This window comes from Thamnophis sirtalis, unplaced genomic scaffold (genome assembly GCF_051295495.1).
Source record: "Thamnophis sirtalis isolate CommonGarterSnake01/CBP01778 unplaced genomic scaffold, rThaSir2_p1.2 scaffold_2, whole genome shotgun sequence".
In the NCBI taxonomy this organism is placed as follows: Eukaryota; Metazoa; Chordata; class Lepidosauria; order Squamata; family Natricidae; genus Thamnophis; species Thamnophis sirtalis.
This window is the reverse complement of record NW_028261382.1, coordinates 2,318,022-2,389,034: the sequence shown is the minus strand read 5'-3', so window position 1 is coordinate 2,389,034 and position 71,013 is coordinate 2,318,022. Positions and strand designations below refer to the sequence as shown.

General features: G+C 45.2%; 1 protein-coding gene across 1 annotated transcript; it reads left to right on the top strand.

Moving 5' to 3' along the window:
- Positions 1–10,470: 10,470 nt before the first annotated feature.
- On the top strand, positions 10,471–54,914 carry CHRFAM7A (CHRNA7 (exons 5-10) and FAM7A (exons A-E) fusion). The gene is made up of 10 exons (XM_087703987.1): positions 10,471–10,611; positions 14,421–14,560; positions 29,565–29,609; positions 35,131–35,240; positions 43,993–44,072; positions 45,702–45,869; positions 48,735–48,929; positions 51,242–51,328; positions 52,235–52,344; positions 54,158–54,914. Exons 1-10 carry the CDS (start codon positions 10,557–10,559, stop codon positions 54,662–54,664), a joined length of 1,497 nt encoding a protein of 498 aa, XP_087560113.1. The 5' UTR covers positions 10,471–10,556; the 3' UTR covers positions 54,665–54,914.
- Positions 54,915–71,013: the final 16,099 nt, after the last annotated feature.

Genomic DNA, 71,013 nt, shown 5'->3' with positions numbered 1-71,013 from the left:
ACAGAGCTGAAAAATGCATATATTTTTTTTACAAAGACAAAACCAGAAACATTGTACGAACACAACACACACACACACACACACCCAAAAGACATTCTCTTGTCAGAAATAAACTCTCATATAAGGACAAGAAGACCATGAGCAAGAAAAGGCACATTTATTTCAAGTACAATTGTATATAGACTTTTGCAAAAGGATTCTCAATCACGAAAGATAGAAAGAGAATGTCGGATAGGTCAGAATACATGGCTTAAATACATTTTGGAGTAATAGTCCACCCACTTTACGTATCTGTGTTGTTTTGGGTATGCGACAAACAGTTCCCAGACCCCAAATCCCCTTGCAGAATTTCCCTCATCCTCTTTCACCATAAGAGGACATAATAGGACCATGGCAAGTCAATCAATCCCATTATTGAGCCGAGGTGGCGCAGTGGTTAGGGTGCAGCACTGCAGGCCACTTCAGCTGACTGTTATCTGCAGTTCGGCGGTTCAAATCTCACCGGCTCAAGGTTGACTCAGCCTTCCATCCTTCCAAGGTGGGTGAAATGAGGACCCGGATTGTTGGGGGCGATATGCCGACTCTGGAAACCGCTTAGAGAGGGCTGAAAGCCCTATGAAGCGGTATATAAGTCTAACTGCTATTGCTATTGCTATTATGACAGTTCCTTGGTACTCACACTGGCTGATTCCATTAATGTCAGGCTAATTGGGCCTGGAATTTCTCAATTAACTTTATAGCCTTGTCCCCCCACCCCCTCCTCAAATGCATTCTTTGCATAAGATCTCATTTGAATGTGTTACACAGGTGCTGTTTGAGTTATGGAAAGTGTAAAGATGGAGTCGCTCAGGTTCGTTTTCTTTTACAAGGCTATCCCCATTTCTCTCCTCTCTCCTTTCTTTTTTCTCTTCTTTTCCTTTTCTAATTGCTACTTAAACATTTTCATGCTATGCTTTGGGCGTCTGCAATTAGAACTCCTTTCTAATTGAGATTATTTTAATTTTTTAAAAATCCCTTTTTCTTCACAAACCATATTCTAAGGGTTGTATAGCGTGCTTTGTGGTGTCATACATTGCTTATCTAGAACTATTCCTGCTTGAATTTGGTTGAACTTGTGGTATGAATGCACACTGTCAATGTTTCTATACTATTTCTATATGTTCTCCTATCCAAGGAGACATTTCCTAACAGTATGAAAAATTAACCAGTGGAACGGCTTGCCTCCAGAAGCTGTGGGGACTCCATTACTGGGTTTTTTTTAAAGAAGAGATTGGACAAATCATTTGTCTGAAATGGTGTAGGGTCTCCTTCTCAACCAAGGATTAGAAGACCTCCAAGATCCCTTCCAATCCTACAATTCTGTTCTGTGTTCCAATTTCCATTTTCTAATTGTGTTGTTAAGGCTTCTCTTTTCCAATGTTGTGTTGATTGATGGGGTGCTTTCAAATCATTGTTGTGATCACATGGATGGACCTTCTCCAGGAGGATCTGCTCCTAACTTGATCCTTTTGATCCTTTTTGATCACCACTGTGATTAAGTCCATCCTACTTCTTGTTGTTGTTGGTCTTCTTCTTCTTCTTCTTCTTCTTCTTCTTCTTCTTCTTCTTCTTCTTCTTCTTCTTCTTCTTCTTCTTCTTCTTCTTCCTCCTCCTCCTCTTCCTCTTCCTCCTCCTCTTCTTCTTCTTCTTGTAATTCTTCTTCTTATTCCTCCTCCTCCTCCTCTTCTTCTAGTTCTAATTCTTCTTCTTCTTCTTCTTCTTCTTCCTCCTCCTCCTCTTCTTCTAGTTCTTCTTCTTCTTCTTCTTCTTCTTCTTCTTCTTCTTCTTCTTCTTCTTCTTTTCCTCCTCCTCCTCCTCCTCTTCTCCTCCTCCTCCTCCTCCTCCTTTTCCTCTTACTCCTCCGCCTTTTACTCCTCCTCCTCCTCCTCCTCCTCCTCCTCCTCCTCCTCCTCCTCCTCCTCTAACTCCTCCTCCACTTTCCTTCTCCCTTTCCCAACATCAGAACTGTCTCCAGAAAGTCAGAGCCTTCACACAACATGCCCCAAGTTGCATAATTTGACTCTGGCCATTTGTGCTTCAGTTGAGTTGATTTGTTTGACAAGTTGTTGGTTTGTTTTCTAGGCTGCCAATGCTGGGAACGGTCTATTTATTCTCTAAAAAACCCCCCAGTAAATTGGAGCTAGCATCAAACATATGAAAGTGTTTTCCTCTGGGGTCAGATCTCATTCCAGCCTACCCCGGATTGCCTGCAACTCTTCCCCCATGCTGGGTCTTTTCATCTCTTACACACACACACACACACACACACACACACACACACACACACAATGTCAGCGTTCCAAGTATCATGTAGAATTAAATCAGAGTCCAAGGCAAAACGATCCTTAAAGTTCCAATTTAATAAAGCAGACATCTTAGCACATCTGTGTTAATCCCAATTCTGGAAATGACATCAGAATCCCACCCAGTTAAAAGTTCACGATCTTGTCCCAACACCCACAATCCAACACACGGTCCAATCTTCTTCTTCCACGCTGGCATCCACACCCAGCTGCTTCCGGTCAGGTGTAAAAGTGCGGAGACAAAAGACGACCTTGGTCTTCTAGTAAAGAATGATAACAATACATTCCACAATCCTACTCCTGTCTATTCCCCCCTCCCATCGACTATACTAATGAAACAGCATATTGAAATAAGAGGAAGTGTGGCAGGCCAAAATTCTAAAAGGAATATAATTGCAGGCCTGACACACATACACACACCTTTTCAAGATCTCCAGGCCAGGGCCCACGAGCCTTGCCTTCTCTTCGCCACCTTGCAAAGGAACCCACGTGCCGCCTTGATTTACCTCCCCGACACTCTGTCGCCGCTCGCGATCGCCTTGCGAGCAGAGTCGCCTCATCTGTCAGATCCTCTTAGCATCCCCCTACTTACATTTAATGCATCTCCTGGCAGATGTTGGTGCAGGTGTGCGCACGCCTGGCTCTCTCTGCATGTGTGTGTGTTGTGTGAGTGCATACTCTTGATGGCATCTTGTATTTCAGATCGGTGTGTGTGCGTGTGTGTGTGGGGAGGAGTGCCAGTTTTACTGCTGGATTTGCAACCCTGGATGAGGAAAAGGGACTTTGGCAGCGGCTGCCACATTAAGGTTGTGTCTTGGCACATCGATCTGTCCTGCTTGGTCATTTTCTCTCCTTTCTATTTAGAAGGTTCAAGCTGGTAAGGCCATTAGCAGAGAGGATAAAGGCTGCCAGGAGTGGCCTCTCTCTCCATTGCAGGCAAGGACTCGGGTTAATTAACACAGCCTAATTGAAACCGCATAAAGATGAGCTCGTTTGGGGTCTGGAAAAAGCTGGGCAGAGAGCCAGGCACCTGGATAATGAAACCAGTTGCCAAGCTACTAAAACAGTGCGAGGTGGGGAGGGGGTGGGGGGCTGGGTTTGGCGCGCTTGACCAGGGGGCTCTGCAAGCAAGAACTGCAGGCTGGGTCTCCAGCATCCTCTCCCCTCCCCCTGCAAGTAAGGTAGGAAGCTTGATGAACAGGGATTAACTTCACACAATATTGTAATCTGTTATTTACTCAATCACGGTTGACTTAGGTTGAATACCGTTGACAGAGCAGCAACCGAACGTGTTCGCCGCATAAGCTGGATCAGAAATGGTAATTGGCAAATTGCGGGGACCAGAAGCACGGCAATCAACCATGCCAGAGTCCCAACCAAAGGCAAAGAAATGAAGAGGTTGGTGGCCTATAAAGTTGTAATCCGAACCTTGTAGCCCCCAATGTTGGCTAAGTGAAGGGTTTCTCAAACCTACAACTATCTAGAGATCTGCTACAGTTGGACAGTTGTGTAGGTGACACAGCTTCAAAATCTAAGGGATTGTTTTGGACAAAACTCAACAGCCCTTTTTCGTGCGGCTGTTGGTCAAAATAGTATCGCCAACATGATCGCCAAGATCCGATGATGGATATGGAAGAAGTAGAAGTAGAGGAAGAGGAGGAGGAGGAAGAGGAGGAGGAGGAGGAGGAGGAGGAGGAGGAAGAAGAAGAAGAAGAAGAAGAAGAAGAAGAAAGAGGAAGAGGAAGAGGAGGAAGAGGAAGAAGAGGAAGAGGAAGAATTAGAACTAGAAGAAAAAGAAGAAGAGGAGGAGGAGGAAGAATAAGAATAAGAATTAGAACTAGAAGAATTAGAATAAGGATAATAAGAATAATTAGAATTAGAATTAGAATTAGAATTAGAATTAGAAGAAGAAGAAGAAGAAGAACTAAAAGAAGAAGAAGAAGAAGAAGAGGAAGAGGAAGAGTGAGAGGAAGAGGAGGAAGAGGAAGAAGAATAAGAACAAGAATTAGAACAAGAATTAGAAGAAGAAGAAGAAGAAGAAGAAGAAGAAGAGAAGAAGAAGAAGAAGAAGAAGAAGAAGAAGAAGAAGAAGAAGAAGAAGAAGAAGAAGAAGAAAGTGACATATTCATAATCAGTAAAACAAGCCCATAGGCAGTTAAAATCATCCATGATTTAGCTTCAGCCATGTATGTTTGTCTAAACCACCATGGACTAGGATCACCTATCTTGCAAAGTCACAAAATCAATGATGATTTAGAAATCACCATTGGCTGGATTCACACAAACCTTTGCTTAGCTAAAAACGGATACCCGTCTGAAGGTTTAATATGAAGCCGAAGTGTCTGCAGGAGTCAAAAAAGTCAAGATGGCAGCTACAATGGTGAGGTTGAAGCTTTGTTTGTTACGATGCACATCAAATAACATTGTAATTCCAGAACGAAAGGATTGGATTTCCTAAATACATGATTTAGTCATTTTTGAGGAAAAAAAATATTTTGTCAATCAGAAAATGCCACAGTATTTCTGGGGGGGAAGCCCCAATATTGGACAGGTTGGTGAATATTGAAAGCTTAGCTTCTCCTTTTAGACTTATCTAATCAGTTGAACTTGAAATATATTTGCAAGTATAGACTTTCCCAACTTTTCAATGTTTTCATTTCTTACGTTAGGTTTTTTTCTCTCCTTTTTTCTTCACGTGTTGTGAATTGTTCAATTTCATTTTATGTATGTTTGTCTGCAAATGGGTGAATAAGCAATGTTTTTTAAAAAAAATATATGCAGCTGGAAAACAGGAAGAGGTTTTCGGAAGAGGAGGGAAAAAAAAGATACGATGGATTGTTGAACGATATTAATAAATCTTGAGTCATCTAATAATAGACTCCCAGATTTCTCTTTCATTTTTTTTAAAAAAAACAAATGTCTCCGAGTCCCCACGTATAAAATTTATACCCCTTTAAAAGGTACATCGCGGCTTTCTATTATTCAGAGTTGAGATGACAGTGGAAAAATTGTCGGAGTTAATTTCCTGCATTATTCAACACGATACTGTTTGCTTCCCGCCGATCCAAAGTATTCATTCTTCTACTGTTTCTTCTCTCTCTCTTTGTATTCATACAAAATGCACAAATCCTAAAATCCTCATCTTTCAACAACCCCATAATCCCTTGCGGAGTGGAGTCTGATCAGTTGTGTGGAGCTAGGAGAGTGTTTGAATGGCCAGATGCCTTTCTCGTCGCCAATGAGGAGTTTTCTTCAGCAGGTACATTCTCATTGTGCCCAGAGAGAGAAAGTATCTGCCTCTACCTAGGATTGAACCCACAACCTCCCGATTGTGAGGGGAGAGCTGCGACTCTAGGACACCGCACCACTCCACAAAAAGTCAGATTTGAAAAGAAAAAAGAGACTTTCCCCCTCTGACAGTTACAACAATGAATCAGTGGAACAACTTGCCACCAGAAGTTGTGATTGCTCCAACACTGGAAGTTTTTAAGAAAATGTTGGATAGCCATTTGTCTGAAGTGGTGTAAGGTTTCCTGCCTAAGCAGGGGGTTGGACTAGAAGACCTCCAAGGTCCCCTCCCAACTTTGTTCTATTCCCCCTACCATAACTTGAGGTATTGCTAAAGGGGCGGGGGCACGAAACCCAGGATAACACATCCCCAAATCCTGAAAATTCTGCAGATTTTATTTATTTCATTTATTTTTCTATATTAGGCCCCGCCCGTCTCACTCACAGAACGACGGCCACATATAATGACCATACACTTCTCAAATAATCCGCTGACAGCTTTGAGCCGTTCAAGAGTTTCAGCTGTCACCGAAGCAGGGATTTCTTCTCAGTTGGAAGGATTCGGTTGACTAATGAATTTTTACTTTTTAGGCGGGGGTTAACAATCTGCCTTCCTAATTCTGGGAGCACTCCACAAGGATTAAATAGACTCTAAATTGCAACGGTGAGAAAAATGTAGATAAAATTCAGAATAATATTTAAATCACACTTGGACCGGGCGAAAGAAAGGGACAGATATATTTTTTCTGGAAATCTAATTTCCTCCAGTTTTAGGAGAGGCTGTTTCTCTTCAGGTCATGCATCCATCACAAATTGAACACTGCGGCATTTCATTTCTTCAAAGTACAAATTTATTTAGATGCACAATATTGATACTAACTGGTGGAAAGCCAGTATTGAAGTTCCCGAGACTTTCACCCCAATATAAGTTTAGATTCCCAAATTTCCAAACAAATTGTCACATTGTCCAACCAAGATGGGAGCTAATTGGTTGGTGACTCCTCTCCTCTCCTCCTCCTCCTCTGGTCAAGTTTTAATATACTCAATGGGATCACTCCCATAAATACATTATTAGTAATTAGTAATTTTAGTAATTTAATAAATTTGTATGCTGCCCAATCCCGTTGTCTTCCATCAGTTACAACAGAGTTGGAAGGGACCTTGGAGGTCTTCTAGTCCAACCCCCTACTCAAGCAGGAGACTCTAGACCATTTCAGACAAGTGGCTGTCCAGTCTCTTCTTAAAAACCTCCATTAGGAAGGAAGGAAGAAGGAAGGAAGGAAGGAAGGAAAAGAGAGCTGGAAGGGATCTTGGAGATCTTCTAGTCCAGCCCCCTACTCAAGCAGGGAGACTCTAGACCATTTCAGACAAGTGGCTGTCCAGTCTCTTCTTAAAAACCTCCATTAGGAAGGAAGGAAAGAAGGAAGGAAGGAAGGAAGGAAAATAGAGCTGGAAGGGATCTTGGAGGTCTTCTAGTCCAGCCCCCTACTCAAGCAGGAGACCCTATACCATTTCAGACAAGTGGCTGTCCAGTCTCTTCTTAAAAACCTCCATTAGGAAGGAAGGAAGGAAGGAAAGAAGGAAGGAAGGAAGGAGGGAGGGAGAGAAGGAAGGAAGGAAAACAGAGCTGGAAGGGACCTTGGAGGTCTTCTAGTCCAACCCCCTGCTCAAGCAGGAGACCCTATACCATTTCAGACAAACGGCTGTCTGCAGTCTCTTCTTAAAAACTTCAGAGAAACTCCAAAGGAGAAGAATAAAAACGTTCCAAAAATTGCTTCTAAAACCCAGCGGTGGGCAGCCCATCGATTGCCCCCCCCCCTGCCCTCCCGTTCGACTTTTCTCTGCCAGTTAAACCAACCAGCACCTTAAGAACAGCTTCAGCCAAACAGTCACAAGTTTTCTCCTTTGTTTTGGGGCACTAATTACTTGGAATTTATGATTTAAAGATGACAGCCTAATTGTTTTGCTGGAAATGTGGCTCTCCTCTATGTTGCAGCTTAGTGAACTGTGAAATATCCCACAGATGCTAATTTGAATGAATAAAAGATTCCACCCGCTTCCTAAACCTGGCCCTGACAGTTGCTTTAAGCAAGATCTATGTCTCGGAATCGGTCGGTGGGCACGCTTCTTGATGCCCGGAGTCATTCCCCCCCCCTACCTAACGGTCTCCAAGCTTGACTACATTTTAAGGATAAATGAAGCCATCTCTCTGGCTTATTTAATAGAACGTTTAGATGAAGATGTTCTTTTTCAAAGCACAGAACGCTGGTGATGACCCTCCTTTGATGGCAAAGGGCAGAAAGTTCTTTGTGTGAGCAAGAGAAAGCCACCTTCTGACCAGAGGTGGGTTCCTACCAGTTCGCACCTATTCAGTAGAACCAGTTCGTCAAATCTACCGAACCGGTTAGAAGAGGTTCCACCAGTGGACCCGGAAAGCAGGCCACACCTACAGAAGAGCTTCCAAAGATTTTTTGAAACCCACCCCTGGTCCTTGGATATGATTATTCTACACTATCATGCTCCTATTTATAAAACTCAGGGCCTCTGTGAAAGGTAAGGATGACTACTGCGTTTGTGGTACAATCAGAACATTGCATGTGTTGAAGTTGTTTTAACGCAAACCAAAGACGCCTTTTAAAAAACAAGTTTACATCCTATTCTTATGCAGGCCAGTGCTGTGTGTGAGGGAATTTAAGGTGGTTCTGACAAGTGTCGTCGGCATCTTCATATCTGGTCACATGGGCGGCAAGCCACTCCCATCCGGTCACATGGGCAGCAAGCCACTCCCACAAAGGAGGCCACACCCACAGAGTAGGTTCGAACAATTTTTGAAACCCACCACTGCTTCTGACCCTCCTACCAGTCCTTTGTAGACCCCCCCCCAAGATTTAAGAAGAAGATGAAGGGCTGTTGTTAACCATTCATGGTCTCGAGAGAAGGAGAAGGCTTCTCTCCATTTTTTTTTTAAAATTCCACCTGCATTTGTTGTTATTGTGTTAGTGAGTCATCATCCTGATTCCTGGAGACTAGAACAATAATAAATAACAGAATAACACAGTCGGAAGGGACCTTTGGAGGTCTTCTAGACCAACCCCCTGCTCAGGCAGGAAACCCTATACCTGTCAGTGTTCCAAATAGCATCCCAAAAGTAAATCAGAGTCCGAGGCACAGTATTGCTCAAAGTTCCAATTTATTAAGAGAGCCATGTTTGCACATCTGGGAAAACCCAAATCTGAAAGCTTCCCGGTTTCTCCCAGCTCTGCTGGCTGGGGGGTTCTGGGAGTTGAAGTCCACAGGACTTAAAAGTCGCCAAGGTTGAGAAACACTGTTCTAAGCCCTTCAAAACTACTGCGGGGGGGGGGGGGACGGACAGGGGAGAGGCTGCTTCTTAAATAGGCAAGGGTAACATTAACCCTTACAAAACACGGTTGGCTTGTGTGTGTGGGGGGGGGCATCACACCTTCCCTATCTCCAAGGGGGAAACACTTTGATGCCAACTGCCAAGAGTGCCTCTGAGCATATGGGCGGCCTTGTAGATCCAGGATGGACAACAGGCCCATGCCTTGGGGTGGGGGTTGGGGGTGGGAGGAAGGGATTTTGTGACACCAACCCTTTGGGGTCAGAGTGGGGAATCAGGCTGTTTTGATTTCCCCCATCAACTCTGGTTTTAAAAAAAAATACGGGGGGAGGGGGCAAGCTTAGGGGGTGTAGCCCACCCCTCCCGATCGCCAAGACCCGACTCTCCTTGCCCCCCCCTGCTTTCAAGCGAGCCTGGTTCTCGAGCTTCCTGCTCTCCCGTCGACAGAGCGCGTTGCAAGGCGCTTTCCGGCGAGCAGGCGGGGCGGCGGCGGCGGGGGGGGGGGATCGCCGTCTCCTGCCGCCCGGCTGGCGCTCTCCGGGTCGGGCGGGGGGGGGAGCGAGGCTGGGCCCGCCGCTGAGCAGGAGGGAGGAGAGGAGGAAGAGGAGGAGGAGAGGAGGGAAGGAGGGAGGGGAGGGGGAGGAAGAGGAGGAGGGGGGAGGAGAGGAGGAGGAAGAGGGGGGTCCCGCCGCTGAGCAGGAGGGAGGAGAGGAGGAAGAGGAGGAGGAGAGGAGGGAAGGAGGGAGGGGAGGAGGAGGAAGAGGAGGAGGGGGGAGGAGAGGAGGAGGAAGAGGGGGGTCCCGCCGCTGAGCAGGAGGGAGGAGAGGAGGAGGAGAGGAGGGAAGGAGGGGGGAGGGGGAGGAAGAGGAGGAGGGGGGAGGAGAGGAGGAGGAGGAAGAGGGGGGTCCCGCCGCTGAGCAGGAGGGAGGAGAGGAGGAGGAGAGGAGGGAAGGAGGGAGGGGAGGGGGAGGAAGAGGAGGAGGGGGGAGGAGAGGAGGAGGAAGAGGGGGGTCCCGCCGCTGAGCAGGAGGGAGGAGAGGAGGAAGAGGAGGAGGAGAGGAGGGAAGGAGGGAGGGGAGGAGGAGGAAGAGGAGGAGGGGGGAGGAGAGGAGGAGGAGGAGGAAGAGGGGGGTCCCGCCGCTATACATAAAGCGGGTTGCGTCCGGGAGCTGCAGTCGCTGGCAGCATCAGCATCAGCAGCTGCCGCTCGGCTCCTGACGCGGGGAAGGAGGGAAGCCCGTCACGTGGGGAAGGCAGAGCGGAGCCCAGCCGAGCAGCAGCGGCCGCGGAGGCGAGCGAGCGAGCGGGCGGGCAGGTGGGCGGACGGGCGAGGGAGGGGAAGGAGGGAGGGAGGGAGCCGGGCAGAGAGGCGGGCCAGGCGGCGTCTGGCTCCAGGAGGCTCCGAGGAGTCGGCGGCGGCAGAAGAAGAAGGAGAAGAAGAAGGAAAAGCGGAAGAGCCTCCACCCCGCGGGGCTTCCCGGTTGCGCGGGATCCCCCGGAGCTCCCCCCGCCGGCCTTGCGCCTCGCCAACTTTGCGCTTTCGCCCGTCCGGCTGGCCGAGCGGCGCGATGGGGCTCCGGGAGCTGTCCGTGGTGCTGATCCTCGCCGGAGGACTCGTGCGCGGTGAGTTGGGGGCTTCGGGAGCTCGCTTCCCCTCCCAAGAGCTAGGGAGGAGGCAGAGCAGGGGGAAAGAGAGCCTCTGAGCATGTCCCGAGTGCCCTGTTTTCCCCCCCCCCTTCTTGGTTTTCTTAAGGGGCGGTTTAAGGAGCATTTGGAGGGAGGGTCTTCACGCAGATCCAAAGTGCCTGATTCAGGTCAGATTCCCAGGGAAGCAGGTAGCCCGACCCTTCGTGAGGTTCAACCCTCTAAAACCGGCATGGTGATAAATAAGAAAGGAGGGACAACTCACGAGAGACCAAGAAGAAGCAAAGTGTTGCTTGTTTTGGGTCAACTGGCTTCCCCCAGAAGGGGTTTCCTCCCTACAAGCCCCCCCCTGAGCGTTGTGGGGGACCCTCCAATGGAGTTTGCACGCTGCCATCATGTGGCTGGTTGGTTCTTAGCTTAGCTGCACAAACTCAACTCTCTGGGTTTGCCCAACCCTGCTTGAAGTTGTGTGAATCCAGCCACTTGCAGCTGCTTCAACAAGCAGTTTAACACACACTCCAGAGATCTGAAAGAGGGGGGGGGCCGGCGGGAGGGCGGGGGCTACAAAATCCAGAAAACTGAATTCAACTTGGGGTTGATTAAATATTCAATTCTATATGTGTATAATCTCAAGAAAAAAAACGCGCCTTACTTCCAAACTTTCAAAGGTCTTTCAAAAAGTGTTGTTTTCCTAATACTATCCCAGGCATGCCCAGGCATTCCTATTTACTAATAGTGGGGAAGTAACTACACCTAGAAAACGTGGGTCTAATTCTTGGGAGGTAGACAATTGTGCAGCGAAACTTGGCAAGCCCCTTTTTGGCTTTCCTGGATAAAATGGGAAGAATCGCTAATCCTTTCCCTCTCCAGATGCTTAAAATTTGGTTCACTCACAAGCAATGCCAGGCTGGGATGGGCTGGGGTGAGTAAGAGTCCAGCTGCTGTGGTTTTATGCGTGGTTACATAACTTGCTTTGAACTCACCAGGGTTTCTGAATTGGCTTTGCAAAAAATAAAAATAAAAAGAAGAAGCCCACCACGGTTAGGCTTATGGCTCTTAAGTTAATTAGAAAGAATAAAGGAATTGCTTTTTTTTTTTTAAAGTATCCCATCAAGCCAATTTTCAGAAATGATTTGCAAAGAGTTTCCAGTAAGTTTTTATGATGGGAAAAGTACTATGTGTTCTTTTTAATTTATGATAATCTGGCTCTGTTGTGGCAGCTGTTTTTAATAACCCTGATTTATCTATCTATCTGTGTGTGTGTGTGTGTGTGTGTGTGTGTGTGTGTGTTTGTGGATGGATGGATGGATGGATTGTTGGATGGATGGATTGTTGGATGCATGGATAGATAGATAGATAGATAGATAGATAGATAGATAGATAGATAGATAGATAGACAGACAGACAGACAGACAGACAGACAGACAGACAGACAGACAGAAAGAGATAGATGGATGGATGGATAGATATATAGATACTCTCATATTTTGGGGTAAGCAGGTAAAGTATTATGGGAGGCTTTGCCCAGGGACCCCAACTAGTAAGGTGGGTATCAGCCAGGATTTGAATCCTGGGCTCCCAGGTTGAAGGCAACACTCTTACACATACACACTTTTATTAAACATTTTAAAAAGGAAGATTAAACTATGTCAAAGTAATGTAAAGTAAAGGAGCAAATTAAAGAGAAATCTAAGGGTGTAAGAGAGGGAAACAGGAAGAAAGCAGACTCCAATTGTCTTTAGAAGAGTTAGAAGTAGATTTACCTCTTGCTCTACACGACTCTTGTCTTTCCATAATCTTTCAGAAGCAAAAATCATAAGTTTATTTCCCCCTCCCCCTGTTTCAAAGGAGTCTTTAAGGCATTGGGTACATTAAAAAATTGGGCGCAACTCACTTAAACAACCTGCTCTCCGCCTTCTCAGGCCAGGCGAGGAGTGGCTGGGAGAGGAGGGTGAGGGGCGAGGCCAGCCAGTGGTGGCCTAAAAAGGAGCCGCAGCAGGGGGACAAAAGAACCGCATGCAGCTCCAGAGCCGCAGGTTGCAGACGCCCGACTTAGCGTGACAAGAGGTGTATTCCTTGGTTTTAAAGTTTTAAAGTTGCCTGAAAAGAATACGGAGCATAAATACTGCAGATGGTGGAGACCAGGAGGGTTAAAGAAAGAGATAAAATTTGAGAGCAGGATAACAATTTCACTGAGCAGCGAGCTACGCACGAAGCAAATCTCTTTATTTATTTTTAAAAAGACACCCGTCCATAAAACATAGACACACCCACACACCCACATTAGAGCAGTGTTCCTGGACCTTGGCAACTTTCAGATGCATGGACTTCAACTCCCAGAATTCCCAAAGCTGGCTGGGGAAATTCTGGGAGCTGAAGTCCACAGTACTCAAAGTTGCCGAGGTGGAGAAACATTGCATTAGCGAGTTTGTTTCTCTCTCCCTGTCTCATCTCCCTGGGCCCATCCATCAAAGAGAATCCCCTTTGCAGCGGAGTCCCAACATCTGTCTCCAGCCACAGGTCTGGAGCTGTAGCCTGTGTGTGAACCCCTCCCATAAAACCGTGGGCGCATTTCCCCCTAAATCGCACATGTGAAAGAAGAGCAGGTTTCCCAAACAGTTCCTGCCTGCAGATGTTTTGCTTCTTCTGCCATATGCTCATTTTTTGCTCCCCAGGGAGGAGAAGTAAGGCTCTCTGGGCCTTCAAACTGCTGAGAAACTTTTGCATACAATGTGGAAATCTGGAGAAACAGTTGGACGCGGGGAGATTTATTCCTTATTTCCCCCCCTTTGCTTAACGGAGCGCTTACTTGAAGGGCAGTAAGGGAGGGTTAGACACATCCTTGCATGATTTGTAGTCAGATCTCCAGGATGAGTCTTCGGTACTTGTGTCGGGGGAAAATATAACCCTTTTCCAGAGATGCTGCCTAAACAATGAATAACAGAGCTGGAGGGGACCTTGGAGGTCTTCTAGTCCAACCCCCTGCTCAGGCAGGAAACCCTATACCATTCTAGACAAATGGTTGTCCAATCGCTTCTTTAAAACCTCCAGTGATGGAGCACCCACGATTTCTGGAGGCAAGTTGTTTCACTGATTAATTCTTCTTGCTGTCAGGAGAGTCCTCCTTAGTTCTACGTTGCTTCTCTCCTTGATTAATTTCCATCCATTGCTTCTCGCTCTGCCCTCAGGTGCTTTGGAAAATAGCCTGACCCCCTCCACTCTGTGGCAGCCCCTCAAATATTGGAAGACTGCTATCCTGTCTCCTCTGGTCCTTCTCTTCCCTAGATTAGCCAGGCCCAGTCCCTGCAACTGTTCATCGTATGTTTGAGCCTCCAGTCCCCTAATCAATTTTGTTGCTCCACAATTTTGGGCATTGAAGTCCATCTGGGCTGGCTGGGGTATTCTGGGAGTTGAAGAGCTGAGGTGGTGCAGTGGTTAAATGCAGCACTGCAGGCTACTTCAGCTGACTGCAGTTCTGCAGTTCGGCTGTTCAAATCTCACCAGCTCAGGGTTGACTCAGCCTTCCATCCTTCCAAGGTGGGTAAAATGAGGACCCAGATTGTTGGGGGGCAATATGCTGACTCTGTAAACCGCTTAGGGAGGGCTGAAAGCCCTATGAAGCGGTATATAAGTCTAACTGCTATTGCTATTGCTATTGCTATTAAAGTCCACCCATCTTGAAGTCCCCAAGGTTGAGAAAGATTGGTTAAAGGATTCCAGTTTGAGAAGATGCGCCAGATGATCCTGACTCTGGACGCTTCCAATGATGTCTCTTTCTTCTCTTCCAGTGAGCCTCCAAGGGGAATACCAGCGGAAACTTTACCGAGAGCTGCTGAAGAATTATAACCCCTTGGAAAGGCCTGTGGCAAATGATTCCCAGCCACTCACGGTCTCTTTCAGCCTTAGCCTCCGGCAAATTATGGATGTGGTAAGATCTCTTTCTTTGCGTTGTGCCTTGTCTTCCTCTGCTCACAATGGCAGCATTACACACACACACAGTTTCTCGACTTGGCGGTAGGAGAACTGGCAATAGCCACAATGCACCTAGAATTCATCAGATCTGTATCTTCCTCTGTGCCAGTTTGGTGGGTTCTAATCAAATATGGCCAGTATACTTCGGGCCTTGTATGCCAGAGTTGATTGTTTTAATGTGACAGCCAGTGGTTAAATTTTGACAGCTGGTGAGAGCAGCGCTGAGCCACGATGCCTTGAGGGCCAATCAGCTTTGGGGTGACTTGCAATGTGGCCCAAGGATGGCAGTGGATGGGCAGAGCCAGCTGGGATCCATTTATTTAGCAGTCCATTGGAGGCTGCCAAATACAGCTTTTCAATTCAGTCATGTCAGCTCTCTGAAATTGGCAAACGAATCCTTCAGGGCTGACTGGAATTCTACTTCATTGGCATAGGGACAGTTAGTTTGACTGGGTTTTTCTTTCTTTCTTTCTTTCTTTCTTTCTTTCTTTCTTTCTTTCTTTCCTTCTTTCCTTTCTTCTTTCCTTCTCTCTTTCTGATCTTTCTTTGTTCCTTCCTACCTTCTCTCTTTCCTTCCTTCTTGTCTTTCTTCTCCCTTTCTCATCTTCCTTCCTTCCTTCCTTCCTTCCTTCTTTCCTTCTCCCTCTTTATTTCTTTCCTTCCTTCCTTCCTTCCTTCCTTCTTTCCTTCTCCCTCTTTATTTCTTTCCTTCCTTCCTTCCTTCCTTTCTTGCTTCCTTCTCTCTTTCCTTCCTCTCGTCTTCCGTCTCCCATTCCTTTCTTCCTTCTCCCTTTCTCATCTTCCTTCATTCCTTCCTTTCCTTCTCCCTTTCTTTATTTCTTTCCTTCCTTCCTTCCTAGCTTCCTTCTCTCTTTCCTTCCTTCTCGTCTTCCTTCTCCCATTCCTTTCTTTCTTCTTCCTTTCTCACCTTCCTTCCTTCCTTCCCTCCTTCCTTCCTTTCCTTCTCCCTTTCTTTATTTCTTTCCTTCCCTCATTTCCTCCTTTCTCCTCCCTTTCTCATCTTCCTCCCTTCTTCCTTTCTCTCTTTCCTTCCTCCTTTCATTCCTTCCTCCCTCCCTCCTTCCCATTTGTTTTATTTCCGTTGACTCATGTCCAACTGCTTGGATAAATCCCTGCAGTTTTGTGCGCAAGGATTTTCGGACATGATTGGCCATTGCCTCCTTCCTAGGGCCGAGACGGAGGGACTGGACCAAGGTCACCCTGCTTTCTGTCCAAGGCAAGACTAGAACTCACAGTCACCTGGGTTTAAACGGTTGCTTAACCATCACCCCAAACTGGCTCCTTGAATTGGCATGGATCAAATCTGAGCAATCCTTCTCTGCTTCTCAAGCCCTGGGAGACTTTTGTGCCTGTGGGTCACTCACTCATACACCCCTTCGAAGTAGGCCGGGTCAAGAAACAAAGGCCAGAAGCAGGTCGTATCTTTTTGGTTCTAGCAGAATGAATTTACGGGTCATCCTTGCAGAACTTCGCAAAGACCTTTGCAGATACAAACGATGCCTCTTTAAAAAAAAGAAACAGAATGAAAGAGAAACCCGATTTTTAAAATGAAGAATGAAACCTGCGGAAGGAAATCCCAATGCTGCTCAACCAGCCTTTGGGATCTCATTCGGAAGTGGGTGGGAGCTGAAAGAACCGATAACCCACTTCCCAAACCCCAGCTGGCTCTGTTACCCTCACGCATCCTTGGAGATGTTGCTCCGGGCTGGTTTCGAGCTTTTAATTGTTTGCCTTTTGAAGGCAGATTGGTAGGAACTTCGCTTTCTACTTTCCTCCTGTTTAGAATTTGCCCCCAGGCATTTTGAGTGGGGGAAACCTCCCCCCAACTGAATAGCTTTTAAGCGCTTAGGAGAGAGACGTTCCAGATATCTTCCTTTGTTCTTTTATTTGGAGGGTGGGATGGGGAATAAAAAGGGGGTGGGTGGGTGCAGTGACATAATAATCAAAAAAAACATTTTACAGACATGCTCCACTTCCTAGTCCCAAATCCCAGATTGGTAAGATTTCCAACGCCTTGAAAAATTTCCATCGTTCGGCTTTGCGGGAAAATCTCTCGTCCTGTTCTGAAGTTGTGCCAACACACATTAAAAAAAAAAAAGAATATGTGCTTTATAGCTATGATATCAAGTACAGATAGTTCTCGACGTACAACGATTCACTTAGTGACCCTTCGAAGTTACACCGGCACTGAAGGAAAGTGACTTATGACCATTTTGCACACATGACTGTCGCTGCATTCCCGGGGTCACCTGATCAAAATTGGGATGCTTGACAAAGGATTCATATTTATGTCCTGGGGGGTCACGATGTAGTTGAATTAAACTGGTGGGTTTCCTTCTGAAATTTTTCTTTTCTTGGATTTATCCATGGTTGGTCCTCCGGGGGTCGAAAAACTCAATAAACCGTGTGCTGGCAAGTATCACGCATTGGCAGTTGTGACGCCTATTTTGAGTGACAGGGAGCCACAGCAGAGGGATGAAATAGCCATATGCGGCTCCGGAGCCTCTCTTCCCGCTATCATTTTCCAATCATCGTTATATTCATCTGTGTTTTATCTTATAATCATCTTAATAAAATTCTTATATAAATAAGAAAGAGATCAGTAGTCAAGGCTCTGTAAATTCTCCCCTAGCAGGCAGAATCCCAAACCCCCAATTTTGGGGAGGCCAAATGTCAGGTTCTCCACTCTGGCTTCGATGTTAGGGTTAATTTTCCTAATTAGCCACCCACAAAAATCAGTATAGAAATGGAGAAATGCCATTCCAGCTTTTATAACCTACCTATAACATTAATTTATTTACCGGCCTGGCTAAGTACTGAAAGCCCCCATCAGAGAATTAAGGATGGACTGAAAAAACAAGGCTTTGGACCAAGTTTCTTTAAAAACAAGACCATTTGCGGGTTGTTTTTTTTGGAAAGATTTTGAACAGGAGCCACTGAGCCATTAAGATAATCATATTATTCAAACAGAATAAAAGCAGTTTCAGTAGCTGACTAGTGGGATATTTCAGCCACCCAAATAGCGGAGTGAAGGAGTGAATTAATCCAAATTGAAAAATGTAAGGAGAGCAATTCTGGGCCAGGTTTAAATGGATTGGAAGTTCAGCTTTTTCTTTCCAGATTCCAAGGGGAGATCCAGAAATTGGATAGGAGAGCAAGGATCCCCCCTGAGGATCTTGAGCAATGGCTAAATGAGGTAGATCTGTCCCTCACCTAGTCCTTTAGATCTTCCAGTGGCGCCCCATTGCTCCCCTAACCAAACCAATGAACTAGCTTCTGATCATCATCATCTTCTTCTTCTTCTTCTTCTTCTTCTTCTTCTTCTTCTTCTTCTTCTTCTTCTTCTTCTTCTTCTTCTTCTTTCCTCCTCCTCCTCCTCCTCCTCCTCCCTCCTCCTCCATCCTCCCCCTCCTCTTCTTCTTCTTCCTCCCCTCCTCCTTCCCCTCCTCCTTCTCCTTTCTCCTCCTCCTCCCCTTCTTCCTTCTCCTCCTCCTCCTCCTCCTCCTCCTCCTCCTCCTCCTCCTCCTCCTCCTCCTTTCTCATCAGGGTTTGACCTGTTCCCCAAGCTACCTCTTCAGCCACTTAAAAACCATTCTGTTTCCATGCAGAGTAGCATCCCCAATTTTCTCCCTTCTTTTTAAGAGAAAAAGCTATTTCCAATTGCTGCCAAAATAGGGGCAATTTGCATAAAACGAAGAAACAATCCGATCTGGACAAAACAGAAAACTAAATTGCTGGTGTTGGCAATTCTGAAATAGGTATGGAGGCATCATGAATTCCAAAGATATTTTTATACACATGTAAATTGGGCATTTAGTAATGAGTCAGCTGTGATTAAGGAGGCCTGGGAAAAAAAAATGACTGGAATCCTAGAGGATAGCTGGCATGTGATGGATTGCTTTGGATGACTGGGGCTGAAATATAAAGCTTTCCTTTCGCTCCTAAAACAACAGGATCAGCAAATCCAGATGTCGTGAGATAGTTATGATCACCATTAAGCAGTTAATGCAATAGAATTACATCCTTGCTCGTAATGTTTATGCCGCAGCTGTGCACGGTTCAAGTGTGTTGTTTTGAATTTTATGTAAGCGCAGGGGCTAGAACAAATGTTTTCGGTTGCAGAGAAATTTGCATAGTGGATTCCTAAGTGGAGGACACTTGGCAGCAGAACTCCCCCCCCTTTTTAAAAATGAATTTATAGTGCATCACTTCCATGAATAAGGAGACGGTGGAGAAGAGATGGCATCTGAGAGATTCTTGTCCACTGGAGAAGTGGAGAGTCCCGAATCAAAGGATGTATTGATTAATTATTGTATTTGTGTGCATTCAACTCCACATGGGCATCTGAGGGTTTACCACATCTTCATTTAAAACTATGGGTATCCATGGTGACCCCATCCATCCCTTGGGAATTGTGTAATGCTGGGGAAGGAAACAGAAGGAAGGAATGCTCAACAGCAAATGGACGGATTCAATTATAGTGGTAATGGATATACTGTTAAAGACCCGAAAATTGGAGACAATCCACCTGGATAAAATGTATGTCTTTGCTAACAGTCAACACCAACTGATAGCATGTTATCAATCAATCAATCAATCAATCAATCAATCAATCAATCAATCAATCAAATGCAGTGACCCACGAGTGGGAGGCAAAATCCCAACACACTTTTGTTGATATCACAACTGGCATCAGGATACAGCTACAGTATTGATGAGATGATGCCACCACACGCACATCAGTGTTTGGACAACGTTGTGGTTCCCCGGGGGATGCTACTATATTGAACCATAAAACCAACAATTAACACCATTAAAAACAAGCCAGCCCCAAATCCCAGCTACTTTCTAGATTTAAGCATCAACAAAATCTCTCTGTTTTATGGTGCTCCCAGATGCCATAAAAACAGCAACATCTGGAAGCTTGTTCCAAAGGGATGGACCCAAACGCAGAAACATTTGCTCCCCCTCCTTCCTGAACTTCAAGTAGAGAAAGTTTTAACTCTGCCCTGCACCCCCAAAAATAAGGTTTTGCCCGCTCTGTGATGAACACCATGTATCCAGCAGAGAGTTCTGGTGATTGAGAAGCTAATAATGTGTGATCATCTCTTTGTTCCTAGACCCAAATCTTTTATTCCTGACTCTGTCCAGGGTCCTGAAGTCCTTTCCCTTACAAAATGTCTTGATCGTATTGCAAGGGTTCAGCCTTGTGTCTGTCAATCCAAGAAGTCATCGCTTCCCATTTCAAAATGTTGGTTCCATCCCTGGAATGGTCCGTATCTCCATCCAGAAGGAGATCTAATTCCAAATTGGACGGAACGCCTTGTGCTGATAAAGAAGTTTGCCTTTCTAGGCAAGTTTACAAGGAAGGCATTTCTCCTATGATTCAAGCTCCATTTGTGGTGTCCTCACCCTGGCTTTGAAAGGTGCTCCATCTGACAACTTGATTGATCAGCTTTTTTAGCACTCTGGACAAATGCACAGATGGGCCGTGTCCATCTCTAGGACAGATTAATGGCCTTTTTATAGGTTTGCTCTCTGTGTCAAACTGTTTCTAAGCATTTCAGGGCTTAGAAGATTCCCGCCAAACGATGACATCCTTGTATCTGGAAAAGAGATCTGTGGTTCAGACAGTTAAGAAGAAATCCCTATTAAAAGAGCCCAATTAAATGTAGCCAAAACAATTAGCCAAGATGACGAAGGACGAAGAGGCAGAACTAAACAGAAGCCAACACAATAATGACAGTGAAGTGATGGGACCAAGAATCATCTCAACAGCAGAAAGCTATGGAGAGGTATAGTGAATGGACTTTATTCATTCATCCATTCATTCATCCATTCATTCATTCAAATTTCTGTAGCTGCCTAACTCAACCATGTGACTCTTCTTGTAGTGCTAGCTGTATTTCCTTTTCATCCCCCTTTGCTATATTTTTTGTCTGTGTTTTGTATACTATTTATTATCCCAAAAGGGAATAGTATGCTGGGTGTGTATGTCAGTGCTTCTTTGGACCAAACGGTGCAAGTATTTGGCATTTCACACGCCGTCTCAATTCTGAAATTAATCGAAAATCCGGTTTTGTGTAAAGCTCCATTACATTCCCATTATCCCAAGTGGGGCTCGTCACATTAGCTCCGTGTCTGCATATATTCCATATATTCTATTAACGGGCCATCCATTAAATCAAAATTATGTTCAACCAGCCTTGATAGAGCTAAAAGCTTAGAGGTTTTGCTAAGTTTTCTAACCGCATCACTTCTAAACACCTTCAGTATCTCTCCCATTTTGTAATAATTGGAATTCCTCCCCCCTCCCTCATTTGAAATGGAAGAAATACACCCGCCTATTTAATAGCTTCTTCAGGTTTCATTTTGGGAGAAGGGGAAATGCGATTTCCACAGATCTGCATTAGGACTTTTATTACTTGATAAGAAAAGTAATTTGTCTTGCATCAGTAAAAAAAAAGAAGAAGATCCAATTAGGATGTGGACACAGGATGTGCCTTTTATCTGATTATGTTGTATAAACTACGCTCTCCAACAGAGTGTGGGCGATTGTTAAATACCGAGGACCGGCGGAGTCTCAATCATTGGCTACCAAAAGAGCGAATGGCAGAAACGATTCTCCTGCAATTATGAATATTTGGGTCTGATGTTCCAATTGTGTTGCCATTAATTTTTGGGATGGAAGAAGGAACTCAATCCAGCAAGTATAAGAAACATTTTTGCTCCATCTCACGAAGAGCTGGGCTTGCTTCAATTACGTTGAAAATGACATTTCCGAATTTGCATTCATCATAGCGACGCACTCTAGGCGGGTGCGAAATGTTTTGAATGAAGCCGTTTTGAATGGGAAAGGTCTCATTTTGAATTCAAAACAGGTCGGTTTCCAGGTGAAGAGCAATTGTTTTGAGGGTGAAAAGGCAACTGTCTTGGAAATAGTTTTCCAAGTGCTCAAAACTCTTAGAAATAGTTGACGTGGTTTGTTTCGTTCTTAATACTAATGCTGCACATTCAGATGGGGGGGGGGGCTGCATGAAACCTCTAATTCAGTGGTGGGATTCAACATTTTTTACTCCTGGTTCTGTGGGCGTGGCTTGGTGGGCGTAGTGGATATGCCTTGGTGGGCGTGGTGGATATGCCTTGGTGGGCGTGGCATGGCTTGGTGGGCTTGGCAGGGGAAGGTTACTGTAAAATCTCCATTCCCTCCCCACTCCCAGGGAAGGAAGGTTACTGCAAAATCCCCAACTCCCTCCCGATCAGCTGGGACTTGGGAGGCAGAGAATAGATAGGGGCGAGGCCAGCCAGAGGTGGTATTTGCCGGTTCTCTGAACTACTCAAAATTTCCGCTACCGGTTCTCCAGAACTGGTCAGAACCTGCTGAATGCCACCTCTGCTCTCATTGTAAATGACTCTACCTAGAACAGGGGTGTCAAACTTGATTTCATTGAGAGCCACATGTTTGATCTCAGGGGGACAGGGGGGAACATGGCCAGGGTGGGTGTGGCCAGCTTGACGTCACTCATCAAGGCTCTGTTTTTGGCCGCAACGGCCTCCTGTAGCTCTCTGGCAACAAAAGCTCGCGGTGGTGGTGGTGCGTGCAGTCCACCTGGCTCCATTTCACTAGCAGAGGGCTGCAGGAGGCCGTTGCAGCCAAAAATGGAGCCTGGGTGGGCTGCATGCGGCCTTTATGACCTCCATTTTTGTTGGCAGAGGGCTACAGGAGGCCATTGCAGCTGAAAACGAAGTCCAGGTGGGCTGTGAATTGTTCCCCCCCTGAGCTATTTTTGCTGGCACAGGCATCGTGGGCTGGCCCTCCGCTGTTTCCAGGGTTGGCCCGGGGGCCAGATCTAAGCACCCTGTGGGCCGAATCTGGCCCCCGGGCCTTGAGATTGACACCCCTGACATAGAAAGTCTATCATCTATCTATCTATCTATCTATCTATCTATCTATCTATCTATCTATCTATCTATCTATCTATCTATCTATCTATCTATCTATCTATCTATCTATCTATCTAACTATCTAACTATCTAACTATCTAACTATCTAACTATCTAACTATCTAACTATCTAACTATCTAACTATCTAACTATCTAACTATCTAACTATCTAACTATCTAACTATCTAACTATCTATCATCTACATTTCAGAAGAGCAGAAATTGTGGTTCCCCTCTCTTGTGCCTTCAACTTTGCCAGCTTGCACTCAGATGTTTGACAGTGTAAAAAAAGAGAGTATTGGAAATGCTTTTATTATGGAACCGTGAAGTTTTCACTGGAAAGAAGTATTATAAAGATAACCATTTTTAAAATGTTGGCAAAATTAAAGTAGGTTACGAGAGCTTCTCTGCAGGAGCCCCTCTCTGTTTAATGTTTAACGACTTTGTACCCTCCAGGGGATGGGAAGGAAGTTTGTTTTATTGTTTGAAGGAGAAGGGATAATAATGTTGACGCTTCTGCACCGTTAGACAGAAATTTATGGCTTCGCATACTCGTTCGACCTCACTGACAATCTCTTCATTAATTACTTGAACTTAACTGGTTATTGCAATTAAATGAACGGCAACATAACCTCTGTAGTGGAAGCCTCATTAGCAGGTCAACAGTGGATGGAGGAGGAAGCAATGGTACACCTCTAGTTAATGTTGGGGAAATGCATTTTTTAAAATATAAATAAGTAAATAAATTAAAAGCTGCCCCAGTCAACCAATAATTTCTCAACGTCTTCCCTGTGTCCATTAATAATTATATAATAATAATAATGGTAATGATGATAATAAAGGTCATGATGATTATAAATGGCTTTCTTGACCAGAGCAGACAATTGCCAAATTGCTGCAAAAAATCAGGGCCATTTGTAAGATTGCAGCATAGAAAATGTATTTTAGATTGCACATACGAATGTGGTCAACTGAAGTTCAACACTACATTGGTGCCAGATAAGGGTCAATGGATAAGAGTTGGACTAAGAACGCAATGACTCTAAGCTGATGACATGCTTAACTCTGCCTCCCCAGTCGTGTCTGCTCTTCTCCTACCTTAGAAGAACAGAGGAATGGAATAAAATCCAAGAAATTTTGTTGGGAAATGAAAGCTAACAAGTCTCCCCTTTAACTCAGCGCAACCACAACCTCAAATCAACCAACTCACCCAGTTGTGCCCAGACTCACAATCTCCAACCAAATTTATTGGAAAATGTAGGAGAAGAGCAGGCACAGATGGGGAGGTGGGGTTAAGCAGGTCATCAGTTTAGAATCGTTGAGTTCCCACATGTGCTCCAAGTCCAGCCATTCCTATATATTATGGACTCTTCTCTGGCTCCAATTTAGAGTTGAACTTTAGCTGACCAGATTCATGTGCACAAATCTTCTATGCTACAATCTTACAAATGACCTTGACTCTATGTGCCAGTTGGACAGGCAATTGATAACTGGGTGATGCCAATTTCCCATATTCCCCACCCATTTTTAATAGTCGAGCACGGCTGCCGAGGTGGCGCAGTGGTTAGGGTGCAGTACTGCAGGCCACTTCAGCTGACTGTTATCTGCAGTTCAGCAGTTCTAATCTCACCGGCTCAAGGTTGACTCAGCCTTCCATCCTTCCAAGGTGGGTGAAATGAGGACCCAGACTGTGGGGGCGATATGCTGACTCTGTAAACCGCTTAGAGAGGGCTGAAAGCTCTATGAAGCGGTATATAAGTCTAACTGCTATTGCTATTGCCCCTAATTTAACAATTTCTGAAATAAGTTATTTGCTCCTGGTGGCAAAGATCATTATTGAAAGCCGATGAGTTGCATCCTTCGGGATTTTGAATGTGGAAATATTTCTTGGCATGTGGCATAAAGAGAGCGGGCCCCCAAACTTCTTAAAGTTTAAGAAACTAATCCATCCCCTCTCTGTGCCAGAGAGGGATCTACTGCTGAGATTATGGGATGTTGCCCGAAAGCTAGGTTTGCTCCCAATGTTGCTGGTTCAGTATGTTATTCAGTATAATGAAGGCGTTTTTACACAAAGCAATTGATTCGTAGGTTTCTAGCCTTCTTTTCCTTCTTCCCCGATTACACTGTTTGCCTGCAGGGAATTCTGAATTATGCATCGTCAGTCGAATAGTAAACTAACCCAGAATGACAATTTTTACAACAGCTTGGGGAGCCGGGATTGTGTTTTTACTACAGGCTATTGCTGTGCGGTGTGAATTTAGCAATGGCGTAAGATGCGGAGCGGGTACAGCAAAGTTATTTCAAATTATAATCATTGTCTTTTGCTGCGTGCATTAAGAGTTTCTTTGATTTTAATCTCTTGCCAGGAGACCTGGCAAAATCTGATTTTTTGTACGTATATGTGAAGGGAAGCAGATCTCTTAATAAATCGAAGGACTTAGTTTTGCAAAGAGCAAGAATAGTGCGTCCTTACCCCAGATTTAAGAAGGAAACGTCTCCGCAGAGGCGAAGTTTCTGCAGTTGCTTTTATGGAGCATAAAAAAATATATTATAAGAACAGAAAACGGCCCCATCCGATGTGTACATTAACATTCAGAGAATGACTTTCCGAACTAAGAAACTGTGTGCCGGGTTAGCTTAGCTGTTGGGAATGCAATTTATTTGTTTCTCAAATTGCTACGAAGTTTGATGGATTGACCTCTGCAAAGAAGACCATCGGTTCCGTTGTGACCGAGATGTTGGGCGTTGGCCCCCCTCTCCTTTGGTTTCCAAATAAAATTGTTTGCAATCAAAAGATTTTTCTGCCAAAAAAACCTTTGGAATAATTTGGTTTGCTGCAAAACAAAAACAAAAACAAGAAACAAACTCCTGGCTAAGCCTCAGAATGCAAGTTTACTTTTATAGCTGGTTAACATTCCTGGAAAAAGGAGATTCGGAGTAACAAATCTTCAGTGCGATACTCAGAAAGGAAGTGAGTACATCTAGAAATGTTCTCGCTTGCATTTCTGGATTTTTTGGGGGTGGGGGGAACCAGAAAACTAGCTATCTTTATTTTTTTTAAAATATACTTTTTTTATTTTCCATTTTCATAACATATAATCACATGTATACTATTACATAGCCAATATCCTATTGTATTGCCAATCACCTCCGCTTAGATTAGATCCCACAGATTAGGCCTCCTCCGAATTCCATCCGCTGGCCAGTGTCGACTGGCGACTACCCGGAGGAGAGCCTTCTCTGTGGCTGCTCCGACCCTTTGGAACGAACTCCCCGTGGAGATTCGAACCCTCACCACCCTCCAGGCCTTCCGCAAAGCCCTTAAAACCTGGCTGTTCCGACAGGCCTGGGGCTAAAGAGCTGTTGCCCCTGTCTTGAATGGTATGACTGTTGTGTGTTTTTAAATTATGTATTGTTATGTATCGTTTTTATTTTTTGTCTGTACCCCCCCCCCCTTTCCCTGATTTGATTTGTTAGCCGTCATGAGTCCCCTTCGGGGGAAAAGGGCGGCATATAAATATAATAAATGAAATGAAATGAAATGTATTAAGTAATAATTACATCAGTTCCTCTTGCCATCAACGCCCAGGAAGATAAAAACCCATTATTAGCTCTTCTGCTCTCCATACACCCCTTTCTTCTACCTCTCTCCTACCTCCTTTCTTCCCTCCATCCTCCTTTTCTACTCTACTTCCCCTTCCTTTCTCCTTCTCCTCTCTCTTCATTCCACTCCTCCTTATCCTCCTCATCTTCCCCCCTTACCCTCTCTCCTATCCCTCTCTTCCTTTAATCACGACTTTTTTTTTTCTTTTTAAGTTTTGTCTTGCACCCCCTTCCCTTTATTGCTGTAAGCCGCCCTGAGTCCCCTCAGGGAAAAGGGCGGCATATAAATTTGCAATAAAAATTTTTGAAAAAAAAAAAAAAAAATTTCCCATCTTTCTTCTCTCCTCTGTTTCCCACTCTTCCTCTCATTCACTTGGTGTATTTCAGCTTCTGAGCAAACTCCATTCTATGTTGATGGCTCTCGCGTGCATTTCTGAATTTTTAAAGTCAAGTGCCGTTCCTACAGGAAGAGCTCTTCATAAAATCTTGGTTTTTTTTCTTCTTCTTTTGCTAACTCTGCGCTAAGTGCTTTGGCAAACTTTGCAAATTAGCAATGCGGGAAAGAAAAGCATCTCTGCGGTTCTTCACTTCCTTTTTTTGGTGTGTGTGTTTTTTTCTCTCTCACACACAAAAGCGACTCTTGACATTTGATTGGAAAGGCTGTTAAAAACCGTGCGAACTTAGGCATTGTCGTCCTCCGAGATGAATTGGGAAAAAAAGAAATTATAAAAATAATAATCTTGACATTTGGTGTTCGATTTGTTCATTCAATTATGGCAGTAATTAGATTTGTATCCCAGCCTCTTGTTTAAGAACGGTGAAAATATAGACTGGCGGTGGTGAAGGCTTCTACTTAAAACAATCTTAAGTTATTTGGAGACCTGAAAGAAATGGAAAGATAGGAGAGCTTTGGGAGAAGAGGAGCGAGCTCCATAAAAACAGGACGTCAACTCTGGAGGGGAAAAAAAAAAGAGATTAAAAAACAAAAGGCAAGCCTTTTGCATCAAGGAAATATTTTACGTTGCTAAGTAGAGTATCAGCACAACAGGAAGCACAGAAATTAATCTTTGGAGAGGATTTCAGATACAGGCAAGTTCTTGACTTTGTTTAGTGGCTGTTTGAAGTTACAAGGATGCCAAAAACGTAATTTGTGATTGCTTTTCATGCTTACAACTGTTGCGGTATCCGTACGGTGGCGCAGTGGTCAGAGTGTGGTACTGCAGGCTACTTCTGCTGACTGCTGGCTGCCTGCAATTTGGCAGTTCGAATCTCACCAGGCTCAAGGTTGACTCAGCCTTCTGTCCTTCTAAGGTGGGTCAAATGAGGACCCAGATTGTTGGGGGGGCAATAGGCTGACTTTGTAAACTGCTTAGAGAGGGCTGTAAAAGCACCGTGAAGCGGTATATAAGTCTAAGTTCTATTGCTTGTTTGCTTGCTTCCGGCCCAGTGGTTAGAATGCAGTATTGCAGACTAACTCTGCCCACAGTCTGGAGTTTGATTCTGACCAACTCAAGGATGATTCAGCCTTCCATCCTTCCAAGGTTGGCAAAATGAGAACCCAGATTGTTGGGGGCAAGAGGCTGATTCTGTAAACCGCTTAAAGAGGTATATAAGTCTTAAGTGCTATTGCTATTCCTTCCTTCCTTCCTTCCTTCCTTCCTTCCTTCCTTCCTTCCTTCCTTCCCTCCCTCCCTCCCTCCCTCCCTCCCTCCCTCCCTCCCTCCCTCCCAGTGGTTAGAATGCAGTATTGCAGGCTGACTCTGTCCCACTGCCAGCAGTTCAATTCTCACCAGGCTCAAGGTTGACTTAGCCTTCCGTCCTTCTGAGGTCATTAAAATAAGGACTCAGATTCTTGGGGGCAAGAGGATGACTCGGTAAACCGCTTAGAGAGGGCTGTAAAAGCACTATGAAGCAGCATATAAGTCTAAGGGCTATTGCTATCAAAATGTTGGCCACTGACTCATATTTACGATGGTTGCAGTGTGATCTCCTTTTGCGACCTTCTGACAAGCCACATCCATGAGAAACCTGATTAACTCAACCACTGGGTTACTAACTTACCGACTGCAGTGATTCACTTAACAACCGTGGCAAGAAAGGCCGTAAAGTGAGGCAAAACTCCTTTAGCGAATGTCTCAGCAACAGACATTTTGGGTTCACTTGAGGTCGTAAGCCGAGGACGACTTGCAGTTCTTGCCCCCCCCCTCCACAACAGTTGTGTCTCTGTGTGGTTGAATCTTGCAGGAAAACGTCAAATGGAAGGCTTAATTATGGATTTATGGCTACAGAAAGCTGAGTTTTCGAATAGGCTGCTTTTTGTCCGATGACATAACACCTTATGAAGCCCATTATTAATAAAAACTCCCAGGAAACTGATAATGACCAACAAATTATATCTCCGTGGCATGGATGTTTGTGGCCAAACATGTCCCTCTCCATCCTTAATAACTGGTTGGCCGAAAGGGAATTTTTACTGGGCTGGAGATCCATTTCCCCTTTGCTAGGAACAGCAGAGCGAAGGCATAGCATCCATAAACCAGGTTAAAGAAGAACCAGCCCAACCACCAGTTGCAGTGGCACAACTTTCTTTTCCTTCCTCGTTCCATTGCAGGGACCCGGCTTGGGAGAGTGGTTAAGGGCTCAGCTTGGAAACCAGGAGACTGTGAGTTCTAGTCCCACCTGAGTCGCAAAGCCAACTGGGTGATCTTGGGCTGATCTCTCTCAGCCCCGAGAAAGAGCCACTTCTGAAAATCTGTAGGGGTCCAGACAGTTGTCACGAGTCAACACTAAGGTGTATGCTGACACACACACACACAGTTGCACAAACACAGAAGGATGCACTACGCAGCTGGGTTCCTCCTGATTCATCCTCAAGCCTTTGGTTCAAATCCTCTTAAAGCAGTGTTTCTCAACCTTGGCAACTTGAAGATGTCCGGACTTCAACTCCCAGAATTCCCCAGCCAGCGAATGCTGGCTGGGGAATTCTGGGAGTTGAAGTCCAGACATCTTCAAGTTGCCAAGGTTGAGAAACACTGTCTTAAAGGACTGAACTTAAAACATCTCATTTGGAGGATGTCTACACCTAAGGAGACCCAGGAGATAGTGCAACATTTGAAACTGTTCCCTTTAGAACAGCTTCCAATGTTGATAGTCTAGGATCTCTTGCTTGGGCAGGGGGTTGAACTAGATGACCTCCAAGGCCCCTTCCAACTCTGTAATTTTGTTAGGTTGATTCTCTACATCCTTCATCGAGAAGCTCCTTATTTTTCAGGTGGGTTTTTTTCCCTTTTGAAATATCAGGTGGGTAGGAAAGCAGGTAGGGTTTCCCCACCTAAAATGTATCCTGCTAAAAGAGATCTGACTCTCTCTATTTCTCTCCTTGGTTTTGCAGGATGAAAAGAATCAAGTATTAACCACCAACGTTTGGCTACACATGGTAAGTTTTTAGAGAGCAGACGCTCCTTCAGAAACCGTGGCTGGGTAATTGTTTCACGCAGCCAAGAAGAAGACGCAAAAAGTGGGACTATTAAACGGCTGATCGGGTTTTTGGTTTAAAAGGCTAAGCTCAACTCTAGCCCGCCGTGACGGAGTTAATGAATGAATCCAGTGAATGGAGTGGAGATAGTTCCATTGGAAGCCCTGAATAAGATCCTGTCAAATATTAACTGCTGTCATGCATCAGCTGTCAAGTAGGAAAAAAAAGTCTCGAAGTTGTCTGTCACACCAGGCGAGGTTTTCACAATGCTTGAGTTTAGGCCATGCCCAGCTGTCACCTGCTGGAAATGTCAAGCACCTTCTTTAGAATATCAAATATCGAAGAATTAGATATAGGTCAGGAAGCTATAGTAGTTCGGCTTGATTGTTAAGTCAAAGGATTATTTATTTATTTATTAGACTTATATATCGCTTCATAGGGCTTTCAGCCCTCTCTAAGCGGTTTACAGATTTTTAGCAAATTGAGTCAGCATATCGCCCCCACAGTCTGGGTCCTCATTTCACCCACCTCGGAAGGATGGAAGGCTGAGTCAACCTTGAGCCGGTGAGATTAGAACCGCTGAACTGCAGATAACAGTCAGCTGAAGTGGCCTGCAGTACTGCACCCTAACCACTGCGCCACCTTGGCTCCTCATATTAAATCAGGATGTGGCATCAGCAGGCTAAAAGAGAGGAAAACTGAAACAATGTGCTGAGATAGTGTGCAGGCACATGTTTAAATAAACTCACCCCTGCAGCAATTAACCGTAATCAACAATGGATGGCAACTGAACAAGGAGAGATTCAACCTGGAAATAAGGAGGAATTTCCTGACAGTGAGAACAATCCACCCATGGAACAGAAGTTGCCTTCGGAAGTTGTGGGAGCTTCATCATTGGAGGCTTTCAAGAAGAGACTGGATAGCCATCTGTCTGAAATGGTCTTCAACTCTGGAAGTTGAAGTCCACTAGTCTTAAGTTGCCAAGGTTGGAGACCCGTGGTCTAGGGTCTCAAGCTTGAGCAGGGGTTTGGACTAAATGACCTCCAAGGTCCCTTCCAACTCTATTCTGATTCTGGGTGCTCCATCACCGTAGGCTGTCAAGAAGATTCTGTTCATCCACTTATCTGGAATGGTCTAAGCTAGGGACTTCTGCTTGAGCAGGGGGTTGGACTAGGTGACCTCCAAGATCCCTTCTAGCTCTAATCTGATTTTGGGTGCTCCATCACTGGAGACTTTCAAGAAGAGACTGGACAACCACTTTTCAGAAATGGTCTCGGGCAGGGGTCTCCAACCTTGGTAACTTTAAGACTTGTGGACTTCAACTCTGGGAGTTGAAGTCCACAAGTCTTAAAGTTGCCAAGGTTGGAGATCCCTGGTCTAGCGTCTCCTGCTTGAGCAGGGGTTTGGACTGGATGACCCCCAAGGTCCCTTCTATTATTCTATTCTAATCCCATCTAGATAGGGGTGGATCGAAGGCTTTATCTATAAGCTCGACGGTCTCCGGTTTTGCCCAGGTGAGAAATCTAATTTGAAGAATCTCCATTTCGCTTTCCAATTCTACAGCGGCTTCATTTGAAGGCAATCAAAACCCGGCTAAAAGTTCGCTGTCATTGTTAGGGAAGTGGAGCTTGAAGGCCAGACAGTAAAACGGACCCATTAATACATAAAAATGATATTAAAACCTGTCCAGTAATATTTGCACCGTCTTGAGGCTCCTGGGATGCGATGGGGGCAGGCTTCGAAAACCCAGCTCTTCCCAGCTCTTCTTCTTCAGGCCACCCTTTCAGAGACAAGATTTATCGCAGGAGAACAGCTCCATCTTACATCTGTGGCCGATTGCCGTTCTTTTGAACGGTGGCTCCGAATCCCGACATGACAGCTGTTGTCATAGCCTCTGCAAAAAAAAAGGCACGGAGAGAAATGCGCAGAGAAGGGATGCTAATTCAATTTGTCATACATGCTGTCGCTGGCAGAACCACCCGAATTTCTATGTTATTGCTCCTTTTTTTCTCCTTCCAAAGAACAGCCAACCCAGAATTCACCGAGAACCTTGGAGACGGGGAAGGGACAGAGGCGGCGGGGGGGGGGAGTTGTGTGATGTTGGCTTCCAAGTGCAAACAAGCCATGTGTCAACGGAACGGTCTCATGAAAGAAGTGGCTGTAATTATCTCCTGCGGTTGGCCCGGAATCAACTGTCGTTCCGTGCAAAACACTTTTCTAGGATTGATTTTTTTGCCACTGTTTCTGTCTCTCTGCCAAATGGACTTTTAAGCTCTCCTTGGCTTCGGATGCTGAGGTGGGGCAGTTCCGGATATTCAAATCCTTGCTTTGCTTTGAAGACAGATTAATTCCCAGGGGCAGATTTTTCAGGAGGGGAGAGAAAGAACTTGGTGGTTAAACGTTAGAAAACAGGCCACAGGTCATAAATATTCTGGGTTCTAAAGTTGGTGGGCACAAGTTTGAAGTGTGGTTGAAAATATCGCCGAAATAATAGCAATAGCACTTAGACTTATATCCTGCTTCACAGTGCTTGACAGCCCTCTCTAAGCAGTTTTACAGAGTCAGCCTCTTGCCCCCAACAATCTGGGTCCTCATTTGACCCACCTTGGAAGGATGGAAGGCTCAGTCAACCTTTAGGAAGAAGGAAGGAAGAAAGGAAGGAAGGAAGGACTAGCAATAGGACTTATATACTGCTTCAGAGTGTTTGACAGCCCTCTCTAAGCAGTTTTACAGAGTCAGCCTCTTGCCCCCAACAATCTGGGTCCTCATTTTATCCACCTTGGAAGGATGGAAGGCTGAGTCAACCTTTAGGAAGAAGGAAGGAAGAAAGGAAGGAAGGACTAGCAATAGGACTTATATCCTGCTTCACAGTGCTTGACAGCCCTCTCTAAGCAGTTTTACAGAGTCAGCCTCTTGCCCACAACAATCTGGGTCCTCATTTGACCCACCTCGGAAGGACGGAAGGCTGAGTCAACCTTGAGCCTGGTGAGATTCGATCTGCTGAAGTGTAGCTAGCAGTCAGCAGAAGTAGCCTGCAGTACTCCATTCTAACCACTGCGCCACCACGGTTCAAATAACAAGATCTCTTCCATGGATAGAAGAGAATATTTGTAGCTCAGGATTGGCCATGGGGTCCTGGGTTCTCTCTAAGCTTGGACACATGGACAACCCTAACCATGGTTTAACGGAAATTGTGAGTATTCTAGACCAAGCCAAGTCCCAAAATGCTAGAGAATTCTTGGAAGCCTAGTGCTCAGAGAAAGTAGCCATCAACAGATACATACAGATAAACAACAGTTACACGGCATTTAAAAGGGACAATCAAAATGCTAAAAAAGGAATTAAAAAGATGAAAGGACCTCCCCACGAGCAAGGAACACCCAGATAAACAGAGATTAACACCAAGATTAATAGTAGATTAACAATCGAGATTTCAACAATGCCCCAATCAAGGAACTACTAATTCAGACCAACAAGCTCACCGTAAACCGTAGACTTAATCAAGGAACTGCCCACCAAGACTGACAGGGAAACCCACTGGTATATCCATAAAGAGCAACACCTGCTGATTGATAGGATTGTAAGGAAGAAAGTTAATGATCACCTCCGCAGCAGATCAGCGTAACCAGGGACACAGCCCTGTGGAGCACAAAACAATTATTTGGTGAGAAGTGTGTGACTTTGAGAAAGTAAAACGAATGAGAGAGAGAGAGAGTGCTGCAAATTTAAAAGGAGCCCATGAGGATCCCGGTTGATCCCACCAGATCAGAGCCACAGAACACATAGAGAATAGAATCCCTATTGATTTCAATGGGGTTGCTTTAATTTAGGAAATTCGGGAGCCACAGTTGGGCCGATGAGGCTGCCGTCTCTCTTTTTTTGAGATTTCCGATTTGAATGCCTTTCATTTCTGTAGCGTCTCTGGACAAATCTCCTTTCGGAACTTCTGGATCGTGATGGGAAAGTTGCAGATTAAGAGAGGGAAGAGATGACGTTACCCAGTTGGGTAATGAAACATCTGCAAGAAAACCACCAAGCTCAGAGTACACCAAGGGCCCCACATTCTTCCTCCTTCTCCTCCTCCTCTCCTCCTCCTGCTCATCGTCCTCCTCCTCCTCCATTCTGCAATCCCACTCCCTTCTAGCACTGATTATGTTACCTAGTTGGGTAATGAAACATCTGCAAGAAAACCACCAAGCTCAGAGAAGGCCCACATTCTTCCTCTTCCCCCCCTTCCTCCTCTTCCTCCTCCTCCTCCCCCTCCTCCTCCTCCTCCTCCTCCTCCTCCTCTTCTTCTTCTTCTTCCTTCTCCTTCTCCTCCTCCTCCTCCTTCATTCTGCACTCCTAGCACTGATTATGTTACCTAGTTGGGTAATGAAATATCTGCAAGAAAACCACCAAGCTCAGAGAAGGCCCACATTCTTCCTCTTCCTCCTCTTCCTCCTCCTCCTCCTCCTCCTCCTCCTCCTCCTCCTCCTCCTCTTCCTCTTCTTCTTCTTCCTTCTCCTTCTCCTCCTCCTCCTCCTTCATTCTGCACTCCTAGCACTGATTATGTTACCTAGTTGGGTAATGAAATATCTGCAAGAAAACCACCAGGCTCAGAGAACACCAAGAACTCCACATTTCAACCCTACAAATATACTCCGTTAGAGAGATGTTTCGCCATCTCACTAATGACTTCTAATTGGTTATTTCTCAGTTTCAGCTTTAAGCAGCTATGCCAGTCACGGCTTTAAAGAGAAATGTAATTGCAATGTAAGGTGTGTGTGTGTGTGTGTGTGTGTGTGTGTTTCTGCAATATTCTAATTTTCTGCTTATAGTTTGCTGGATGTCGAAGTTTCTTTTAGAGGTAGCTGTGTGCAGTTGGGTGACCTAAAACTTGAGTTTATATTGACCATCAAAACATTGGGGGGGGGTTTTGGGGGAGGATACAGCGTGATATTCACATGGGGAATTTTAGTAGAGCCGAGGTGGGGCAGTGGTTAAATGCAGCACTGCATGCTACTTCAGCTGACTGCAGTTCAGCTGTTCGGCTGTTCAAATCTCACCGGCTCAGGGTTGACTCAGCCTTCCATCCTTCCGAGGTGGGTGAAATGAGGACCCGGATTGTTGTTGGGGGTGATATGCTGACTCTGTAAACCGCTTAGAGAGGGCTGAAAGCCCTATGAAGCGGTATATAAGTCTAACTGCTATTGCTATTGCTAATATTGAATTCCACGGACTTGCATCTGGGGGGAGCCATAGGCATGCCTCCGGTTCCATGACACCATTCCTCAATTGGCATCCGTTGCGCATAAAACCGTGACAGGTGCAAATGACATAACTTGCTTTATATTTGCAACGATGCTGTGATCCATTTGACATCCCTGGCCCCCCGTAGACATCCAGGTCCTAAGGCAGAAAGTTGGTGCTAATGGAAAAGTAAATTAGCTTCTGGCTGTTGGCTCCAGTTTTTCCTTTTGTCTTCTTTTTAATTTTCAAGTATTGGACCGATTATTATCTACAATGGAACATGTCGGAGTATCCTGGAGTGAAGAACGTTCGTTTTCCAGCCGGGCAGATATGGAAGCCAGACATCCTTCTGTATAACAGGTAGGATTAAGGTAAAGGTTCCTCCGCACTTGCGTGCTAGTCGTTCCCGACTCTAGGGGGCGGTGCTCATCTCCGTTTCAAAGCCGAAGAGCCAGCACTGTCTGAAGACATCTCCGTGGTCATGTGGTCGGTATGACTCAACACCAAAGGCGCATGGAACGCTGTTCCCTTCCCACCAAAGGTGGCCTCTATTTTTCTAATTGCATTTTTTATGTGCTTTCGAACTGCTAGGTTGGCAGAAGCTGGGACAAGTAACAGGAGCTCACTCCATTAGGCGGCGCTGGGGATTCGAACCGCCGAACTGCCGGCGTTTCTGATCGACAAGCTCAGCGTCTTAGCCACTGAGCCACTGCATCCCTTCAAGTAGGATTAGCTGATGCTAAAAGAAGGAAGAGAATTTCCCTTCAAGGACAAGGGACATTGGATGTGCATGTTATGAGGTGTCACCAAACTTTTGAGTTAGTTCTTGACTGGGTGAGGCTGGGATAATAATAATGAATAATGTATTCATGAAACAGAGGAAGAAGATGGGAAGAAGTCATAAATCTTTGCTGGCCCCCAAGGAAGAGCAATGGATTGTCATCTCGCTGTTCTTCTGGTTCCCATCTAGAGAACATTTGAAGGATCACCGTACATCTACTTAGGCTTCAGCAGAAAGCGTTTCCAGATGACGGCATTTCCACCCAGATGAGTTTTGGAGAACCTGAACTCAATTTGGGGATCCCAGGGAGGTTCACCCCTTTGGCCACATGATATCTGCAACTACGGAGTGGCAGATGGTCCCAAAAAAACGCCACCAGATTGGAATGCAGCTGGAGGGCATTACATGCGTGTATAAATATCTCAGTTACTAGCAACAACATCATCTGTGAAACAATCGGCTGAAACTCTCAGCCTAAGAAACCCGATTCCCGAGAAAGATTAAACCTGTTTTCTGGAGACGGCTGAGGTTATAAATAATATCTTGTAGCTGTCGAGCAGGGAGGGATTTCTCAAGATGCATTTGTATAAATGCATACATGAACAGCGACACCAGGCAAATTGCACAAAGTTGTCACTTTTAGCCGCACAATATTGTTGCTGCTATAATTATGCTTTCATCACTGCCTTAATTACAAAGTCATATTTCATTATGGAGATAGAGGAAGGAGAGACAGGAGCAGTAAATTTGAATTCAACTCTGCGGAATTCAAGCATTCTCGGCTTCCTTAGTAGGACATGAACAGTTGCCTAATACAGAGGCTTAAGGCTGAATAATAAGTGCGTCCCTCGTTTGGAAACGAGCAAATTTCACAAGCCCTTCGCAATGCTCTTTGCCCAGACATTTCCACACCGCTGGCTGTAACGCTATTAGAGCCGTTGTAAGTTATGAGAGAGGGTTCACAGGTCCATGTCGTGCATCTCCTTCAACAGCCGCCCGAAGTTTGATCTCCGTCGCCTCTGTTTCGGGAGATCAAGTTGCAACGGAAGTGGTAAAAAACAGTCGGAGCAGGAAAACGGAACAAGAGGAACTGGGACTTAAACCAGGACCCAGAGCTTAGTGGTTTTAGCACACCTTTACCTCTCAGATTCATTTCGCAGCATCTCCAGGTAAAGCTGAAGAAACATCTACCTGAAACCTTGCGAGTTATTCGCTTAAGGTGATGAGACCTCAAGGAAGGAGAGAAGGAGAGAAGAAAGGAGGGAAGGAAGGAGGGAAGGAAGGAGAGAAGAAAGGAGGGAAGGAAGGAGGGAATGTAGGAGAGAAGGAAGGGGGGAAGGAAGGAGGAAAGGAAGGGGGAAAGGAAGGAGAGAAGGAGAAAAGAAAGGAGGGAAGGAAGGAGGGAAGGAAGGAAGGAAAGAAGGAGGGAAGGGGAAGGAGGGAGGGAAGGAAGGGGAGTAGGAGAGAAGAAACGAGGGAAGGAAAGAGGGAGGGAGGGAAGAAGAAGTAGGACCGTTGTAAGATAAGATGGATCTATGGGATGGTAAGAAAGCAATCTTCAAGTATATTGTCAACAGTAGGGAAAAATTGTTATAAATACATATTATTAAGAACAGTTATGAGATCATATAATTGTGAATGTATATATGAAATTGATAAAATAAAATAAAATAAATTTAAAAAAAGGTGATGAGACTTCGATTGCAAAAATTCAAAGAGCTTAGATTGGAAGCTTTCTCCTCCTCCTCTTCCTCCTCCTCCTCCTCCTCCTCCTTCGTCTTCTTTTTTTCCTCCTCCTTCTCTTTCTCCTTCTCCTTTTTCTTCTTCTCCTCCCGGTCTCCCTCCTTCTCCTCTTTTTTCCTCTCCCTCCTCCTTTTTCTCCTTTTCCTTCTCCATCTCCCCCTCCTCCTCTTTCTCTCTCCATCATTGTCTCCGTAGTTCCCAGTTGGAAGTTTCTGGTTGGGTTGGTAGTCCTGGAGTTCTAACCATTTTCAATGTCCCTACGAGTCTCACCAATGCTGGTATGACGTGTTTCAAGTCCATCTTGGTCAATAACCGAGTCATTCTCCAGTTGCTGGGTTTGTGTGAATGTCGGGAGGAATCCTCGTGCAAGCTAAGATTTGGGGTTCAGCCTAAAAGCCCTTTGCACTCTCTTCAACATTCTTCCTGGGCAGTTCAGCTACAGAAATAGCATCTTAACATTCCCTCCTCTGGCTGCTGTGCTCACACATTGCCCTTTTCTTCCCGTCCATCTCTTTCCATTCATCCTGCTAAGCTACCCTCTCTATGCCCGGGCGAGTCATATTTATGCGCCAGATAGAAAATCCCGCTTGTTGAATGCCACAGAGAGAAGGGATTAAGTCAGAGAGCGGATTTAAATGTTCCCAGGGAGTTTTGTGGTGTTATGCTTTCTTTGGCTGGCTTCAGATCAGCTCTCGCCGACTCCCTCGATGGTCTTTAAAAAAAAAAAGAAAAACGAACCACAGAACTAAATTCTTGGCTGCCTCTGCAGATGGGTGGCCACCAAAACCTGAAGGCTCTTTGGCTGAAGGCTGAAAGAAATGCAGCTATCTCGCCAATACTTCACAGATAAAAATAGACGTGCTTAAGATGCCCGCTTCTGTTCTCACAGGAGATGCAAAATGGACAGATCTGCCTTCCCAGGTCCTTCCAGGTTTGGATTGCCAACGAACGAGGCGGCTCAGCAGATAAAAATCTCTCTGCTTCGTGTCTACTCTCTCGTGGCAAGATTTTTTTTTAGCAGGTCTTCTTAAATACGAAAGCAAATGTTTTAAGCAATTCATGGAGCACTTTCTTTTTTGACCAGTTTTCAAAGACACAGACCTTTTGGGCAGGTCCACACAGGATGATGCGTCTCCAGGCCAGTTAAAACCTGACTTCATGCAACCTGCTAAGCTTCATTGGTTTTAATCTTGGCTAGCTTTTTTTTGGGAGGTACTTTGCAAGCAGTTGAAGGTTCTTGCTTGGAATCTGATCTCCTCCCTCTCCTCCTCGCTGCAAACGCCTGTAGCACTGATGAGGTTCCCTAGTTGGGTCACGAAACATCTGCAAGAAAACCACCAAGCTCTGAGAGCAACAAGAACTCCAGAGGAGTCATTTTCTTCTTCTTCTTCTTCTTCTTCTTCTTCTTCTTCTTCTTCTTCTTCTTCTTCTTCTTCTTCTTCTTCTTCTTCTTCTTCTTCTTCTTCTAGTTCTAATTCTTCTTCTTCTTCTTCTTCTCCTCCTCCTTCTCCTTCTCTTTCTCCTTCTTCTCTTTCTCTTTCTTCTTCTTTTTCTTCTTCTTCATCTTCTTCTTCTTCCCCCTCCTCCTCCTCCTCTTCTTGTTCTTGTTCTTCCTCTTCCTCCTCCTCCTCCTCCTCTTCCTTCTCTTCTTCTTCCTCTTCCTCTTCTTGTTCTTGTTCTTCCTCTTCCTTCACCTCTTCCCTCCTCCTCCTCCTCCTTCTTCTTCCTTCTCCTCCTCTTCTTGTTTTTCTTCTTGTTCTTCTTCTTCCTCCTCCTCCTCCTCCTCCTCTTCTTGTTATTCACTCTTTTCTAGCACTGATGATGCTTCCTAGTTGGGTGATGAAATGTCTGCAAGGAAACCACTAAGCTGATAGAATGCCAAGGACCTCACAGCCCTCTCCTCCTCCTCCTCCTCCTCCTCCTCCTCCTCCTCCTCCTCCTCCTCCTCCTCCTCCTCCTCCTCCTCCTCCTCCTCCTCCCTTCCCTGTTGTCTCTCTAGTTGCAGGGAAGCGAAAGAGAATGGCTTCAGAGGCGTCATCGTCTGGCTAGATTTCCAAGGAGACCTTAATCCTTCAGTAAAAAATATGGAGAGAAACCCACTTATAAAACCACTTATGAAAGCCTTGTGAAGGACACGTCTCCCGGCTTTCTCCCAGCGAAGCCAACTGTCCCCATATCTTCACGCTGCTTTGCCTCCTCTGACATTGGTGCGGATTGAAAGCCTCTCTCTCGGCTTTTGTGAACGTTGTCATAAGCCGAGAAGTGGTTGAAGGGCCTCTCTGCAGCCCTTCAAAGCTGCCATGTCCGGGCCGAACGCAGAGCAGCAATCTTGTGAAAGGCTTTTGAAATTAGGCCAAAGACCTCTTGCCTTGCCCCGTGCTGTGCTCAGCGCTGTTTCTTTAGCTCTGCCTTTGATCGTCAGCCGGAAGCGGCCTATTTTAAGGTGGACTTTCCTCGCAAGGATTTCCTTCTGCCTTTGTTTTTTTTTTGATAGGGCCAGGCTGAAGGTCGAACGCTCACAGAGGCATATCGGAAGTTCTGTTTCACCCTTCTGCTTCCAGGGTGAGATGGAAAATGGGTGGGAATGAAATGTCGTATTTTTCAGAGTATAAGACACACCGGAGTATAAGATGCATCCAAGATTTTGAAGAGGTAAATTAAAAAGGGTTTGCACTCTGCAGGCCTCTCAAACCTTTTTTTTTTGGTGAAAAATGGGGCATGCAGAGCGTTTGAGAAGCCTGCAGAGTGTTCCGGGGGGCTGCAAAAGCGAGCAAAAAAAATGGCCCGTTATTCATGAAAATGGGCCGGCTTTTTGCAAAAGAAAAACAGGGCACGTATAGGCTTTGGGAGGCTCGTACAGTCCTTTTAGGGCTGGAGGGGGGAAATGAGCAAAAAATGCCTGTTTTTTTGCTCGTTTTTGCCCTTCCCAGCCCCCAGGAGCACTTTGTCTCATCTCAAAGGTCTAGAGAAGTAGGACATCCAGATCATCTTTGGAACACCTAGAGCAGTGTTTCTCAACCTTGGCAACTTGAAGATGTCTGGACTTCAAGTCCCAGAATTCCCCAGCCAGCGAATGCTGGCTGGGGAATTCTGGGAGTTGAAGTCCAGACATCTTCAAGTTGCCAAGGTTGGGAAACACTGACCTAGAGTACTTTTGAAGCGATGGTGTTCTCCAGCAAGTGTAGCCTTTGTTCATTTTTAGCCCATGTGTGAGGGTCTTAATAATGCTTATTACCCACTGATGAGTACGCAGTTGTGTTATTTGGTCCTCCATGTAGGGATTGGCCACATCCTGGCTTAAGGATCAAGAAAGTGCCTTGTCTCCTTTCTCAAACGGCTTCGGTGCTTGGTTAATTTCACTCCAATTTCGAGCTGCCGCTGACAATCACGCCGGCCTTCCTTTTTGGCCCACTTGAGGCTCGGCATCGCAATTAGACGCCGGTGTGAACTCATGATATGGTCTTAGTCTAGTGGTCCGCGGGGAAGAGACTTTCTCCCGTCAATCAACAAAGACCCTCTTATCAGGCCTGACAACTTCATTTTGTTTACTCCAGGATCCAAGCGAGTCCTTTTTTCCCCCCTCCTCGTGCATCTCTTTCTTGTTTAAATCCTCTTGGATGAAACTTGCTCCAAAACACGCTCCACCAGCTTCATCTGTCAGGAGGAATAATTGGTTCTGGCGCCAGTGTTTAAGCAAGAGCTGGAGATGAGCATATGTTATTAGCCTTGGAGGGAAGGGAAAACACTAAAAGGCTTATGAAGACTTCCTTCTGGGGAAAAGCGCTCAAGACATGCTCAGAAACAAACCTTGTTTAACATTAGTTTCTGTGCAATGCGTTTTTTTTTAAAATCCTTGTTAGCAATAGCAATAGCCGTTAGACTTATACACCGCTTCATAGGGCTTTCAGCCCTCTCTAAGCGGTTTACAGAGTCAGCATATCGCCCCCAACAACAATCCAGGTCCTCATTTTACCCACCTCAGAAGGATGGAAGGCTGAGTCAACCTTTGAGCCGGTGAGATTTGAACAGCCAAACTGCAGAACTTCAGTCAGCTGAAGTAGCCTGCAGTGCTGCATTTAACCACTGCGCCACCTCGGCTCTAATAACCACAGCATTCACTTAACAACTGCAGGTTCTCCTGCTTGAGCAGGGAGTTGGACTAGAAGACCTCCAAGGCCCCTTCCAACTCTGTTATTCTGTGATTCTTCGATGCTTGGCTCCTTAGCAACTCTTCTCCCTGTTTGTGAGCCTGGGATTTCCAATTCCCTGATGTGGGGAGAAGGAACCTTCTGGGAGGGAAGGAGAGGAAGCTGAAATGCATCTCCTGGGAGGCCTTCAAAAGAGCCTCGGTGGGTTCTGGCTAAACGTATGCTCCGGTGGCTTCTTTTGGCAGGCTTCATTTTTCAAGCCGTTCGGTTGTCAATTTGTCAAGTCTGTTAAGTAGCGTCGTAGGAAAAGTAGAGACGTTGTGTGTCTCCTGGCCCAGATTGTGATGGATCTCCTTTCAGAAAGCGATGACAAGGTTTCTAATTCACCAGGAGACGGGGTGATAGACCCAATTCCATGTCCTCCATATGCTCGCGCCTATTTCTGCGACGGCCATGCGCAGCGCACGGAAGAGGCTACAAGCGCCCGCTGATGGATGAGGCCGTCAATATCAGCCCCATGCAGTCCCTCAACCCCAGACAGGGTCTCTAGTCTCCACCTGGACTCCTCCTGTGAGTGACAGCAAACCTTTAGCTTTGTCCTCCATTGGCAGAGAAGATCAAAGGAGGTGGGTAGCCAGCACCTTCTAAAGCAGGCCATCTTCAAGAAAGAGGCCATCTTCAGTGGCTTTCTCTCTGAGAACTTCTTTTCAGCTTACACCCCAATCAAAAGCGGGAAATGGTTTTTTGTGTGGCTACCTGGACTCAGCTATGCCACCTTCTGCACATAAAGGGAAAGGTTCCCCTCGCATATATGTGCTAGTTGTTCCTGACTCTAGGGGGCGATGCTCATCTCCGTTTCAAAGCCGAAGAGCCAAGCGCTGTCCGAAGACGTCTCCGTGGTCATGTGGCCGGCATGACTCAACGCCGAAGGCGCACGGAACGCTGTTACCTTCCCACCAAAGGTGGTTCCTATTTTTCCACTTGCATTTTTTAATACAACAATACAACAACAGAGTTGGACCTTGGAGGTCTTCTAGTCCAACCCCCTGCCTAGGCAGGAAACTCTATGCCATTTCAGACAAATGGCTATCCAACATCTTCTTAAAGACTTCCAGTGTTGGGGCATTCACAACTTCTGGAGGCAACTTCTGTTCCACCGATTCATTGTTCCCACTGTCAGGAAATTTCTCCTCAGTTCTAGGTTGCTTCTCTCCTTGATTAGTTTCCACCCATTGCTTCTTGTTCCACCCTCAGGTGCCTTGGAGAATAGTTTGACTCCCTCTTCTTTGGGGCAGCCCTTGAGATATTGGAAGACTGCTATCATGTCTCCCCTAGTCCTTCTTTTCATTAAACTAGACATATCCAGTTCCTGCAACCGTTCTTCATATGTTTTAGCCTCCAGTCCCCTAATCAACACAATATAATAGCAGAATTGGAAGGGACCTTGGAGGTCTTCTAGTCCAACCCCCTGCCTAGGCAGGAAACCCTACACCACTTCAGACCAATGGTTCTCCAACATCTTCTTAAAGACTTCCAGTGTTGGGGCATTCACAACTTCTGGAGGCAACTTCTGTTCCACTGATTGATTGTTCTAACTGTCAGGAAATTTCTCCTCAGTTCTAAGTTGCTTCTCTCCTGGATTAGTTTCCACCCATTGCATTCTACACTCAGGTGCCTTAGAGAATAGAACTAAAAAAAATAGTTTTTACCTGCTTTCGAACTGCTAGGTTGGCAGAAGCTGGGACAAGTCACGGGAGCTCCCTCCGTTACGCGGCACTTGGGATTCGAACCGCTGAACTGCCAATCTTTCTAATCGACAAGCTCAGCATCTTAGCCCCTGAGCCACCACGTCCTTTACCCCTCTGCACACAGGTACTCCTCAATTTACTTAGTGTCCCTTCAAAGTTGCAACAGCACCGAAAAAAGTGACTCACAACCGTTTTTCACACTTACGACCAAGGTAACATCCCACGGTTGCATGATCAAAATTCAGACGCCTGGCAATGGACTCATATTTATGACCGTTGCAGTGTCCCGGGGTCACCCTTTTGCAACCATCTGGCCAGCAAAGTCAACGTGGAAGCCGGATCCGCTTAATAACCATGTTACTAACTTCACAACTGCAGTGATTCACTCAGCGGCTGTAGCAAGAAAGGTCGTAAACGGGGGCAAAACCTCACTTAACAACTTTCTCACTTAGCAACAGAGGCTTTTGGCTCAGTTGTGGTTGTACGTCACGTGCTATTCCAGAAATGCGGGGAAAAGAAAACATCTCTGTGGAAAGTTTTAGAAAATTGGTGTCCAAGGTTGGAGGAGACGGACTTTGTCTGGAATATCAAAGCCAAAAGGCTGGATACTTTGACCAAGGACGATTCTTTTTTCGTTTGCCGTTTTTAATTCTAATAAAATCATTTCTCTTTTCTTTGTTGATTTCCTCCAGTGCTGATGAACGTTTTGATGCTACTTTCCATACAAATGTTTTGGTCAACTCTTCAGGCTACTGTCAGTATCTTCCTCCAGGTATGAATAATTATGGGGATGCTGGGAAAATTAGCACCTGTCTCAGGGGAACCTGGGAAACTTCCAACAATGAGATCGGATTTTTGGAAAAGTTGAATAATCTCCCTCCCCCCTCTCTCTCTCTCTCTGTGTATGTATGTATGTGTGTGTGTATGTATGTATGTATGTATGTATGTATGTATGTATGTATGTATGTATGTTGTGTTTGTGCTGATCAATAAATAAATAACACAAGACAAATGTAACAAAGGCAACAGTAAAAATATTGGGTTTCTGTCTGGATGGTCTCTTATGACGAGCCGAAGGACAGAGAATGGAAGTAGTGATCTTCCTCCCATATTTGGGCATACCAGGGGTTGTGACTTTTATATATATATATATGTGTGTGTGTGTGTGTGTGTGTGTGTGTGTGTGTGTGTATAACATCTATCTATCTATCTATCTATCTATCTATCTATCTATCTATCTATCTATCTATCTATCCATCCATCCATCCATCCATCCATCCATCCATCCATCCATCTATCATCTATCTATCTATCTATCATCTATCTATCTATCTATCTATCTTTCTATCTTTCTATCTATCTATCTATCTATGTATCTATCTCTCTATCTCTCTATCTCTCTATCTCTCTATCTCTCTATCTCTCTATATCTCTATATCTCTATATCTCTATATCTCTTTCTATCTAATCTCTATCTATCTATCTATCTATCTATCTATCTATCTATCTATCTATCTATCTATCTATCTATCTATCATCTATCTATCTCTATCTCATCTATCTATCTAATCTCTATCTTTCTATCTATCTATCTATCTATCTATCTATCTATCTATCTATCTATCTATCTATCTATCTATCTCTATCTATCTATCTATCTATCTATCTATCTATCTCTCTATATCTCTATCTATCTAATATCTATCTATCTATCTATCTATCTATCTATCTATCTATCTCTATCTCTATCTCTATCATCTATCTCTATCTCTATCTCTATCTCTATATCTATCTAATCTCTATCTCTATCTATAATCAATCTATCTCTATCTGTCTGTCTGTCTGTCTGTCTATCTATCTATCTATCTATCTATCTATCTATCTATCTATCTATCTATCTAATATCTGTCTGTCTGTCTGTCTATCTATATCAGCTATCCCTGCTGTTGTTTTAGTTATGATAATGGGTACAGATAAAAACATACTTATAGGTCAGAGGTGCCTCAAAACTGCAGAGATATCCCTGGCAGGATTAACTTTTAGAAATATTTATAGAAAAGGAACATGAAGTCATTCCCTTAGATCAAAAATACAAGGAAAAACCTAGCTGGAAATATGTAAACAAGCAAGCCAGTGAAAACCGCAGAAATGAAATGAAAAATAAAACAATAGTTGCAGGAAGGAAGAAAAAGCAATCGGTACAATCCAAGAATCCATGGGGTACTAGTAACGCTGATAGTTTGTGTTGTTTTGCAGGGAGCACCCAATAGGAATATTTTTAAACAAATCAGGCGTAAAATTGGAAGGGCAGAAGTTTTGCATTCTGTGTCTGAGCTTTTTAAAAAGTGAATGGCTGACATACTCCTTCCTTCCTTCCTTCTTTCTTTCCACTTCAATCTAGGGATTTTCAAGAGTTCTTGCTCCATCGATGTCCGCTGGTTTCCTTTTGATGTTCAGAACTGTAAATTGAAGTTCGGATCATGGACTTATGGAGGCTGGTCTCTTGATCTCCAGATGCAAGAAGCCGAAATCTCTGGATACATTTCGAACGGGGAGTGGGATTTGGTTGGTAAGATAAATATGTGGATCTTCTTTATGAACAGGATTCCCCCTCCCCCAGTTTAATAGTGGGTGGCTCAGAGTGGTAGAAAACCAACTGCAGGTTAAAAAAAAAGTAAAACAAAAAAAAGGAAATAAGGAAGGAAGGAAAGAAAGAAGAGGAAGGGAAAGGAGGGAGAGAGGAAGGAAGGAAGCAGAAAGGGGAAAGAAAAGGAAGGAAAGAAGGAAGGAAGAAGAAAAGGGAGAAGAAGAAAGGAAGGGAAAGGGGAAAGAAAAGGAAGTAAGAAAGGAAGGGAGAAAGGGGAAAAGGCAAAGAGAAGGGAGGAAAGAAAGAAAGAAAAAGAGAGAAAAAAGAAAAAAGAAAAGGGAGGAAGGAAGAAAGAAAGAAAGGAGGAAGGAAAGAAAAGGAAGGAAAGAAAGAAGGAAAGAAAAAAGGGGAAAATGGAAAGAAAAGGAAGAAAGGAAGGAAGGGGAAAAAGCAACGAGAAGGAAGTAAGGAAAGAAAGAAAGAAAAAGAAAGAGAGAAAAAAGAAAAGGGATGAAGGAAGAAAGAAAGGAAAAAGGAAAGTAAAGGAAGGAAGGAAAGAAGGAAAGAAGAAAGGAAGGGGAAAATGGAAAGAAAAGGAAGGAAGGAAGGGGAAAAGGCAACGAGAAGGAAGTAAGGAAAGAAAGAAAGTAAAAGAGAGAAAAAAGAAAAGGGATGAAGGAAGAAAGAAAGGAAAAAGGAAAGTAAAGGAAGGAAGGAAAGAAGGAAAGAAGAAAGGAAGTGGAAAATGGAAAGAAAAGGAAGAAAGGAAGGAAGGAAGGAAGGAAAGAAGGAAGGAGTATACATTCTTATAGACCCCAGTTGACTAGGACCATAGTCTGGGGACTCCCTGCCACCAGGACACCTGAGGGCTAAAGATGAGAATAGAGAAAACCATTGGATAGAATTGCTAAAAAAAAACCTGATGTGTCCATCATCTCACCAAACCCTGAAGAAGACTTCTCTTTAAGACTCTCCAGGGATCTCCAGCTCCATGGCATAGTGATCCCTCCCATTGAGTGTGGCCCATAAGGGGCTGCATTAGGGAGGAGACTGTTCAGAGGGTCTTTAGTGGGTGCGGATTGGGTTCACGGATGGTGAGGCATGGATGGTGGCCAGCAACACCGCAATGGAGATGGATCCAAATTGGCTGGCGATGGTGGGGTCATTATCAGCCAAGGTCCAGCATCTGCTGCTCAGCCTCCTCATCCACCGTCAAGTATGCTTTGGAAGGTCCTTCAACCACATGGCCAAGATTGAGGTTGAGCTACAACGAAACCTCAACATTCCCGTCCTGTTATCCTACCTGGGGGAATCATTATGGCAGCCGGGAAGCTCACAGATGCTGCTTTACTGCACCCTGTGTAAAAAAGTTGTGCTTTTATTGCCCCATTATAAAAAGCGGGACAGCTGGGGGGGTGGGGGTGGGGGCGGAGGGGCTGCTCTCACAATTGGACGCTTCTCCATTCCCCGTATTCCTGATCGTTCATTAAAAGCAGCCCAAGTTTTGCCCGGCTGCCAATCCAGACAGGAAGTTGTGGGTAATTTCACTCGAGGCCTCCCCGACGCCTACGTAAAGTTGTAAATGATTAAGTTGGAAGATTAAAAAAAAAAAAAGGGCCGCTTTTTCAGTCTTTTTGACGAGGGCTAATAACAAAATAAGAGGCCGGGGAATCGTTTCACAAGCTCGGTGGCTGATTCATGGAAGACAGCTGGAGGGGAAGGACGGTTTTTACGAGAGTCAGAGACTTGGAAATGTTTTCCTCTTCCCATTGGTCCACTCTTCCACCTTTGCTGACTGTGCATTGATTCAGTTTGACTGTTGGGAACTAAACAACTCTCTCCTCCTCCTCCTTTTCTTTTTCCTCCTCCTCCTCATTCTTCTTTTTCTCCTCCTCTTTTTCCTTCTCCTCCTCATTCTCCTTCTTCTCCTCCTCCTCATTCTCCTTCTCCTCCTCCTCTTCCTTTTCCTTCTCCTCCTCCTCCTGCTTCTCCTCCTCCTTCTCCTCTTCCTCCTCCTCCCCCTTTTCCTTCTCCTTCTCCTCCTCCTCCTTTTCCTTCTCCTCCTCCTCCTGCTTCTGCTTCTTCTCCTCTTCCTCCTCCTCCTTTTCCTTCTCCTCCTCCTCCTCATTCTCCTTCTCCTCCTCCTCCTCCTTTTCCTTCTCCTCCTCCTCCTGCTTCTGCTTCTCCTCCTCCTTCTCCTCTTCCTCCTCCTCCCCCTTTTCCTTCTCCTTCTCCTCCTCATTCTCCTCCTCCTCCTTTTCCTGCTTCTTCTCCTCCTCCTCCTTTTCCTTCTCCTCCTCCTCCTGCTTCTGCTTCTTCTCCTCCTCCTCTTCCTCCTCCTCCTTTTCCTCCTCCTCCTCCTTCTCCTTCTCCTCCTCCTCCTCCTCCTTTTCCTTTTCCTGCTTTTCCTTCTCTTCTTCCTCCTCCTTTTCCTCCTCCTGCTTCTCCTTCTCCTGCTTCTCCTCCTCCTCATCTTTCCCCTCCTCCTCCTCTTTCCCCTCCTCCTCCTCTTTTTTCTCCTCCTTCTCCCCCTGCTCCTTCTCCTCCTCCTTTGGTTTCTCTTCCTCCTCCTCTTCTCCTACCCCCTCCTCCTCTTTTTCTCTCCATCATTGTCTCTCTAGTTTCCATTTGGAAGTTTCTGGTTGGGTTGATAATCCTGGAGCTCTAACCATTTTAAATGTCCCTACTGGTCTCCCCAGGGCTGCTATGATGTGTTTCAAGTCCACCTTGGTCACTAACCCGAGTCATTCTCCAGATGCTGGGCTGCTGTGACGATTGGGAGGAATCCTCGTGCAAGCTAAGACCAACGGCTGCTGCTCCCTCTGAATCTTTGTTCTCCCCACGCAGGAGTCCCGGGCAAGCGGACGGAATCCTTCTACGACTGTTGCAAAGAGCCCTATCCAGATGTGACCTTTACAATCACAATGCGGCGGAGAACCTTGTATTATGGACTTAATCTCCTCATCCCGTGTGTCCTGATCTCCGCCCTCGCCCTTCTGGTTTTCCTGCTTCCAGCTGACTCTGGAGAGAAAATTTCACTTGGTAAAGAGATGATTCTATTGGCTTTGAAGCAAGTTTTTTTTTCTCTCTGAAGGTCACCCCCATCTGTAAGCATGTGGAAAGCAGGTAGAAAGAAATGCCCATGAAATCATCGGAGAATTGGATCAGGAGCGGGGCATGAAGAAAGTCAAACCAACCGCTGAGGAAACTTAAAAAAAAAATGCAGTGTTTTTAAATGTTGGTCACCAGATCTGCTTCCTTTACTAACTGGCAAAGAAGCAAACTAAGTTTCTGCTTCCAGTAGTTAGACTTGCTACATCCAATTGCAAAAATCTAGCTGAACATTTAGTTGCAAGAAAGAGTTTCCCTTAATGATTTGCTATAATCCAATGTTCGTCTTGATTTTTGGAGCCGGATATGATAACCAACAGGGACGCGGTGGCTCAGTGGCTAAGACGCTGAGCTTGACGATCAGAAAAAGGCCGGCAGTTCGGCGGTTCGAATCCCTAGCGCTCCCGTTACTTGTCCCAGCTTCTGCCAACCTAGCAGTTTGAAAGGATGTAAAAAATGCAAGTAGAAAAATAGGAACCACCTTTGGTGGGAAGGGAACAGCGTTCCGTGCACCTTTGGCATTGAGTCATGCCGGCCACATGACCATGGAGACGTCTTCGGACAGCGCTGGCTCTTTGGCTTTGAAACGGAGATGAGCAGCGCCCCCTAGAGTCGGGAACGACTAGCACATATGTGCGAGGGGAACCTTTACCTTATGGTAATCAAGTCCTAGTCTTGGCATTAGCAGCAGGAATTCAGCAGTTCTAAACTGGAACAATGGAGCGAAACATTCTGGTTTGCAGGATGCTGGTGGCGCAGTGGTTAGGGTGCAGTACTGCAGGCCACTTCAGCTGACTGTTATCTGCAGTTCAGCGGTTCTAATCTCACCGGCTCAAGGTTGACTCAGCCTTCCATCCTTCCGAGGTGGGTAAAATGAGGACCCGGATTGTTGGGGGCAATATGCTGACTCTGTAGACCGCTTAGAGAGGGCTGAAAGCCCTATGAAGCGGTATATAAGTCTAACTGCTATTGCTATTGCTATTGGTGGGCAGGCAGGAGCAAGACAAAATAACTTCGACAAAGATGCCCCTGGGTGGATGGCAGAAGTGAGATTCAGACCAGGCATTTCCAAACGTGTCGTTTCTTTGCAACCCCATGCACCTACTCACGAGCAAGTGCAATTTTGCTCAATGAGGATATAACCCACCTCTGGTTTTACATCCTCATCTCACAATGGACATAAAAATTTGACTTCATGTATGTTTGTCACAATTGTTGGGGGCGGGAGGAAAGAGAGCATAAGGATGATTCATTTTGGCACGCCAGTTTGGCAAGCTTCTCTGTCCAACAGATGAGCAATGTGGAATCAAATGCCAAAGGATATCATTTGCAATTCATCGACATCATCATCATCATCATCGACATCATCATCATCATCATCATCATCATCATCATCATCATCATCATCATCTATGAACTTTTTCCAAGTCCATATTGCATAGCCTACGGTGACTTCTCTGTCTCTCCATCCCCTTGTTTCCCACGATATGATTCAAAGGACAGCTACTCAATATTTTATATTTGGTTACTCAGCAGTGCAGCAGAGCCAGAAGGATGAGAAAACGCGTGGTAATTTGCCTGCTCAATATACATAGGGTTGGTATCGCCAGCGGGCTACAAGGATCACCCTCTGAGAGAGAGTCTTGTTCCTCCTGAGAGCATTCTTAGCAAGGAATTTAAGATTCCACCAGCCTTGCAGGGGGTTGTGTAGAGTAGACAAACATGAAAAATGAAGTGTATAAAAAGTGTGTAAAAAGAAGGCCATGGTGGGCTGCCAAAGACAGCCCCACTTCCACAAAGTCTTTTATCACCAAGAGATGTCACCTTCTAAAGCGTAACATCCAGGGCCATCAGCCTTTTCTCCTTCTCTTCTTTGAGACATTGGTGAAGAACCTCAACTCTTCCATCTGTATCTTCTCGTGGTCTCCTCCTGTCCAACCAGAGGTGGGTTGCTCCTGTTTTGGCCAAACCAGTATTGGAATTCAGGCCTGGGTCACAGAACTGGCAATGACCCAGGCCTGCCATGCCCCTGAACCAGTTCCTTCACCACTGCTGGGCCGTTGTTTCTCAACCTTGGCCATTTTCAGATGTATGGACTTCCATTCTCAAATCCGAAAATTGGGAAGGAGGGAAGGCACCATCTGAAAGTGGCCAAAGTTGAGAACGTTGATCTATTGAATCATTTTTGTTCAACCTCAGCCTGCTCGGTGCCCTGGTTCCAACCCAATCGTTTTGTTTTCCAGGAATCACAGTCTTATTATCCCTCACCGTTTTTATGCTCCTGGTGGCCGAAATCATGCCGGCCACATCGGATTCTGTGCCCTTAATTGGTAAGTCCCTTTCAAAGAATTAAGCTCTTTTCCATCTCGCAATACAGTCTCAAAAAAGAAGTAATTTAGGAAGCTTGTGTCTTATGCAGTTCTAGCTTCACAGAATTTTAGATTCAGGGACCCTTGATGCTCTCTGAATATGCTTGTTCTCTTGTGGATGTTTCATTACCCAACTAGGTATCATCATCAGTGCTAGAAGGTAGTGGGGTTTGTGGAGAGGAGGAGGAGGAGGAGGACTGTGGGATCCTTGGTGCTCTCTGAGTGTGCTTGTTTTCTTGCAGATGTTTCATTACCCAACTAGGTAACAACATCAGTTCTACTGTGTTTCCCCCAAAATAAGAGGGTCTTATTTTCTTTTGATTTCCCCAAAATAAGCACTTGGCCTTATTTTCGGGGAGGTCTTATAGTTTTTGAGGTGCAGGAGACCCCTTAACCTCTGCCCGTGGGCCACGGATCAGCTGATCCAGAGAGAGCCGGAAGTTCTGTCTCTGTTTCTGACTTAACGACGGAACGACAAAAACAAGATGAAAAGTATCTAACAGAGCAGGGGTGTCAAACTCAATTTCATTGAAGGCCTGCATCAGGGCTGTGGTTGACCTCGGGGGCGGGGGGAGGAGGCGGCCAGGCGTGACCAACTGGGTGGGTGTGACCGGCTCAACGCCACTCACTGGATGTGGCCGAATGGGTGGCGGACTGGATGGGCGTGGCCAGCTTGACGCCACTCCCCAAACTGCTGGGATGTTTCCTCAGCTTCGCCCACCCACCCAGATGCTTCTGCGCATGCACAGAAGCATCGCATGAGCATGCATGTGCATGAGTAAACTGGTAGTAAAATAAATTGAAACCCACCCCCGTATGGCCTCTATTTTTTAATTTAAAAAAATGATTTCTTGTTTCCTTCCATAGCTCAGTATTTTGCCAGCACCATGATTATTGTGGGTCTCTCGGTGGTGGTAACGGTCATTGTCCTCCAATATCATCACCACGACCCCGAAGGTGGGAAAATGCCAAAGTGGGTAAGCACTGTTGTTTTTATTTTTTGCAGAATTTTATTTTTCCTCCGTTAGAAACCCCCGACCTGCCACCCAACAGAGGCAGGTAATAGCAATAGCAATTAGCAATTAGACATATATACCGCTTCATATGGCTTTCAGCCCTCTCTAAGCGGTTTACAGAGTCAGCATATCGCCCCCAACAACAATCTGGGTCCTCATTTCACCCACATCGGAAGGATGGAAGGCTGAGTCAACCCTGAGCCGGTGAGATTTGAACCGCCGAACTGCAGATAACAGTCAGCTGAAGTAGCCTGCAGTGCTGCACTCTAACCACTACGCCACCTCGGCTCTGGGTAAATAACACCACCACCCCTCTTGTAGGAAAGATGAGATTTTTCCAGGCAGGCGAGAAAAACGCGTAGTGATTTCTGCTACCTGAAGTTCAACCGACTGTAGCTACCTCTCTTCTTCCGGCTGCCAAGTATCGGGATCTGCCATGATGTATATTTTATTTATTCAGATCCGTTGCACCGCCTCTTCATCTGTGAAGTTCATTCAGGCAGCCAGCTCATCATCAATAAATAAAGAAGACTGAAATTAAAGGAATGCGTATCTTTTTTTTCTCCCCAGCAGGCAGAAAATTCTTTGGCCGCATAAGCAAACGTTTTTTTTTAAACTTTCAGGAGGCATCTGGAGTACCATTGAGAAGAGGTCCAAATTCCTTGCTGTGCAGTTTTGCACAGTTTTTGCAACTCGAGCGTAAAGTAGTGGTTCTCTTCCCCACCACCAAAAATCCCCAGAAAACATCAGAGTAGGGAATCTTCTCTTATTGTTACCAACTTCAAAGAATTCTACTTTCAGACATAGCAATAGCAATTAGACTTATATACCACTTCATAGGGCTTTCAGCCCTCTCTAAGCAGTTTACAGAGTCAGCATATTGCCCCCAACAACAATCCGGGTCCTCATTTCACCCACCTCGGAAGGATGGAAGGCTGAGTCAACCTTGAGGCCGGTGAGATTAGAACCGCCGAACTGCAGATAATAGTCAGCTGAAGTGGCCTGCAGTACTGGACCCTAACCACTGCACCACCTCGGCTCAGCCCTCTGGAATGATCTCCCTGTCGAGATCCGGACCCTTACTACCCTCCCGGCCTTCCACAAAGCCACCAAGTCCTGGCTGCTCCAGCTGGCCGGGGGGCCTGTGAAATATCCAGCCCCACGGAAATTGTGAATGTTGCGGTTTTGTTTTTAAAGTGTTGTCTTTGTCTAGTTTCCCCCCTTTCCCTTGTCTATTGTGAGCCGCCCGGAGTCCATCGGGAGTGGGCGGCATACAAGACAAATCAAATCAAATCAAATCAAAATCTATTGATATAGCTTTACAACGGAGTAGAGTTAGTTAGTTGTTTGTCAAGAGTGTTGTTTGGGGTCATGTTCAACTGTGGAACCCATGGGTGAGTCTCAGTGCCACATACATAAGGTTCAGAAGTGGTTTTTGGAAGGTTCTGACCAGTTCTGACGAACCGATAGCAAAGATTTTGAGTAGCTCAGAGAACAAACAAATGCCACCTCTGGCTGGCCGCGCCCCCATTTATTTTCTGCCTCCCGAGTCCCAGCTGATCGGGAGGAAATGGGGATTTTGCAGTATCCTTCTCCTGGGGTGGGCAAGGAATGGACTGCCAATCAGACCGCAAAGGAGAAAGCAGTAGATTTATACTTTTAGACCGGCAAGATGATTGAGCTCATTTGGTGGTGTTTTCTGTCTGGTGTAATTAGGAAAGCTGAGAGAAAGACTCCGCATATCAAAAACCACACGCTTCTCTCTCTTTTCCAGACCAGAATCATCCTCCTCAACTGGTGTGCCTGGTTCCTGAGGATGAAGAGGCCTGGGGAAGGCCGAGTGCGCCCGGCTTGCCAGCACAAACGCCGCTGCAGCATTTCCAGCATGGAGATCAATACGGTCAGCGGTCAGCAATCCAGCAACGGGAATATGTTGTATATCGGCTTCCGAGGCGTCCACTGCACCCCGGCCACCGATTCCGGGGTGATCTGTGGAAGAATGGCGTGTTCCCCCACGGACGAGGAGAACCTCCTTCACAACGGCCACTCTTCCGAGACGGACTCGGATCTGGCCAAGATCCTGGAGGAGATCCGCTACATCGCCAACCGCTTCCGAGACCAGGATGAGGCTCAAGCCACCTGCAATGAGTGGAAATTTGCCGCCTCCGTGGTGGACCGGCTCTGTTTGATGGCCTTCTCGGTCTTCACCATCATCTGCACCATCGGCATCCTTATGTCGGCACCCAATTTTGTGGAGGCGGTTTCGAAAGATTTTGCTTGAGCCGCGCGCTTGGGGACTGCCCTTCACCCCCAAAGTTTCTCCAAATCTGTTATGTAGCAATAATGTATTTCAGGGCACTTGATTCTATTGGATATATGGATGCAAACTTTGCTTTTCTCTTTTCTTTCCTGGGGGAGGGGCACAGCGGAGGGTGAAGGTTCAGGCTGATTAAGAACCTCAGTGAGGTAACGTGAGGGCTCCTCCATCACTACCTGGCCTCACAGCTTTGGCATCTGGAATAAACTCTTTCAATAAAGTCAGCTTGCCTCTCGTTTTGCATTATTGATTCAGCTGAGAATATTTTTTTTCCCCAGGATAATTTTGCTGTTTGTTTTGTTTGATTGGATGTGTTGCCTTGCAACTCCAAATTGTTCTTTAAGCCATGGTGTCACCCCTGCTGGAAAGTGGTACAAAGAAAGAAAGGAAATCTGAGCCTTTTCCTTTCTCACTTCTCCTCCATTTCCACCTCTTCCTCCATCTCCATCTCTACCTCCTCCTCCTCCTCGTAGTGCTTATTTGCCAAGGGTTCAATTGGTTCAGTTGGGACCATAAGCAAACTCAATGGTCCTAATCATGCTGCTTCTTCTTCTTCTTCTTCTTCTTCTTCTTCTTCTTCTTCTTCTTCTTCTTCTTCTTCTTCTTCTTCTTCTTCTTCTTCTTCTTCTCCTCCTCCTCCTCCTCCTCCTCTCCCTCCTCCTCCTTCTTCTTCCTCCACCTCTTCTTTTTCTTCTCCTTCTTCTCCTCCTTCTCCTCCTTCTTCTCCTTCTTCTCCTTCTTCTCCTTCTTCTCCTTCTCCTCCTCCTCCTTCTCCTCCTTCTCCTCCTTCTTCTTCCTCCACCTCTTCTTTTTCTTCTCCTTCTCCTTCTCCTTCTCCTTCTCCTTCTCCTCCTCCTCCTCCTCCTTCCTCTTCCTCTTCCTCTTCCTCTTCCTCTTCTTCTTCCTTTTCCTCCTCCTCTTCCTTTTCCTCCTCCTCCTCCTAACCATCCTTCTCCTCTTTCTCCATTTCCCCTCCCCCCCAGAGAGTTGGAGAGAATCAGTCAAACACTTTCCTATCCCCCTGAACTAAACACACCGTCCTTCTACACCAATTGTCCTAACCTTCTCCAAGGTCATCTCCATGGGCCCATGGTAGGAGTCAAAATGTTGGCTTCAAACTTGGGAGACCCAAATGGTTTGACTCCCAGATTCTCTTCCGAGCAGAAACTGCCCATTCAACTGGCATAGACCAGTTGGGTGCATGGAGGCTGATCTATGAGAAAGGATGTGCTTTCCTGTGGTGGCTTCCACTCAACACCGTAGCTTCTTGCTGCACATCGGATGACACCCATCCCAGCATCCTTTCAAAAAATTGCTCAGGAGGAGTTGTCCCACAAGGCCTCTCATCAATGCCATCATCTCCCAAAGCTTACCGTTGTTTCTATTAATTTTTCAATGCCAAAGTTGTCCGTGCCTTTAAAACTGGCTTGTGAGGTGTTTTGACAATGGCGAGCAAGATTTGCAGCTGTATGCAAATCACACCAATACCATTTGCATAAAGAAGTTTAAAAAAAACCCCTTCTCCATAAAGGAACCTTAATGAGAAGCTTCCTGTTCTGGTTAAGGATGCCTGGATGTCTTCTGGTGCCTCCTCCCTGAGCAAGGGGGAAATCAATTACTTTGATTTCTTCGCAAAACTTTGGATTATTAATGCCCCAGGCCCTCCGAATTCAGCTTCAAAGGAAAGGCAGGCGCTGAGTGCGCTGCGCACCGTTTGGCACCCCAGCGAGTCACATCGATGGGGAGAAATGAGCAATTGATTTTGGGTGGAGGATTCTTTGATCCCCTGGCATTTGGCTGGGTTTCAATGCCATCTCTGGCCAAATGTTTGGCCAGGCCAAACGGTGGCATGTGTTTCTCTAACTCACTCTTTTGTTAGAATTATAGAGTTGGAAGCAGTGGCGAAATTCAAGTGGTTTTCCTACCGGTTTTGTGGGCGTGGCTTGGTGGGCATGGCTGGGCAAGGATCCTGCAAAATCCCCATTCCCCCCCACTCCTGGGGCCAGCCAGAGGTGGAAATCCAGCAGGTTCTGGAGAACCGGCAGCAGAAATTTTCAGTAGTCCAGAGAACTGGCAAATGCCACCTTTGGCTGGCCCCAGAGTGGGGTGGGAGTGGGGATTTTGCAGTATCCTTCCCCTGGCATGCCCACCAAGCCACACCCACAGAACCGGTAGTAAAAACAATTGAATTTCCCTACTGGTGTGCACGTAACTAAATGTTTAATGGGTTGGTACAAATACAGATGTGATATTCTTTAAATGGACAGGCCCAATCTTCCCCTAATGCTCTCAACTTTGATCTAGACCAGTGGTTCCCAAACTTGGCAACTTTAAGACTTGTGGACTTCAACTCCCAGAATTCTCCAGCCAGCAGAGCTGGCTGGAGAATTCTGGGAGTTGAAGTCCACAAGTCTTAAAGTTGCCAAGTTTGGGAACCACTGATCTAGACTGACGCAAAACATCTACTTAATTCTCTTGATTTCTTGCCTTGCCTTGGGCCCTTGGAGCTGTCCCATGTTTGGTGTTTATTAGATCATCCCTTTTCATCGTTGAAAGTCCTGGTATTTGCCAGCAAACCTGTTTTGAGTCTCTTTTGGTCGTGGGCTTCTCTTAAGGCAGGAGAAAGCAGAGATATATGGCTCAAACACGGGCATCCAGAATCCATAAGAAAGGGGGAGAGAGCGAGGGGAGGCGGTGGCTATTGAATTGGGCAGAGACGGATTTTTAAACAACCCAGTAAAAGAACAGTTAGAGCAAATTCTCCATGTGCGCGCCATAAATTGGTTCCACGGGTTGGAGAACTGATGTTCCAAAGGAAGCCAAGCATTCCTTAGGGAGACATATTTCTTGGAGACGTTTTTCTTTTCATGGATTGTCTCTTCTTTTTGTTAACAGCTGGTGGTGGCCTTTGAATTCTGCATAGATATTTTGAGGTCACTTGGTGGGGCCTGGCAGTGTGCATTTTCAAAGATATCATGCAGAACGAGCAAACCAGTGGAATTGGGGTGGGGAAGGGGATGAAAACCAGCCATTTCCTAAATTATGCTAGGCTTAGGCTGTTCAAGCTGGAAAGTAAAGAAAATCTACTCTATCCTTCCTTTCTTCCTCCCTCCCTTCCTTCCTTCCCCCTCACTCCCTCTTGTATCCATCCATCCATCCATCCATCCATCCATTCATCCATTCATGCACTCTTCCTTCCCTCCTTCTCTCCTTCCCTCCCTCCTGTATCCTTCCTTCCTTCCCTCCCTCCTGTATCCATCCATCCTCCCTCCCCTCCTTCCTTCCTCCCTTCCTTCCCTCCCTCCTGTATTCATCCATCCATCCTCCCTCCCTTTTCTCCCTCCCTCCTTCCTTTCTTCCCCCTCCCTCCCTCTTGTATCCATCCATCTATTCATGCACTCTTCCTTCCCTCCCACCCTCCTGTATCCTTCCTCCCTTCCTTCCCTCCCTCCTGTATCCATCCAGCCTCCCTCCCTCCCCTCCCTCCTTCTTCCCTTCCTTCCCTCCCTCCTGTATTCATCCATCCATCCTCCCTCCCTTCCCTCCCTCCTTCCTTCCCTCCTTCCTTCTTTCCCCCTCACTCCCTCTTGTATCCATTCATCCATCCATCCATCCATTCATGCACTCTTCCTTCCCTCCCTTCCTCCTGTATCCTTTCTCCCTTCCTTCCCACCCTCCTGTATCCATCCATCCATCCATCCTCTCTCCTTTCCCTCCCTCCTGTATCCATCCATCCTTCCCATTTAAAATGTCCTCCATATTTTGAGAAACTGCAATTAAAAGCTTCATAAAGAATACGAAAATTAACACAAAGTGATACAAAGCAGAATGAACAGAGAAAAGCACGAAGAAAAAAGGAAGAGAGAAAGAAAGGGAGAAGGAAGGGAAGAAAGAGTGAAAAACAAATAGAAAGAAGCCTCCGATTTCCTTCGCAGCAGACAGAAGTGCAATTACAACATTATCTCCATGGTTACAATAGAAGCTACCTTTCCCTCCCCTCTTATCCATTTCTTTTCCTCATCATCAAAACCAGAAGTCATCAGTGCAATCTCCCCCCACCCCCCATATCCCGTTTCGTGCAAAAAGTCTATCAGGAATTTCCATTCAACCACAAATGTAGACATTGTTTCCCCCCCTCCCCCTCTGATCAAAGGAGCCAATTTAGCTCTCTCTCCAAGTTCAATCATCTTCACCCAAGGACAACGGCACTTCCTGGGATGCTCACAGGAGAAGCTGGCAGCTCCATCCAGCCAGGGAGAGGAGGCTGAATTTTAATGATTAAAACTGGGCGTGAATCGTCCTTCATCCATCCTATTTTATTCTGTTAAATGAGAGGAGCTCCTTCTTTCTTCTCTTTCTTCTTTCTTTTTTCTTCAATCTTCTTTCTTTTTCTTCTTCCTTCCTCTTTCTTTCTTCTTTCTCCTCCTTCCTCTCCACTCCCCCTCCTCCTCTTCTTCCTCCTCCTCCTCCTCTTCTTTCTTCTTCTTCTTCTTCTTCTTCTTCTTCTTCTTCTTCGTCTTCGTCTTCGTCTTCATCTTCTCCTTCTCCTTCTCCTCCTCCTCCTTCTTCGTCTTCTCCTTCTCCTCCTCCTCCTCCTTCTTCGTCTTCTCCTTCTCCTTCTCCTTCTCCTCCTCCTCCTCCTCCTCCTCCTCCTCCTCCTCCTCCTCCTTCTTCTTCTCCTCCTTCTCCTTCTCCTTCACCACCTCCTCCTCCTCCTCCTCCTCCTCCTCCTCCTCCTCCTCCTCCTCCTCCTTCGTCTTCTTTTTCTTCTTCTTCTGGTTTTCACTAGAGTGAAGTTTCTATCCAAATGTCTTTGGACTGCACTTTCAAGTTTGAACATTGCCATAACCCTACTCTAAGTGTTGGTTTCTGGAGTTAAACTCATTCTCTGTTAATGACCTCCACAAAGAAGTGACATGCTTTTAAGACTCAGCTGTAGCCGAAAATAGTGACCGTTATTCTAGCCTATTGTTGTAAGAATATGTCCTTGGGATTTTCTTTACTAAGCCTGTAGCTGTGTCTCGGATTCCCACTGGCATTTCCCTTGAAAGAAGCTTACTTACTGGCACTGTGGTCGAGTATTTTGGGCATCAATTGTTCTGCAGTGAGGTTTTTTTTTGTTCTGCTGATCTCATTGAATTCCACTCGAATTTCACTAGCAGTGAGAAGGTTAGAAACCCAACTGTGTAAATTTTTAAAATTTTACTGCTCCTAAAACAGTGACTATTTGAAAGAAGGCACCACATTTATGGATGGTTGCTATTTCCCACTGAAGGGATGCAGTGAGATGCTGAGCTTGTCAATCAGAAAGATCGGCGGTTCGAATCCCTAGCAGGTGACTAGAAACTGTGTGAATGTAAGAAGGGCCCATTGGTCTAACAATATATTTTAGGCAAAAAAATTACTATTCCACTACACCAGGGCAATGCACAGCTTTATACCTGGCAAAGAGGAACTGAAAGATCTATCGGTTGGTTGATGGAGGATTTGGAAGACAAATTCATCCTATTAGAATTTTAATGCAAATGTGCCATTTTGTTTTTTCAAAATAACGAATGTTACTCAAAGCACAACCCACCTTTGAAACCTGGACTCCTCCTGATTCTTTCCAAGGATCAAAAAGCCACTTAGAAAGTCCTACGATGTGGGGAATGCATCTATTATAGTATGAATAACATAAAAGAGTAATTGGCGAAGAATAATGGAAGAGGCACCCCTGTATACAGAGCCTGCCTTTGGCAAAAGCATACAGTGGATTAGTTCTCTCTCATGGGATTTAACACATCCCTTTAATAAAAACCAGAACAGCGTATGAACACTGGTGTGATTTAAAGTTCTCTCCCCATCATGGAGAAATTACGTATCCCTTCCTTCAAAACAGGGAAAATATCTTCTATTTTTAAGGGGTAACTAAGCATGGAATCCTCTGCCGTGTTGGTTCTATATTTGTTATCATTTCTGGCTTGCCGGTTTGCATTCACCATAGCTCAGTGTTTGTCCTTCTTAATCACTCTTTAAGAAGATGAGAAGGCATTGTTAACCTCCTTCTGGAGTGCAGTTGCTGTATGAACTGTGCTAATACAGTACGTCTCCCACTTAACGTGAAAAACAACTGAATCGGGAATGCATTTGGATTAAACCAATAATAGGTTTGCCTCGATTGGACTACTAGGCACCAATCAATCTTTGCTTGTTTCAAATAAAAAGAGTAGCAGAATAACAGAGTTGGAAGGGACCTTGGAGGTCTTCTAGTCTGACCCCCCTCCTCTGCCATTTCAGAGAGATTGTCCAATCTCCTCTCCAAAACTTCCAGTGATGGACCACCCACAACTTCTGGAGGCAATTTGTTCCACTGGTTAATTGTCCTCACTGTTAGGAAGTTTTAATTCCAGGACGCTTCTCCCCTTGATTAGTTTCCATCCATGGATCCTTTTCCTGCTTTCTGGTGCTTTGAAGGTTGACCTCCTCTTCTCTGGACCTCTCCTTAGAGAGCAATCAATCAGAATAGAGCTGGAAAGGACCTTGGAGGTCTTCTAGTCCAACCCCCTGCTCAAGCAGGAGACCCTACACCATCCCAAGAGAGCTGGGTGTCAAATCTCTTCTGGAAATCCTCCAGTGTTGGAGCATTCACAACTTCTGGAGGCCAGTCGTTCCGCTGGTTAATTGCTCTCACTATCAGGAAATTCCTCCTCAGTTCTAGGCTGAATTCTCTTCGCTTGCATGCATTCCTTCTTGTTCCACTTTCAGGTGGTTTATAAATAAATAAATGCTTTTTTTTTCTTTTTAAAAAAATGTGTGTTACGTTTATACAACCCACCGAAACCTAGACTCTAAATCTCATAACGTTTTAATGCAATCTATTATTTCAAATTCCAGCCAGGAGTTGCGATGTAGAATGATATATCTCATCTGAAATCCATTTGTGGCCAGTATTGCTAAAAGTCAGTCATTGGTCTTTTTAGGAAACCAATTTCTTTTCCCCTCAGTAGGTATCCACCGATCAGGACCAATTTCTCAAGGTTTTTTATCAACCCCCCTCCCCTTTTAAAAAAACCCTCAAATAATGGACAAACGTTGAAAGCACAATATGTGCCATTATTTCAGGTCTTTACATCACTCCGTTTGGCATTTAGGATACTATAATCAGGATAATCACAGTCTACGCACTTATGAATTTAAACATTATGGGTTTGCATTCATTTCTTTTTTAAAAAAATGTCCCCTTGCTGTTTTATATCGTAATTCGACTTCCTCCTGTTAGATGTGATGGCTCAGTGGCTAAGACGCTGAGCTTGTCGATCAGAAAGGTCAGCAGTTCGGCGGTTCGAATCCCTAGCGCCGCATAATGGAGTGAGTTCCCGTGACTTGTCTCAGCTTCTGCCAACCTAGCAGTTCGAAAGCAGGTTAAAAATGCAAGTAGAAAAATAGGGACCACCTTTGGTGGGAAGGGAACAGTGTTCCATGCGCCTTCGGTGTTTAGTCATGTCGGCCACATGACCATGGAGATGTCTTTGGACAGCGCTGGCTCTTCGGCTTTGAAAGGGAGATGAGCACCACCCTCTAGGGTCAGGAATGATTAGCACATATGTGCGAGGGGAAGTTTTACCTTTTAAAAGGGAGTTTCCAACCCTTTCTACTTTTTTTTCCAATATATTTTTATTATTTTTACATTTAAAACATTGCAGTACCGCAGAGTCGAAGTGAACATACATTCACATTATATATAGTCTCAACCATTGACAATTAGCCTACTTAATACATTGTCTAACCTTCTGTCCAATCACAATATACAGTTTGTCCCAGTCTTGTCACCTTGTCTTATACCAGTCATAAAATCTGTTCCAGACTTCAAAATATTCTGATTCCCCATTATTTTTAAGTTCAAGAGTGAGCCTATCTGTTTCCGCACAGGCCAACACTTTCCTGATTATATCTAGCTCTGATGGTGTATTTTCTTTTTTCCAATATTGTGCATAAGTTATGCGCGCCGCAGTTAGTACATGTATAATTAAATAAAGTGTATCTTTCTTAAACCCCCTCCGGTATTATACCTAGGAGACAACCTTTTCTACTTCTTGAGGTGTTGGAAAGTCTTTCTAAGCATACCTGTAATGGGAAAATACCAACGATAATCGCGTTATTTATCTTGTCACAGACAATTCAATATGGGATGCCTTTGGTATTTAATAACCCAGAACATCAGAGCCTGGCGTAGTTATTCTTTGTAGCATAAATACAAATATTGCATGCTTGACTTCAGGGCGGGGGAGGGGGAGCAAGCAATGGGGGAAAAAGAAGATTATTTCTTTTGAATGCTTCATGTTTCATTTGGAGAAATCAATGCGCTTAGGAGAATGAGGCACAAATATCACTGTTATTTCAAAAGGTTGTCCTCTGAGTAGAAGGTCATGGGCTTCTCCAATGCCCATTGTCTACTTCTCTTTGGTTTACAAATTGAGTTGGGATTGTATTTTTTGGGGGGGGGTGTGATATTTCTGTCAGGTGCTACTTCATTTAATAATCAGGAAAGAAACCACTCAACTCCATTTGCTTGAGATTAAGTGTACTTTTACTAATTACAAACGAAAAGTAGCGAAGCAAAGCTGAATCTGATTAATTAGGTGCGAAAGCAAAGATTATCATGTATGATTCAATCCCCTCCCCTTGGCACCCCAGTCCATAGTCCAATTATAATTCACCCAACTGTCAGGTGGGAGATATCTTCAAAAAACACCATCAGGGTGGAATGCTGGACAGTTAACCTTGGCGGGAAACTCCCTTCCTCCACATGCGCAATGAGATGGTCAGGACAGCGTCTAGAATCTTCCTCCAGCACATAATGATTCCCCTCCCAAATACCATGCCCCCCCCTCCCCGTTTCAATGGCAGCCGAAGCAGCAGCAAGGCAGAGGCTGACAATTTCCTTGTCAAAGCGTTCAAATGGATCCATGGAGTCACATTTCTGCCCAGCCTTGTTGGGGGGTTTTCCCCCCCTCCTCTTTTATCTCCAGCAGTCACAGCCAGTGAGTTCTCACAGAGGTAGAATTCCCCGATGAAAGAGAGAAGGAAAACTTGTAAAAAAAAATAGCTTGAAATTCTGTGAGCTCCTCTAAGCCACAAATGAAGAAGGGAAGAGGTGGCTGGTTGTAGGATGTGGACAAAAAAATAAATAAATAAATCCAGGTTTTCCATTTCACAAGACTTTCAGCTTCCTGGATTTTTCTGTGGGCTTTGCAATGAGTGAAAATTGGCGATGGGAGCCCTGAAAATTCACGCCACAGTGATAATCCACAAGGGGTAATCCTCTGTTGACCTGACTCTCTACAGCCTCTGGGTTTCTCTAAGAATCCCCTTGGTTTAACTTGCATAATGTATAAAACATTAATTACAGTCGGTGGTGAATTTGGGTCTTGGGAGGGGAAAGGTGTGTCATACACCGAAGGCAATGAAATAGTTAACGATAATCCACTGGAAATGAAACGGAAGGAGGGAAGGAAATATCTTACGCATCGGATAAAGGAGAGAAAAGGACAGTATGGCGTTCCACCCCCCCCCTTCTATTTAAGTCTGATGAAAGAAATGTCCTTCTGGGTTCGGCTCCAAGTGGGGAAAAAGACACTGGAGACATGGAGGCTGCTTGGAAAGATGGTTTATTGGTGGACAGGACCACATGGCTTGAACCCTGGACAGAAAAGGTGATCGCATGCTTCAATGTTGGTGGAGAAGAAGAGAAGGGCTGAAGGAGGGGCTTGTTAGGCTTTTTATAACCTGTTTAGTCCCACCTCTCTGTTTCCTGTTCCTGTGTAAGAAATGTATTCTGATTGGTTGTCAGACTCCCATGGGGCCATGCAGGGGCTACTCCCTAGGCTGTGTTTTGAATCCAGGTATGGATGAGTTCTCAGATGCCATGTGGAGAGTTGAGTAAAGTTCCAACATTATCATGCTTTTACTCCCATCCCCCCTGGGGCTGCAGTGGAGAAGTCTTTATTATGTAAAGTGGACTAGTTTGGCCGTGTCAATGGCCCATTAACTGGGGATGGGCAGGAAGCTACAGGCAACTATTCTGTCTTTTAAAACGTGTTTCTTTTCACATCCAGAGAAATATTCTGCCTTTTCAATATTTCCTAGGATATTTCATTTTTTTCTGGGAGAGGCCTGGATGATAACTTCCCACAAATCTAACTGAATATTCCTCTTTTCCTTTTGCAGCCTCCTCTTTGGGGATCGAAAAAGGAGGAGGTTGTTTTAATGACGACAATGGAAGAGAAAATGCAGGGAGTTTGCAGGAAGAGTTGAAAAAGTTAAGATGCACACAACATATGCAAAAAAAAAATGGCATAGTCCCAGCTCATATCTTGATTTTTTTTTTGACGCTCCCAATGCAGGTTGCCCCCAAGAACCCCCAAAAGTGTGCAAAGATGCTCCTATTAACCCAGAGGTCCTGCAAATTAAGCACCAATGTTGCATGTTCACATCCTGAGGCATTCCACAGAGGTGTGAAGGTCTGCAACCTTTAAGTGAGTTCCTTGTTTTGGGAATGTAAATTAGTTGCTTAGTATTGCCATGGACCATAAATAAATTCTTCCAAAGAAGCACGTTTATTTAGAGTGTCATCAACTTCACAAGGAGACCATTTATTGTCCAAATCAAATAATCAACAGGTTGAATGAGAAATCACCCAGCGTCGGGAAAACTCGGTGAATTGCTTCTCTTCACTGAACACTAATAATAATTTACAGTTACAGGTGCAAACCCACTTTTATTGTAATCAGTATTCTTATCAAATTTAGAAAAGCGCCTTTGAAAATAACAGCAGTGGTTGATAATATAACGTTGCAATATTCCACACGCAACCAACAATCAGCAAGAGAGCAAATCTTTGAATGCTCATAAGGTGGGGAAAGTTTTGCCAACCTATCAAGAGGAAATCTATGGAGAATCATAGTGCTTCCTTCTCTAGCAATAGCAATAGCAGTTAGACTTATATACCGCTTCATAGGGGTTCCAGCCCTCTCTAAGCAGTTTACAGAGTCAGCATATCGCCCCCAACAACAATCCGGGTCCTCATTTCACCCACCTCGGAAGGATGGAAGGCTGAGTCAACCTTGAGCCGGTGAGATTTGAACAGCTGAACTGCAGATAACAGTCAGCTGAAGTGGCCTGCAGTGCTGCATTTAACCACTGCGCCACCTCGGCTCCTATTTCTTAGACATATATACAGAATCAGCCTCTAGCCCCTTCCTTCCTTCCTTCCTTCCTTCCGTCCTTCCTTCCTTCCTTCCTTCCTTCCCACTTATTTCTTAGACATATATACAGAATCAGCCTCTTGCCCCTTCCTTCCTTCCTTCCTTCCTTCCTTCCTTCCTTCCTTCCTTCCTTCCTTCCTTCCTTCCTTCCTTCCTTCCCACTTAGTTAGCAATAGCAATAGCAGTTAGACTTATATACCGCTTCATAGGGCTTTCAGCCCTCTCTAAGCGGCTTACAGAGTCAGCATATTGCCCCCACAGGCTGGGTCCTCATTTCACCCACCTCGGAAGGATGGAAGGCTGAGTCAACCCTGAGCCGGTGAGATTTGAACAGCCGAACTGCAGATAACAGTCAACTGAAGTGGCCTGCAGTGCTGCATTTAACCACTGCGCCACCTCGGCTCTTCTCATTGTATGTGTTCTGGGACAAACACATACAATGACATGATCAAACATGATTTGTTTGCTTTAGACATCCGTTGTCACAACAGTTGGGTCAAAAAAGAGGCAAATAGTGTGTGCTTTGAAGTTTTGGTGCCGTAAACTATTATTATTGTTTAGATTTAGACTTGCGTTTAACCAAATATAAAACGGGAAAGAAATGTAACATGTGGTACCAATAGAAGATAACATTCGAATTGGTTTTTTTAAAATTTATTTTTAAATGCAAATAATGCAAACATAGTACATATACATCTAAATACGAAAAAAGAAAGAAAAAAGAGGAAAATACAAATATTACAGTGCACCCCCCCACCTCCTTAGATTTCTTCTTCTATAACAACTAAAAGATATACAATATATTCCATTTGTGCCCTTATCCCCTCCAAAACAACATATATTCTCGAGTAGGTTTATTCCCTTTGCCTTCCACCAACACCATTTTATAAAATCCCCTCCCCTCCTATTTCATTATAATTATTTGCTTTGATCATCCAAACCCCCAAAATGCAATGCCCCCCCACCCCCGTGCATGCAGGACCCCCATAGAGGCACACATGGCTGTCTCGCATGCCCCCTGCACCCAGTGGTGGGTTTCAAATTTTTTTTAGAACTTCTTCTGTAGGTGTGGCCTGCTTTGTGGGAGTGGCTGCCGGCCATGTGACTGTGTGGGAGTGACTTGCTGGCTATGTGACCGGGTGGGAGTGGCTTGCTGGCCATGTGATAGGGTGGGCATGGCTTGCTGGCCATGTGACAGGGTGGGCATGGCCAAGTTGTAAAACGTGGTGAAACTCACTTAACAACGCTCTTGCTTAGCAACCAAAATGTTGGCTCAGGAACTCTGGCATTTGAAGAACGCAAGTCTTAAAGCTGTCAAGTTACAAGACCCCTAACCCTTTAGAAAAAAAAACCAGGGGTGTTCAAACTTGATAGCTTTAAGACTTGTAGACTTCGATTCCCAGAATTCCTCCTCCAGTGATGTTGGTTCAGGAACTCTGGCATTGAAGAGTGCAAGTCTTAAAGCTGTCAAGCTACAAGACCCTTGCACCCCTAACCCTTTAGGGGAAAAAACCCCAGGGGTGTTCAAACTTGACAGCTTTAAGACTTGTGGACTTCAACTCCCAGAATTCCTCCTCTCGCTCTTCATCTTGATGATGTGCGGACGGGTGGGGAGAGGGAGGGAGCTGGAAACCGGTTCTAAATGGCACTGTAGATTTGTGGAACCTCTTTTATAGAAGAGGTTAGAACTGGCAAGAACCCACCCCTTCCTGCACCCCACCACAGAGAATGGTAGACCAGCTGGCCGATGGGAGGTGCATACCCATGTGTCGCAGAGCTGAATCGGAGCGATGGCTCGCGGGCCATCAAAGAGGGCATTGCCTTCCACCACTGGCATGCGTGCCATAGATTTGCCAGCACAGCTCTAACCCAAAACTGCCCCCCCTGACCTTCAACCATCTTGCCACTGAGCTTTCAAACAATTTTGAATTGGGGGGGGCGATTTCGATGTCTCCGTCTCGTGAACTGCAAGGTTAGAATCGGTTAACTTCACCTTAAAATTGAACCCAATAACTGTCTCCATCAATCTCTGGTGTTGGCATTGTCCTCCCTGAGTTTAATCACATTCCCTTGTTGGCAATATCTGTCTTCTTCTTGATGTCTTCCAATATATCCGAAAGGAGCTCAGGATGAGGATTAGAAGAGAGAAGGCCATTTATTTAATGAATTGATATGCCAATTAATTAGTTGAAAGACAGATGATTCACCAGGGGAAATCTTTAATAGAAGAAGGTCTGTTTTTTATTTTTTTTTTAAAAAAATGTTTATTTTCTCCCTGGTGTTAATCCTACTCTCTATTTCTTAAGAGATTAATCGTTCTCTGGATGTGTATTATATTTAATAGGTCTTGATAAGGTAAACAACTCTGAATTAACACAGCAGTGGGACCTTGGGTGGAAATTTACATTTTGATGTACCGCACCATCTGGCATTTTTTAATTTATTGACCTAGTCATGCCTTCATCTTCAGTCCAATACATCAAGTTTTAAATAATTTATATCGCTCGCAAGAAAACCGGGAGTCATCGGTTTAAAATAATGATGTAGACATTTCCGTAAAAAAATGAGAGGGAAGAGAAGGAAAAATAACTAAGATATCTCGCTGCTAACAGGACCCTTCGCCGTTAAAGTCCCATTATTCTCGGCTTGGCAAACCTTACCGATGTTGTGCCCAAAAAACCCCCGATATCTGTGCAAACCTTTCAATTTTGGAGATCACATTTTTCAGGGGCTCCGGTAACCTGTTGTCCGATCTCATAGAGCAGAGAAGCAGAGAATAGCTTAAAATAAACATTAGAATATAGAATAACAGAGTTGGAAGGGACCTTGGAGGTCTTCTAGTCCAACCCCCTGCTTAGGCAGGAAACCCTACACCACTTCAGACAAATGGTTATCCGACATCTTCTTAAAAACTTCCAGTGTTGGAGCATTCACAACCTCTGGAGGCAAGTTGTTCCACTGATTCATTGTTCTCACTGTCAGGAAGTTTCTCCTTAGTTCTAAGTTGCTTCTCTCCTTGATTAGTTTCCACCCATTGCTTCTTGTCCTACCCTCATTAGTCACATGTCTTGCTCCAGCATCCAACCCACTAGGGAACACAGTCCGAACGAGCCACGTTACAGTAGCAAAAGAAATCTATCCTTAGCGAAACGTTGAAATCCGCTGGGGAGAAAGTGAAAGAAATCTAAATGAATTACGGGGGGGAAAATATTTCCCCAAAGAAGCTTTAAAATGTTGTCTTAATTTTATAGCTACCAATTATATACCTTTTGCAAAAGCAGGCAGGGAGGTTTTCAATTTCTTTGCCACCGAGCAGGTTGTTATTTTCATGATAGATGCAAACCGATTCCAGGTTGGTAAAGCTCTTCATCTTCTCCCCAAATTCATTCGGTGACATTTTAAATTTTACACCGTTTTGCAGAGAGCAGGGAATAAGACAAACGCCAGATTGCACAGCCAGGGAAAAAAAGAGAAGAGGTCAAAAAGATTCAACTTCCTTTTCTGCAGACGGAATTATATTTTTTAATTTAAACACTTTTTTTGTGTGCATTCCTGTTTTTTTTTTTAAAAAGGCACGATGAAAGTGGAGGCCAACAGAAAAGCCAGAACACAAGCGTTAGATGCAACGCATTTTAATCATTTAAAAAAAAGGAAAAAAACCCAAGTGGCATTTGTTATTGTCAATTAAGCCTATCATGAAATTAATAAACATTCTATCTTCTGATACATTAAAAATTACAAATTTGGGAACCACTTCGGGGTTGAGATGAGGATATCTTTGGGGATTTCGGCTCAGCCGTGAACTCAAGTTGTTCCTCCAGGTTTGAACGGAGAACTCTTTAAAAAGTTTTCAAAAATTGCAGCAAAGGGACATTATCCATCCCAGCGCTGGCATTTAGAGAGCATCTTAAAAACGCCCAGCCATGCATATTTAAAAGAGGCGTAATTATAAATTTATTTTGCCCTTTTGCTTGTTATAATTGCCTCCATTTTTATCCCCGGCTCCAGAGGACTCGTTTTTCTTGGCCACCGGAGAGACTCTGGTGAGGGTGGGCAGAGGAAACATAAGTCTCAGGGTGGAAATTAGCTTGGCAAAGTCAAGGAAAGAAGAGAACGAGTCATTTTGAACTAGGAGAAAAAAATGGTTGAGAAAGACCAACAGGGAGGGGTGGAACAACAGCACCTTAACCGTTTGACAAACAGCATTTCTAGAGTTTAATTGGTAAATCTACATGCATAACTCCCACGCAAATCACAGTTAAAACGAACAGGCATCCAACTTCCTTCCTTTCTTTTTTTCCTGCTCTGATTGCTGTTCTGACCCCCTCCTCCATCCAGTAACGACTGCCAAGACAAGCTTAACTGGAATGTACTTTAATAGCAAGACACCAAGACCTCGGTGGCTGAAAGCCAAGCAGAACAAACAGATAAGGACCTTGGCAGCAACTCAGACAAACTCGGGCAGCAATAAACACAGATAAGGCTTGGCAGCAATCCAGCCTGCCAAGCTCACAGTAATGTCCTCCGACATTCAATCCTGCATTGACTTCTGCAAAGAGGGGCGTGTGCACAAGTAGCTTTTTATAGTCTGGAGAGGAGCCTAATGACCACCAGCTGAGTACAATCACCTCCTGTAATTGTGTAATTGTTCGTGACGCCTAGTAGCTCTTCGGTGCTGGGCATCCAGGAACAACTCACTACTGGCATCCGGATCACTCTCCCTTGTCTCCTCCCCACTGGTCCAAGGCTCAGGTGCCTCCTGGTGGCCAACCAGCCTCTCTGCGCCCTGCTCGGAGTCAGAACCCTGTCCAGGGTCCTCCACATCCCCAGAGCCGACTCAGAGGGCCTCTCGCTGTCGGAGTCTGGTGGCATCTAAGCTGCCTCTGCTTCTTAAGAAGGCATCTAAGCAGTCCATTTTGGATTTTGGGAAAGGAGATTTTACAGTATCCTTCCCCTGGAGTGAGGAGGGAAAGGAGATTTTGCAGTATCCTTCCCCTGGAGTGGGGAGGGAAAGGAGATTTTACAGTATCTTTCCCCTGGAGTGAGGAGGGAAAGGAGATTTTGCAG

Excerpts from the sequence above, each read along its gene's own strand:
- CHRFAM7A (XM_087703987.1), top strand. The coding sequence starts at position 10,557 with ATGGGGCTCCGGGAGCTGTCCGTGGTGCTGATCCTCGCCGGAGGACTC. Across the intron at positions 29,610-35,130 it reads CCAACGTTTGGCTACACATG|TATTGGACCGATTATTATCT; the intron begins GTAAGTTTTTAG and ends TTAATTTTCAAG. Across the intron at positions 48,930-51,241 it reads TGGAGAGAAAATTTCACTTG|GAATCACAGTCTTATTATCC; the intron begins GTAAAGAGATGA and ends TTTGTTTTCCAG.